The 61,854-nt window shown below is 47.6% G+C and overlaps 3 protein-coding genes and 1 long non-coding RNA gene across 10 annotated transcripts; 2 read left to right on the top strand and 2 right to left on the bottom strand.

Annotated features, from left to right (window-relative positions):
* Positions 1–3,835: 3,835 nt before the first annotated feature.
* Positions 3,836–4,899, bottom strand: LOC124472749. The gene is made up of 3 exons (XR_006956651.1): positions 4,678–4,899; positions 4,337–4,495; positions 3,836–4,212 (listed from the first exon to the last, which is right to left on the bottom strand). It is a non-coding gene; the product is annotated as an uncharacterized LOC124472749 (long non-coding RNA).
* A 1,350-nt stretch (positions 4,900–6,249) lies between these two features.
* On the top strand, positions 6,250–9,997 carry LOC124472748 (chymotrypsin-like elastase family member 3B). 4 transcript variants are annotated; one of them, XM_047027761.1, is made up of 8 exons: positions 6,250–7,258; positions 7,344–7,432; positions 7,975–8,057; positions 8,394–8,519; positions 8,818–8,954; positions 9,208–9,350; positions 9,493–9,645; positions 9,896–9,997. In XM_047027761.1, the coding sequence occupies exons 1-8, from the start codon at positions 7,195–7,197 to the stop codon at positions 9,911–9,913; spliced, it is 813 nt and encodes a 270-aa protein (XP_046883717.1). In that variant the 5' UTR covers positions 6,250–7,194; the 3' UTR covers positions 9,914–9,997. The 4 variants fall into 4 exon arrangements, with proteins under 4 accessions (XP_046883717.1, XP_046883715.1, XP_046883716.1 ...); XM_047027759.1 differs by having other exon boundaries at positions 6,250–6,912; positions 7,167–7,258; positions 9,493–9,987; XM_047027760.1 differs by having other exon boundaries at positions 9,493–9,763; positions 9,896–9,987.
* Positions 9,913–20,201, bottom strand: wrnip1 (WRN helicase interacting protein 1). 2 transcript variants are annotated; one of them, XM_047027756.1, is made up of 7 exons: positions 19,444–20,201; positions 18,434–18,628; positions 17,095–17,348; positions 13,513–13,712; positions 11,042–11,197; positions 10,620–10,699; positions 9,913–10,493 (listed from the first exon to the last, which is right to left on the bottom strand). In XM_047027756.1, exons 1-7 carry the CDS (start codon positions 20,074–20,076, stop codon positions 10,212–10,214), a joined length of 1,800 nt encoding a protein of 599 aa, XP_046883712.1. In that variant the 5' UTR covers positions 20,077–20,201; the 3' UTR covers positions 9,913–10,211. The 2 variants fall into 2 exon arrangements, with proteins under 2 accessions (XP_046883712.1, XP_046883713.1); XM_047027757.1 differs by lacking the exon at positions 11,042–11,197.
* A 1,515-nt stretch (positions 20,202–21,716) lies between these two features.
* mylk4a (myosin light chain kinase family, member 4a) lies at positions 21,717–37,254 on the top strand. 3 transcript variants are annotated; one of them, XM_047027818.1, is made up of 15 exons: positions 28,363–29,236; positions 31,598–31,738; positions 32,019–32,115; positions 32,452–32,899; positions 33,012–33,346; positions 33,693–33,798; positions 34,403–34,496; positions 34,657–34,766; positions 34,932–35,073; positions 35,183–35,253; positions 35,415–35,543; positions 35,639–35,791; positions 35,912–35,990; positions 36,115–36,169; positions 36,379–37,254. In XM_047027818.1, the coding sequence occupies exons 1-14, from the start codon at positions 28,769–28,771 to the stop codon at positions 36,166–36,168; spliced, it is 2,427 nt and encodes an 808-aa protein (XP_046883774.1). In that variant the 5' UTR covers positions 28,363–28,768; the 3' UTR covers position 36,169; positions 36,379–37,254. The 3 variants fall into 3 exon arrangements, with proteins under 3 accessions (XP_046883778.1, XP_046883774.1, XP_046883775.1); XM_047027822.1 differs by lacking the exons at positions 28,363–29,236; positions 31,598–31,738 and adding an exon at positions 21,717–22,022; XM_047027819.1 differs by lacking the exon at positions 31,598–31,738.
* Positions 37,255–61,854: the final 24,600 nt, after the last annotated feature.

Raw genomic sequence — 61,854 nt, 5'->3', positions numbered from 1 at the left:
ATGGAAAATATGTTTTTGCCGTCCTTCCTACGGGATTCGGTAAAAGTTTAATTTATCAGCTGGCCCCAATGGTTGCGAAGAAGATGGGACACAATGAAAACCCAGTGGCCATTGTGGTTTCTCCTTTTCTTTTGTGGAGTTGTAATCCTAAACGGAGAACTTGTTCGTATATGCATTGCCCTTTATTGTTTCGCTCAAAAAGGTTGACCGTGTGAACAAGTACTCCCCCTACCCTTAAATTAATTTTACAACACCGGCAAAAATCGTTTGTATTCATTCTTCAAGCATACTTAAAGTATGCTTGCAGTTTAGTCAGTAAAGATTTAGCTGCCTCTCAGTTTAGTTCTGTTGACAACAACTATGCGGCGCTTAACATTCTCTGTTGCTCTGATTGGTTGTAGATCTATCCAATTGAGCGAAGAGGCATTTGTTTTCCAGGCTCGTTTGAAACACGCCTCGTAGTCAAAGCCCAACGGAGAGTTCTCAGACTCATATTCTGACTAGAATTATGAGTATGACAACGTCAGGCTAGGAATTTACCACCTCTTGAGTAGTCTTTGCTACTCCGCTATATCAACCGATTTTGAATAGTTACAAAAACGACTCTCCCATATCTTTCCAATAAAGCAATATACATTACTTCTAAATAAGAAATGTACAATAAAGAAGATTCAAACAGTGATGCCAACTGTGTTCTTAAAACAATTTAGCTCTATTATATGCGAAGGGCATAAACAGATTTCAAAGCAGGATAGATTCCAAATGGAGAATAAATAGGAGGTTGTCTTTCGCTCGTCAGGATAAAAGGCTAAATGTGTGCTCTTGCATCAGTTAATTTAACCTGAAGAACCATCCGCTCACATCAAAAAATTACATAACACTAACACTTAACTGATGAAGGACTGAGACTGAAAATAATATACAATCCCAATTCCAAAAAAGTTGGGAGGTTGAGTAAAATACAAAACTGAATACAATGATTTACACATCTTATAAAACTATTTTATTCACAACAAAATATATAAAACATGTCAAATGTTTAAACTGATGAAATGTACAATTTTAAATAAAAATAAGGTAATTTTGAATTTGATGGCATCAACACGTCTCCAACAAGTAGGGACAAGGCCATGTTCACCACTGTGTAGCATCCCCTATTCTTTTAACAACAGTCTGTATCCAAAGGCGTAGGTTTGGTTTGAACATTGGTGGGGACACAGGTCTGTGAGGAATCGCTTGTTCTCCGAAAAGCTGCCCTCCTCTACCCTTTCTGATGAAGAATTCGCGAGATGCTAAATGGTGGTCATTGGTCAGCACACAATTTCCAGAAAGCATGTGTTTGCGTCTCGCCAGGCTCGCACGTGTGTCAAGTAGGGTGACCACCTGTCCTGCTTAGCGCTGTATTGCATAGCATTTTCCATATGTGACGTGCGGGGCAAGGGGTGATAATGCTGTGAGACACAACGCAAAGCGCGACAGGGGGTCACCCTTGTGTCAAGGGGCAGGATGAGCCTGAAGATTTGGAGCGTGCGCTGTGGAGCAATTGAAAATAATGAAATCATATATTGACCTATCAAGGTGAAATTGCGTATGGTACTTCAGAATGATGTCATCTTGAAGGCACTAAGGTTTGAAAAACCATCAGTCAAAATTATATTTGATTTATTAACACAAAGATATTGTGGCAATGTGTACATTTACATAAATACACTTTCAGCCATTTTGTATTGCATTCCTTATTTAATTTGAACCTATAGAAAGACATGTATTCTACACATCTGTAACACATTTCAAGTCGATTGGATCTATGGTTCATGAGGGGAAGGGTTTTGAAGGTTGTACCAAATTTGGACAGTACAGCAACATTTATCATGGTGGACCTTAGGTTCTTGAGGCATTTTTGTTCCCCATGAGAAATAAGGCATGTATACCAATTTTCAGGTATAGTATATATGTATATACAAATAGTTTTCGATGGACTCGAACGGGATGTGGATGGTTGGTCGTCCCCATCCCATTTGAGGCTCCACAGCATCCAGCCGTTCCAGGACTGAAGAGAGGTTTACTATGGCAACCTCATTAATGTGTGCGTCTGTGACGGCAGAGTATGCAGCCAAGCTCTCTGTGACTTGTTCTACTCGGTCACGGGCATCAGACTCAGATATATTATTAGTTTCTACCAGCTCAGCTAATTCTATCAGTGTCTGCACAATTTGAGGGAGCGCCATGATCTGTGATGCGTCCTCTAAAGACCCGGCAATTCAATCAATTTCCCGGCACATTTGCCATGTAATGCAATGCGTATGTGCACACCGCCCCCTACCGAACAAGATGGGTAGCTCGGTCAGCAGGGAGCTGAAGAAGAGCGGCTACTGACGTCACTCTACTGCGCCGCTCAGAATGCATTTTCGTTTTCGAATTATGGGCAGTTCTTTGCGGGCAGAACATGAAAATGAAAATGCAATGTCCGCTCAGTACTAATCAGTACTAATTTGATTTATGAGTCAAATAATGCAGCCACATTCTTAAAATGAAAATGCATTTCTGGAAATACATTTGAATTTGAATTGTGGTCACGATTCTGCAGCCACGTTCTTAAAATGAAAATGCATTTCTGGAAATGCATTTGAATTTGAATTGTGGTCACGATTTTGCAGCCACGTTCTTGAAAATGAAAATGCATTTCTGGAAATGCATTTGAATTTGAATTGTGGTCACGATTTTGCAGCCACGTTCTTAAAATGAAAATGCATTTCTGGAAATGCATTTTCATTTTCAAATTTTACATTTCAAATTGAATTTTGGTATCTATTTGCTGGGGCATATTTTGAAAATTAAATTTCAAATGTCTTTTTCGTTTTCATTTTAATTAAGGGAAAGAATGAGCAGTCTTAAAGGAGAAAATGAAAATGCAAATAGGATGATTGAATACTAATTTGATTTATGAGTCAAATAATGCAGCCACATTCTTAAAATGAAAATGCATTTCTGGAAATGCATTTTCATTTGAATTTTGGTCACGATTTGCTTCCATAATCCAGAGCGATTTACAGTACTCGAAGTTTCCCCTTCGTTCTTTTGGTTAGAAGTCTCAAGAGCTAGCTACTTACTCGGCGTCATGGAGCCGACCAGTTAAATAGTTGTTTAGCACTAGCGTTGCTACATGTATAATGCAGAAATTATATGTTAATTGTTGTTAATTTGTGAAGGTGTGAATCATTTTGGATTAATATTTAATGTAACAAATTATTAACAAATTAACTGTGTAACGAATTATTAACGAAGGAAATATTACGACCCCCCCCCCCCCCCCCCCCGTCTGACAACCCCCACCTCTCCCCGCCACAATTAGATTTCTAATCTGTGGGAAACACTGAATGTTATGGTATTTGTTTAGTTTTGCAATACACACACGAAGTTTGGCTATTCTGTGCAATCCTTCATTCACAAAACGGGGCAGATTTTAGAAATTTCAAGATAGCATGTAGAATTGACCAGGGAAACCAATTAAGGTCCACATATTTTCATTTTAAAAACTCAGACTTAAGTTATTCAGATGTTCATAGAGAATTAGAAAAACCATCCTATTCAGATGCAGCTGAGTTAAAACACACAACAGGGACCTGGTTTCGTACTAAGTTACTAATACCATACATATAGAACAGAATAAAAGGCATACAGAATGTATCTTTCAAACATATTTAGAGTACAATTGTGTCATTCATTTGTTCTGTTGAGGAGAGCAGTTCTTCATTCAGCCTTCCAGCCTGGTTTTTAGAACATTGACAGTCAGCTGCCACATTGTCTCATTAAATTGAGCTATGGAATGGCTTTAACTTTATCTTTATTTTGAAAGGCTTTTACCTGTGAGTCACTGCTAGAGACAACTCCTACATCCTCCTCATGGGATTCTTTTGCTTCCTCGCTTTGAGTTTTTTTCCCCTCCACATCACAGAACTTGTCACAGACAGCCTCCCGCCTCTCTGAGTCAACCTCACTCAGACCAAGTTGCTCCACAGAAACCGTTTTCGGTTGCTCTCTGACTCTACAAGGCCTCCTGTGCCTAAGAGGGTCCACTTGAGCTGTGAGGTCCTGAGGTACTACATTCTCCCTCATTATCTGGTTCTTCTGTTGACCCAGGGAAGTAGGCAGGGGCTGGAGTCCTGCAGGGGGAGGTGGGTCCTTGCACCTGCGTCGAAAGTATACCAAGACCTTAGAAAAATTTGAAAGAACGTTTTAGAATATGACAATTAAGGAATGACTGAATGTGTGAAGCCATGAAGTCTGCGTGTGATTGAGCATGTTTGCATTTATGTTTGTTCAAGTATTTCCTTACCAGGATGGAGAACACAGTAAGAACCACAAAGCTAAGGAACACAGAAAACTGCAGGTCTTGGATGAGAGCTCCAAGGAACTCAGTGACACACAGAATTGACCCTTTTATGGTTGTGATGAGGGCGTCAAAGATGGTATGGTCAGCCGAAGCAACATGCGGCTGGAAATATGTATAAGGATTTATGAATTAATACATTAATTATATTATTTACGTAGGCTATGAAGGCTACTTTGCAAAATGTGCACATAAGCCGGCTGGCCAATTATACAATTATATAAAAATGTAGACTAAATGTAATGTAACACTTTCGTAATGTAACTTACTTTGGTAATGTAACTTACTTTCTGTTTTGACTTTATTGCGTAACCGTGGGCCGAAACCGCGTATCTGCTTTAGTTTTTTAAATGACCTGTCCCCGTCGATGGAGAAGCTGGATTTTTGATATGATCAATGTCGTTTTTTTCTTAAAACATTTTCGTTTGTTGCACATTTTTTCTGTAGCTTAGTTCAAAGTTAGCAACTTAATCAGGCAATCGTCTCAACTACCTAACTCTCCAACCAACCAGAACTCGTGTATAAGAGGCCGTGTTTTGCGCTGATTTTAGAACAGGTTAGGGGAGTTGTTAGGCACTATGCGAAGCGGACACGCACTCGCGGGGCTTATTGCTTTTGGTAAAACTGTTACTACAAATATTTGATATGGTTTCATAAATAAGACAATTAAATTTAAGAAACAAAATAGTTTAATAATAAACCGTCATTCTTCCGCCACTAAGTATATTCCTACATAAATCGTTGCCACGCAATAGCCAGATGGACACCTTTGTGGATCTTCACGGTGGTATAAAAGTGACTCAGCGTTTGATTTAGGCCGCTTTTGGTGACCGTCTTAAGTCCATTTCAATCGCTTTTCTCTGCGCCCCAAGATTGAAAACAGCGTACGGCCCACATTGTCTGCTTTATAGTGCCGGATTCATTTCCTTTGCCAACGCTTCGATTTCAGCCTCCGTCTTCTCTGCATGCCTGTTCTTTTTAAACTCTTTCTCCTCCATTCTGTCACCACTCGTCAAACGTCAGCCCACCCAGCAAATCAAAATTGGAATGCAAACTCTCCCTGCTGCAGCTCCAACTGGGATGCAGTGCTTCAAGATCCTTGTTTACTGAAGAATTGGTTGTGCATATTGTCGATGAAACACATCGCTATGCCTTGGAGCAGCAGAAGACCACTCCAGGAGTGAGCAGACAGACACAGGAGCTGTGAGACGGTGGGCAGACAGACAGAGGAGCTGTGAGACGGTGGGCAGACAGACACAGGAGCTGTGAGACGGTGGGCAGACAGACAGAGGAGCTGTGAGACGGTGGGCAGACAGACAGAGGAGCTGTGAGACGGTGGGCAGACAGACAGAGGAGCTGTGAGTCGGTGGGCAGACAGACAGAGGAGCTGTGAGACGGTGGGCAGACAGACAGAGGAGCTGTGAGACGGTGGGCAGGCAGACAGAGGAGCTGTGAGACGGTGGGCAGGCAGACAGAGGAGCTGTGATACGGTGGGCAGGCAGACAGAGGAGCTGTGAGACGGTGGGCAGACAGACAGAGGAGCTGTGAGACGGTGGGCAGACAGACAGAGGAGCTGTGAGACGGTGGGCAGACAGACAGAGGAGCTGTGAGACGGTGGGCAGACAGACAGAGGAGCTGTGAGACGGTGGGCAGACAGACAGAGGAGCTGTGAGACGGTGGGCAGACAGACAGAGGAGCTGTGAGACGGTGGGCAGACAGACAGAGGAGCTGTGAGACGGTGGGCAGACAGACAGAGGAGCTGTGAGACGGTGGGCAGACAGACAGACAGAGGAGCTGTGAGACGGTGGGCAGACAGACAGACAGACAGAGGAGCTGTGAGACGGTGGGCAGGGAGACAGAGGAGCTGTGAGACGGTGGGCAGACAGACAGAGCGCGCTGGCTCTCCTACAATGAGACATGGTGATGGAGCAGGCAGAGGAGCTTGGACTGTTCTACGAGGGACAGAGAATCACACACACACGCACACACACACACACACACACGCGCACAGCCTGAGCCTTCTACTCTAATCACACTGGTCAGTTCCAGTGTGTGATAATGTGTTTATATGTGTCCATATGTGTATTGTATAACTAATCTAGGTTTCCGTGAGTTTTTCCTCACTCCAGCTCTGGACTTTCCCTTTAATAAACAAATGGTTTCACCCCCGCTGGCCTCATGTATAGGTTCACATTTCTTACTGTACGGCAGGTTGTAAGGGACAAAGTTTTGAGGGGCAGGGATTTCACAGTCGGCTGACGCCAGGAAATGTGCTATGAGAGAGACAGCTGGGGTGAATATTGCTGTGTAATTGTTGTGTATCTGGTTGTGTTTCCCCTGTAAAGCACCTGGCAGAGCCACAGATAATAACGAGGTGTAATGACTGACCGAGAATCGCATGGCCAGAACAACACCTTTACAAAGACATTCTAATAGAGGTCGAATCCCCCTTGTTCGAAGGCCCCACCAATCCATGTCAACTTCTCAACGCATGACAGGGTTCAGCATCTGGAAACATCCCAGTGAGGATTGTGTTTTGAGCTGCACTCACATGAATATTTACAAATATGTTAAAGTAAATGCCCCTGGATACACAAGGCACATGCCTACGGTATTCATGTCTACGGTTATTGTTTCATTTAATTCAATCCAAAATGACGGGAAAAAAACGGGTTATGGAGACCTTGACTTACATATTTATCACACTGTACCGATAAAGTCAGATACAGCACCTGGTACAGAGAAAATTAATCCCAGGGCGTCTGGCTATTTAAAGGGATTGGGTCAAGGCAGCTCCCACAAAGATGTCATTCGTTTGGGTATACGCCATGAAACAGGCCATTGTTTTCTTACTAGGAGTCACAGTGGGTAAGCTCACTTCCAGTGCTCTCGAAATTTCACAGCCCTGCCAAAAACCTGCTTTGTTGAATCGACAAGTATCTCTGTGCTTCAGTGTCTGGATGTGGCAACCCCGTCTACCCGCCCCTCACCAGCCGGGTGGTGGAGGGGAAGGAGGCCCGGCCGTACAGCTGGCCATGGCAGGTAAGGGAATAAACACTTTAATAAACAAATAGTAGTCCACGTCCACACGCCGGATAGCCTGAGTTAGCAACATCATTTGAAGTTACGGAAACTGGTTTGAGACTTGATAGTGTACCCAACTGTCGTTTTATAAGGCCTTATTGATCTTCAGACCTTAATTCACTGGCAAGTAAATTGTAACTTATCCGTCGAGCGCACTCCAGTTAGTGACAGCAATATGCATAGTTTTCATTCCTGTCATGCTAGAGGGATCAACTCCAGTGAACACACACACTCATTCCAACACGTCATACACAAATGGTCACAGTTTCGATCACTTAAAACACAAAACGTTTGAATTAAACAATCAGTTTAAGTCAAGTCACCTAAAATACATTTTAATGTTACAAATCAAATCAGCAAAACAATTTGAGATTACAATGATGACATCCTAAATGATGTATTACGTAAGTCAGAGTTGGCCACAACTGAGGTAACTGACCACAACCCTGTGCTGATGTGCTGTTTCCTGGATCATGGCTGGATTTGCCTCTTGTTATCAGGTTTCCCTGGAGTCTTTCTTCCCAACCTGTGGAGGGACCCTCATCGCTGCTAACTGGGTCATGACTGCCGCACACTGCATCACGTGAGCACAGCCTGTCAGTCAAGGAAATGTCTGGGTTGGAGTCACCACAGTACATTCTAGGCAGAAGATCCTATTATTCATTCCAGTCCATAAAATTAGGTTATGAGTGAATGACTAAAGCACAATACCTGTTTTATTTCTATGCTGACCCTTGAAACTCTACCAGACAATGAACTGAACTGCTTCTCTGGCTCCAGTTTAATAAATTCAGATTCTTATATCAGGCCACCAGCAGGTGGTGCTATAAGACTGAGCACTATAGCCTACTATACTAAAGAGGAGCATCTCAGATAGATTGCTGCTTGTCCATCTCACATGTGTTTGTGTGTTGTCCAGGTTCCACACCTACAGGGTGGTTCTAGCAGAACATGACATGAACACAGAGGAGGGCTTTGAGCAGTCTATCATGGTGGATAAGATGATCCTCCATCCAGACTGGAATGATAACTGTGTGTCCTGTGGGTAGGTCGACTGCCTTGACTTAATGTTGGTCTCATTACACATACCTGGAAGAGATATTGACCTCTTAGTTGTGAATAGTGAAGAGAAACAATCGCGTGTGGCTAAGTGATATTGTGGCTCTGTCCATGAGTAAGGTACCAATCTGAGAACCTTTTGCAGATAGCAGCTGTGTCAATAACAGGGTTAGTGGCAGAAGGCCACACAACAAAACTAACATACAAGATACGTGACATGACAATGCATCATTCTGTCACTAACAAGTGTCCCTCGTGCTTTTGTGGTGAAATCCTGCATGTAGGAATGACATAGCCCTGCTCAAACTGGAGAGGAGTGCTACTATCAACGACCGAGTCCAGGTGGCTTGCCTTCCGAAGAGCGATGCTGTCCTTGCCCCAAACCAGCCCTGCTACGTCACAGGGTGGGGCCGCCTGTCCTGTGAGAACCCCCCCCCCGCCGCCTGCTGAAACACCGCCAGCACACAGAGCACAACACAACACAACGCTTTCACTTCAACTTGCAGTCCAATAATGCCCCTATTTCACTCGTCGACACTGTTGTTGGTCAGCTCGTTGCTGTCTCCAGTTATATGGAGTCAGGGCCCAGCCTAACATCTGAGTGAACCGAAAAGCATCTTTGCCATGAGTCGAAGTGAATAACCATTGAATCCCCACTGCCCTGTGTGCGTCAGCTGGAGGGCCCAAGGCGTCCAGCCTCCAGCAGGCCTTACTTCCTGTGGTGGAGCATGGCGTCTGCAGTCGTAGCGACTGGTGGGGCGGCTCTGTGAAGACCTGGATGGTATGCGCTGGAGGAGAGAGCAGGTCTGCCTGCCACGTAAGTAACCGCCCCCACGGGGATGCTTCAACCTGAACACTCCCGAGTCCCGATCATATCCATGGAATGTCTCATCATGGGTTAAATGTGAATCGGTGCTGGTCAGTATCTTGTCTTCCTTCCATATTTGCCATCTCTCCAGGGGGACTCTGGAGGGCCCCTGAGCTGTGAGGGCCCCGATGGGAGGTGGTATGTCCAGGGAGTCACCAGCTTTGTGCACGGGGGCGGCTGCAACACCCCCCAGAAGCCCACCGTGTTCACCCGAGTGTCCTCCTTCATCCCCTGGATCAGTAAGGTGACAAGGGCCTGGATAACACGGCACCACAAACACGGCACCACAAACCCTGCTTTAATAGTTCACACTGGAGGTGTTCGTGTCACCAGGTGGATAAATGGTGCTCATTGTGCAACAAGTGCGTTCAAAACGATGTTTAAAATCATGCTCGGAACAAAAGATTACATGGCCATTACAATTAGTTTGATAGACATACAATGTAAATGTTTATTATTAACAATTTTAATATCTGTTCTCCTCCACTCTGTAGACAATGGCTGAGAACTGAACAAAACTCCCATCCAGAAAGAATCTACATGCAATTAAAAGGCTTACCGCACAAATTGACTGATACTCCTTATTAATACCGGTATCTACATTAAGTGCAACAAAGGGTGAGGACACAAGACCGTATCACAACATCATAATCACGTCGTGATTCTAGAATCTCTAGAACATCGAACCATTTTACATATGTGTACAAGTTGGTCTCTGAGTGTTCGAGGGTCTGTTTTGGCGTCAGCCTCATAAAAAAAAAAAAAACTCCACCAACATGAGACACGATCTCCACCAGCACGCGCCCCGGGTCAGAGGTCAGCTGGTGTCCAGGTGAAGAAGTCGGTCCCCCGGAGCTCCTGGGGCAGGTAGTCCTGCTCCACCGGAGCGCTGAAAGCGGGGTTGTACTTGTAGTCCTTAGCGTAGCCCAGGTCCTTCATCAGCCGGGTGGAGGCGTTGCGGAGGTGCAGGGGCACGGAGGGCAGGGGGCCTTTGTGGTTCCTCAGACACGCCTTCACATTGTTATAGGCCTTGTAGATCTCCACGGACTTGGGCGCCCTGGCCAGATACGCAGCACACTGAGCCAGAATAACCTGAGGAGATGGGGTGGAGGAGAGGAGGAGAGTAGATGGGGAGGAGGAGAGGAGGATTACAGGAAACAAGTGAGCTTGTATGATCTACAAAAAATAATAATATAATACACACACGCACGCACACACCTCGCACTCTGGCATCCCTATGAAGTGGCAGGCCTGGAAGGCAGCGACAGCCTGGGGCAGGGCAGAAGGATCAGCCAGGCCTGAGCAGGAGGACAACACACAGTCAGAACCTCAACCAGGAGCCGTCCAGGGCTGCCTGCCGTTTCCAGCTCCATTTCGTTTGACGCTGTTGGGAGTAGTGAGGGATCTGGAGAGGATCGAGCTGACTGTACAGTCCCCAGACACAGAGGCCCCTCATGTTCGTCCACATCATTTGCATGAAATAAAGACTATGAACATGGCCGACATGGCTAGTAGAACAATCTAGTATCAAAACAGTGTGACACCCTTCTCTCACAGCACTGAACCTTCCACGTTCAACGCGTTCATAATCACAGCGAAGGACCGGCGCGGAGGGAGGGAAGTGTCCCTGAGTCACGCACCCACGTCCTCGCTGGCGAAGCGCACCAGCCTGCGCGCCACGTACAGAGGGTCCTCGCCGCCCTCCAGCATGCGGCCCAGCCAGTACAGAGAGGCACTCTCGTGGGAGCCCCTCATGGACTTGTGAAGTGCCGAGATGCAGTTGTAATGCTCCTCACCTTTAGGGGACACAAAAAGCGCACACACACACACACACACACAAGGGTATTACATACACCGATTGTCCAGACAATGTGTCGCCTCATTTAGCCCCGAGCTGCAACCTTGTCATGCACACCATGGCATCATTAGTCAGGCTGAGGGGGGGGAAGTGTCATCAGCCAATACAGCAGGGTACAGTCAATCTCTGTGATGGCTGACAGCTGGATGTTCCATAACGTGACACAGGGAGGACTGGCTGTGTCTCTAAGCTGGGACGAGAGGGAGGGATTCGTGTTGACGAGCTGTTCCCTAGCTAGCTAGCCGGCCCCGCCACTCTCGTTCCCTTCCGCAAGCCATCCGGCTGTATCCCTGAGATAGCTGGCGCTGTCGAACGACCGTTCAGCCGGCAGCTTTACAAAGTAAACAGCCATAAACGAAGGGGAACCCTGTTAATGACTGAAGATGAATGCATGGCTTTGGCCCCGGATCCCCTTGCCTGTTTTGGCATGAACATAAGTAACATCGTTGAATGTTTTTTTCCCCCCAATGTGAGGAAAGGTTTTGAAGGAATGGTTACTACCCACTGATAATGACAGAAAATAAAACGTCTGTACAAAGAAATTAAGTCATTCATTGTTAATGGATCGTTAAGTGTTCTTTTAGGGCCTGAACACACCAGTCTTCCCACTGTGAGACAATCCTCACCCATTCACATGAAAAGCAGCGACCGCATTCCTTCAGATGATGAAGTGCAACGCGAGTCACCATTTACCACGATAAAACATCACGACAGAACTTTGTGTAGAAGGCTCGAGATAAGATGCCTAATTCTTTTGTTGAAAGGGATCTGGTTATTTGTGTTCCCGAGGCCTCGGGTACTAAATCGTTTTTGGTGGGGGGGCGCCGAGCTTTAACCGAAGCCTCAGCCACACAGCACATCCCAGGGCTGCATGATCCCTGCTCCTCCACTTCGCTCTGCCCGCATGACCACCGGGTCCCCCTGCCCGACCACTCTCACACTTCCCAGTGTGGCGCCCCATCGTCACATCCACGCTCATCTGTCGTTTGGGGGTGCCTTTCTGCGTGATGGATGACCTCGACTATCCTGGACAAAAATCCTGAGGCATTAGTGCGTTGACACCCGCTATTCTGGAACGGGATGATTCTTAATCCCAGGTCGTCCCCACACCCCCCCCCCAAACAATGCCGGCGCTCGGCCAGGAGCTCTGCCGTGCCAGCTGGCAGACACTCATCATGGTCTCTCAGACTCTGGGAGCGAGGGTGGAGGCAGCGTTGCCATGGAGACCTCCCACAGAACGCGCTCCTCTGACGTGGACGATAGATTTACACAACACACACACACAACAAAAAAAAGAACGGCGAAAGAACATTCCGGAAACTTACGCTCATTGTGTTCACTGATCTATACAGTCCACCTCCACTCTGGTTGGCTGGGTTACCGAGTATAAGAAAGGTGTGGCTTTTAATCCAGAACACTCGTTTAACTAAACGTTCGAATGATACCATGCATGGAAAGCATACTTTAGCGTCTATATGTTCACTAAGAGTTTTGGACTAACACTCTGGTTCATTATTCAGTGGTAAGCCTATTTATAAGAACTGCCCATCATCTGGGGTGACTGGAGCAGCATCGTTAGTAGCACTGGGCACCACAGTATCAGCGCTATCACGGTCAGTGAGATGTGGGAGAATTCGGCCTAATTAGACATCCGCCCGACGACCTCATTAATACTGAAACTGATACTAGACGTGGGTTCCGGAACATTCTGTTCCTTGGCTTCAGTCACGCAGGAGCACGCAGCGGCGCAGCTGCCTGGGGGAATTCTCTGGAGGCATGATTCCAGAAGATAACCAGAATGCACTGCCTGTCAAAAGTTTGGAAACGTCTGTAGCCTTTAAGCATTTTTGAGAGTGCTGCCTGTTTTTCGTCTTTTTGAGTCATTAATAAAATCACTCAGTCTCAGCCTGTAGGGCATTTAACCTACATGTATAAAATTAGTTAGCATGTTCTCCAAATACTGCCTGAGGTGACAGTGATGAAAATGATGCTTTTTTGGGTACCAATATCAGGACATTTTGATCAAAGTAAATCCTCACACTGTTAAAAGACCTAGTTTGTAAAAAAAAAAAAAAAGGGAACATTGCATGCGTCTCTCAAAAACGAAGCGTGACGACGCGTTTTCAAACTTTCCCCAGGCAGCGTAGCCGTCACCGGCCTGTGGCGAATCCTGACTAAACCCCCCTCAGCGTTTCCTGTGGCTGCGTCCAGCACACAGCCCCAGTCACGTCCACCTCCAGAGGGGGAGCCCACCTGCTCGGTCGTACAGGATGTGGGACCTCTGCAGGCCCTCTTTCACGTGCTCCTCCCGCACCACGGCAGCCTGGAGGCCTCCGGCCGCGCCGACCCGCGCCTGGACGGCCAGCTGCAGCCCGTTGAGTCCGGAGCGCGCGTCTCCGTCGCACAGGTGGGCGATGGTGTCCAGAGCCGTCTGCTCGATGTACACCTCGGGCCTGAGGGAGGAAGCACCAGCACACGGGAGGAAGGAACATTACTACTTCTGCTACGTCGATGCGTTTGTGTGGTATACGGTGCCTGGGAAAAGTTTGGAAACACTTAGTCTTTTATTGTTTTGGAAAGACACGGACGTTCCTGTTGTTTATATGCAACAAACGAGGTCATTTAACAGGGTGAGGATTTACTTTGACCAGAATGTACTGATATTGGCCACAACAATATTTATTTTCAAAAAACTGTCACCGTAGGCAATATTTAGAGAACATGCTAAATCATTATATACATGTTGGTTAAATGCCCTACAGACCATGATTGAGTGATTGAGTGAATAAATAAACTGGAGGTGCATGTGTGTCTCAAAAATAATAAGTCAAGGTGTTTACAAACTTTAGACAGGCACTGTACTATGGATATTATATAACTTGTTTTCTCATTTCAAAAGGTATCCTAACAAGTTAGCCTAGATTTAGTGGGGACACATTGTAGCATAATATCACACCTATATTAAAGCTTGCTAAATGACTTGCTACTCAGATGACCACATTGGTAGCCTCCAGACGGCTGTGCCAAGGAAGGACCCAATCCCTCATCCAACTTCAGAAGTGTGCCAAGGAAGTACCCAGGTCCCAGTGTCTAGCCTGCCCCCCAGGTGTGGAGACACTACCCAGGTCCCAGTGTCTAGCCTGCCCCCCAGGTATGGAGACACTACCCAGGCCCCAGTGTCTGGCCTGCCCCCCAGGTATGGAGACACTACCCAGGTCCCAGTGTCTAGCCTGCCCCCCAGGTATGGAGACACTACCCAGGCCCCAGTGTCTAGCCTGCCCCCCAGGTATGGAGACACTACCCAGGCCCCAGTGTCTGGCCTGCCCCCCAGGTATGGAGACACTACCCAGGCCCCAGTGTCTGGGCTGCCCCCCAGGTGTGGAGACACTACCCAGGCCCCAGTGTCTGGCCTGCCCCCCAGGTATGGAGACACTACCCAGGCCCCAGTGTCTGGCCTGCCCCCCAGGTATGGAGACACTACCCAGGCCCCAGTGTCTGGGCTGCCCCCCAGGTGTGGAGACACTACCCAGGCCCCAGTGTCTGGCCTGCCCCCCAGGTATGGAGACATTACCCAGGCCCAAGCACAGCTCCATTTGCCCAAGGCTGCACGGTCAGTGTTCCAGCCAGTGTCCCCACCTGCTTCAAGTCCAGCAGGTGTTTAACAAGCCTTTCTGCCAGCTCTGTACACTTCTTCCAGACTGACGTTGTGTCTTGAATCGCTCAGAATGTATTCAAATCAGGATTTTGCGTAATGCAACCACATTAGCACGTATCAAGGCAGTAAAGACGTGTTTTTATCTAGATATTGATGGAACTTTACAGATCAAACATAAATAAACATGGACTTGCCTGCTGTTAAAACACTATTTTGATTTGGAGTCCCTGTTTGCACCATTCATATCATGCAAGGGATGTGCAATCACTTAGCAGGCCCTGCCTTATTTTGTGGCCTCAAATAAACCTCTTCATTCCCATGACATCATTTATCCCACAAGGTGACAAATAAAATGATCCTTTTACCAAGAACAACAAGTCAGCAGCAGTTTGATCCTCCACCTGAAATGAAGCTGTGTGGCTGGTTCAGTGAGGTTCTGGCCCGGGTGAGAGTGTGTTTGTAGGGGTCAGGTGACTGTTGAGTCCACAGTCCCGTGATAACCTGAGACGGGGAGATGGGACGGAGCACAGGGCACGACCCTCCAGGCGGGTCACGACCCTCCAGGCGGGTCACGACCGTCCAGGCGGGTCACGACCCTCCAGGCGGGTCACGACCCTCCAGGTGGGTCACGACCAGGGGCCGACTGGCCATCTGGAGATTAACCAAATGGCCGGTCAAACAGCTGTGGCAGAATGCAAAAAAATAATCTATATATATAATAATAATAATACAAGGTCCTGAGCCGTTTTTTCAGTCCCAGTCCAGACCTGGTCACGACATGTGGACCTCTCAGATTACATCCCATAATGCCTATCCAAATAGACCGCCAATATGTGCCTCCTTGCCAGGGACAAGGCATGCAAACACATCCATAATTTCCGAGGAGGTCAGGCTCATTTTAAAATTGGTAACCTACTTTGATGTTGACAAAGCCTCCGGCAACCTTTGAAAAGTTTTAAACGGACACACTTCATGGTTATACTATTAACAAACTATATTTAAAATACATACTGTCGACTAAATGAATTGTCACACCCCACAGACACGTTTTGGTTAAATAAGATCAAGTCGCTATAGTGAGTGACAGCCTCAACAGACATGACACAGACAGATTATCAAAGTACATAATATGAGGGGCAAGGAATGAGGCTATTGCCTTCACATGTTTACATTCAAGGCATATACTGTGGCACCTTGTACTGAATGCCAATGCTACCCGATACCAAACACCTCGTTAAAAATCCTCTCAGATCACAATTCTATTAATGACTTTGACCAACAGGGGGGCCCACCCACCAAAGAAGTGGGTTAAGGAAGGTACAAATTAAACCCTGTCGTGCTTCGCTGGAGGGACTTTACCCAGTACTAAGTGGGGCCAACATTCCTTCTTGCTCCACCAGGCTTGTGTGACGCAGGACAGCGATAGGCTTGTTTAATTTGATATGGGATTCCGGACGGCAGCCAGGGTTCCACTCACTTGTGCTGACCCCAGGTGGAAAGTGTCGGATAGACTATTTTGCACTTTTCAGCGTTCAATAAATCTGACAGAGACGAGCTCACCTTTACAAACCAATAACTCGCCATGGAAAAAAAATTAATAAGCTAAAATGTCCCAGAGACATGAAGACATGGCAGGCGTATGCAAGTTACAGTTACACCTACACACATGACGAAGTAAACACTGCTCATCAAAGAGTTTCCATGGGAACACACTGCGCTGTGGACGAACAGCCACCAGACGCGTCGTCGTCGACCCTGACTGCTCAGTCCCAGAGCACTGAACAGCATCTCTGTCCCACTGACATGTTTACCATGAACCTGGCAGCAGCAAAGGCTGCTCAAACTCAGCTCCTGCTGCCAGCCAGTCACAGCAGGCCCCACCACTCACTAGCCCCCCCCTTCTCCTCGGTGTCAACAGATATACAGCCCCAGAGACAGGGGGAGGGGTTTAGTTGTAACTACTGTCAGGGTGCCAAGCCTATAGCGTGCCTTGACCATATATAAATCACCTTACTGACGTGCATCAGACGACTACAGGAGATGGAGAGGACCTCCTACTCGGCCAATCAGAGCCTGGGGACGGGGGCTTCCGGGTGACACGCGCGGGGAGGGGGGGCCCCCGGCATTCAGCGCCCTCCGTGATAACAAGGGCCGCGTTCCCGGAGGAGGGGGGCACTTACTGGGATCCGAGCTGCGCCGAGTCGCGAGGCTCGTCCTGACCCGTCGCCTGGCTGTCGTCCCGCCCCAACACGCTGATCCCCAGCGAGGCCACGGCCCGCCGCAGGATCCGGCCCATCGCCTCCACCGACAGCTTCTCCAGCACCAGCACCCTGCACCTGCTCAGCAGGGCCACGTTCACCTGGAAGGAGGGGTTCTCCGTGGTCGCCCCAATCAGAGTCACCGTGCCGCACTCCACGTGAGGGAGGAAGGTGTCCTGCGCACACACACACAGCGAGACGAGAGAGAGAGCGAGAGAGAGAGAAGGAAAACATGGGAGGAAAAGAAAAGATTGCGTTGAGCATCCCTACAGTTGCAAATGAACAAGGGTAAGTTGTTAAGAAATGCTCATAATATGCTTAATTCATTCATTGTACAAAAGAAAAAGATTAAGAGATGTATACAGAATGTAGAACACTATCTGATGGATGCACATGGGGGTACGGAACATCTTGGCATCTCTTTAGCCCGAGCAGTGGAAGCATGGCACAGGCTCTACCTCCCTGCTTATTGTTATCAGGATTTACAAAGATCTCAAATGTCAAGCAGCATTCAACTTCCATCCTTCCCTCCTTTGTGGGATCAAAAACGGATCACAGAACTCAGCCCGAACGTTGCCGACACACCAGTTGATTCATTCTTTTAGCCATTTTTGTGACAGAAAACGATTTCCCAGCATGATCGACACAGCCATGTCAGACAATTGTCCATTTTGGAGGCGTTACAGACCAAAGGGTTATCTTTTGCTCACATACGGTCATTAGCTCAAATCTGTCCTCTGACGGATCAATAATGAGATAGGAGATTGTTTAAATACCCATCTGTTTACTGATTTAGCTATATGGGTTCTGCTACGGTGGTGTTGAGCTGATGAAGTAGCCTAACATGACCATTGCTTTATGTCAACCACTTAAGTATCCCGGCTGGAAGGGTTATTACATTGTTGCATTCCACACAGGGTAACAACTCTCTCTGTCCTCTGAGAAGATGAACGACGAAACGAATTCCACAGTGTGGGAATGGGTATTTTGTATGGGAATCAGAAGGTGTATTCTGGGCTTTCACATTCCCACAGGACTGTTGTTAAGACCATGTTGACAAGCCATCACGACAGACATTCACGAGAACACAGAACAAGACTAAATGTGTGGCTGCGGTGTTGGACAGGCCAATGAAACCATGAGCTGGGCCTACCTCGAGCACGCAAAGGGCACAGTCGACAACAATAAAAGTCACGATCGAATGCCACTCGGAGATTCTCAAGTTTGAGTGTGGGTCAGGGCGAATGGGGGGGTGGCATACCTGTTGGGATTTGTTGAAGCGATGGATCTCATCGATAAACAAGATGGTTTTCCTCTTGCAGAGACGGAGCTCGTTCTGGGCTTGCTTGATGACCTCGCGCACCTCACTGGTGGACGTGCTGGTGGCGGACAGTTTGACAAAGCGGGCTGTGCCCTTCTTTTTACTGGTGCTGGCAATGATGTGAGCGAGAGTGGTCTAAAGTAGAGAGAGAAAAACCACAGCAGCAAAATAAAGATGAATACACGGGAGTTACTGACACCACCTCGATATGAACTGCTCTCAATATGCGAGTTCCTTATTCCTGGTAGACCCAGATGCTGTTAGCGAGCATACTAATGAGACTATTTTCCTGCATCAATGTGTCTAGGTGGGTCAGCCTGGTGGCTAAGAATGCTCATCTAACATGCCACTTTTTTTGTCCCCATTATGCGTTTTCCAATCCATATAATCTGTCTGTCACAAACTAGTCCCCCAGACCCTGCCCGAAGACAGCCTCATAAATATGGTCCCCAGTGTAAATCCTTCAGACCAGTTCCATAAATAACCAAAATAACTCTTATGAAACCTGACCCGGACACAGGGGGCCTGGCAGATGCAGAGATGCGACGAAAATGCGTGTGGTGCGTTTTGACTGACAGTCCAAAACCAGCTATTAACCATCAACAACACTTTCTGAAAAGCCCCTTTGTGCAGTCCTGTCAACTTGCAGAATTCCCACAGGGACATACACCTAAGTCTTGCTTTGGAAATTTAGTTACCAACGTCGGTGCAAATGGAGCGTGCCAAATGCTCACAGGCAGGATTAAAACCTTATAATCCCTTAAATCAAACTGGGATTTACTGATTACAATGCAATAGAGCAAAATAGCAAGCTCAGAGTGGATGAAAGGTTTTAAAATGTCAAAATCTATAGACATGATAACATTTTGATTTAATCGGATTGTCTTCTGTCTCGAAATAATCTCAAAGGCAAGGATGTATGCGCACCAATCAGTCAAACCATTCTGTACCTTTCCACAACCAGGTGGTCCCCAAAGGATAAGAGAAGGGATCTCCTGTGAATCTAGAAGTGACCGAAGCAGTGTGTGTTCACCCACAACTTTATTTTGTCCAAAATATTCCTCCAGCGTGTTTGGTCGCATCTTCTCGGCCAAGGGTTTGTCGGTGTTCTGCAGGGCGAGTATGGTACTTGGCATCTTCAACGGTTCATTCATGACAGGTGAAGGTGAATCGCTCTTCAACCTTCCCATATCTTTCTCCCTGTCGTTCGGTGAATCGCGTTTTATTCCATTGTCAGCCTCGGCGCTCGGTTTGTTAGAAGGAAATGCGTTCCGTTCACTCTGAGATGAAACCATAATCTTGTTAGTTTGAAACATAGAAAATACCGAAGAACCTTTACTCTTGGAGGAAGTGGAAGTGTTCGCCTTGTTGACTTCAGGACTGCCTGGGACAACTTCGCAAGAAATGCGAGATTTCTTGTTAGGTGGTCCACTCTCGTCTTCAGTCGTCAATGTCGGACCATCATCAGTGCTCAGCAGACATCTGTCCAAATGGGCATTTATTTTTGAAGGCGCAAAATCGCTGAAACAAACAGGACATTGCACCCAGTCTGATACTGTTTCGCTCATTGTTTCGCTCGCCATGCTTTCTTTTCCCGCTCAACTATGACCCCAACGAGTGACCATAGCAACAAATTATTTAACAAAAATTTATAAAATGTTTCTTCAAGTTCCCCCCCCCCCCTTTAAAGATAATAGAAAGTAGAACTGTCCACCAGGATTTTATAAATAAATATCAAGCCTGTCTTGTGACAAACACAAATGTTTGGTGCCTAAATGCATTATGGGTCATGTAGTTTTATTGCTACTACTCCACGTCTCTCACCGTATTCATCTCTCTGTGTTGGCCCTGTGTGGCCACTGGAGATCATTTGTACTTTAACCACAGGTTGCAAATGCATCTTAGTGATTCACCAGTCAAGATAATATAAGTTTATCGTTGAAAACATTATCTTTTCAGGTCAGACAAAAGGCCTAGCCATGAGAAACTGCCGGTGGAGGTCAGCTCACTGGGCAAGAATGAGAGGGCCCATGGATGTCGTTACCGGGTTTCCCCCCCTGCTAAGATGGCCAAACTGAAGTCAGTCCGCCAGTACTCTGACATCCATGGTGTGGGCAAGCTGGCCTTCTTCCACTACCTGGAGAGGGTGGAGACCATGCGCTGCTTCTGGGAGATGAAGCACATTGAGCTTGAGGGAGATTTTCCAGAGGTAGGCATCACTCTGTTGCACCTCACTCTGTCTCTTTCCTCATTTTCTCTTAAACAGAACATTTAGATATTGAATGTGTCTACTTAAGATGAAAAACATATTCAGAAAAACATTTCTGAACATAAAAAAACTAACATTTTTTAACCCCTCTTAAAATATTTTCGACATATTTAGTTATAGGTGTTCATTAGGTTCAAAATGCTGTCAACATGGTCAACTAGCACCATCTAGTGTCCTCTCCTAAGTGTACATTGTTATTTATTTTTCATTTCTACAAAGCACTGCTGAAACTCAACATAGATTTTCAACATTAACAAGTAGATGGTTTGCACGTCATCTTTCCTAATTTACAGTATACTATAGACCATACATCAATAAACAACCATTTGTTTCCAATACTTTTTGGTCTATGAGTTTTAGCTTGGGCCTGAGATGCAGACCTTGTATCTATATACAGTCTTGGCTGGAATAGTACTCCAGTTTCAGGCCAGACAGCAGTGTCCTGTCCACACATGTCACATGTGCTCACATTGTTTTGGTGTTTAGTCATGCCACGCTGCTCCCCCCATTGGCACCACTGGCCAGATGATGTTGTTTTAGGAATCCTTACTGGAACATAATTGTCCCCTGGTCCTATCAATATAGTTGGGAGTAAGACACCACGTGAATGTGTGTGACATCTGAATGTGTGCAGGCTATTTACACCACTGTGTCTCCACAGTTGCAGACAGGTCAGACCTTCTATCATCACAAATGGTGCCACTTAAATCCAATGTCTTCCATTCCATGTTCTGACTTCTGGTCATTAGAGAGAAAGAGATAGGGGGAGAGAAAGAGATAGGGGGGGAGAGAGAGATAGGGGGGGAGAGAGAGAGAGAGAGAGCGCGAAAGAGAGAGAGATAGATTTAAGCACATCCCCCTGACACCCTTGGCTGGCACCTGTCACTCTTTAGTCACATGGTTAAACTCGCCTGTCCTTTGGGGCCGTTGCTGATGAGCGTTGAAGTGTTGGAGGTAAGGTAGTAAGTTTGGGCGTTCCTAGCCCGGGGAACCCTGTCCCCTAATAAGCACACTGCCATCTCATACTACTAGCGAGTTCTCTCTCAGAGGTTAGAGAGGCCCTGAGGAGAGAAGATTCAAACCTGAGCCGAAGAAGAAGAGGGTAAAGGGAAGGGAGAAACCATGAAGAGCTTCTTCAAGGACAGGGACATTTGGCTCGTCAGCAGCATGTGCTTGGTGGCGTCCTACCTCTGGTTTAGGCTGTGGGATTTACTGTGCTACAGGGGCAGGCACAGAGCATCCAGTCCATCTGACGTGCAGGTACAGGGGCTTTTTCTTTAAGAATATATATATTTTTGGGTCAAATGTACAGATGGCTGTGTCATGTGACCTGTGACATGAGGTCGTTTGCGAATAGTTTTTTCTGTTCGCTAAGCAGTCAGATGTAAAGTCAGATGTTCTCACGAAATCTGTATTCAGCACATTCCCATTGTAGTTGTCAGTATATTTTTTAATGCAACATATTTCTAGCACAGAAAATTCATACATTTTTGTAACTTCTATGGATTGACTCTTTATAGAGTATAACACATCAACAGCTTTATTCCGAGGCTCCTAAGACATCAAACCTAAAGCACAGCACCTCAGCACTAAACATAACCACCAGTTCTTAAAGCATGGTATACATTTTCACATAAGTCCATGTCAGCATTTGTGTGCGTAAACTACAGATTCATGTCTGAACATGTTCCACTTTCAACGGAATCATTTGTCTCAGCTTGAAAAATTATTGCATCCTCTATCATGCAAAAACTGAAAATAAAGCACATTTCCTTTCCTAACTATATTACTTATATATTGTGTATTCAGTTGATCAATCTCATGGTAGGTTGTGTTCTGCTGTAGCAAGCCACACAGTGGGGCCCAATGTCTGATCCAGACAGTTTGGATGAGGAATTTAGGAATATCCCATTCCTACTCATTCCAAAGTTACCTCTCTATCTCTTTCCTTATTATGTCCTCTACCTTTCTCCCAGTGTACACCCTGCTTTTAAAGTTTGTATAAAAAATGAGTGAGTTGTAAAAATCATTGAGTTGTAAAAATGAGTGATTTGATTGATATCTTAGAGATGTGCTGTTATCTAGAAGAGTTAGCTGAGACAGGCACATTTTATAGTCTTCTGCCAGTAGTCCTTCTACCTGACTGAGATTTCCATCTAGCGCAAACTATCATTATTCCTTTTGTACTGACATCTCAATGTTGAGCTATGAGTTATTGATGAAATCCACGATCCATTTTGGATCTGGTGTAGACAGCACAGCCCCTATTTACCTTCCTCTAGTAGTTACCATGAGAAAATGCAAGGTCACTTACATGAGTAGTAAAAGTTATTTACTGGAGTACCTAAGGATAGAGGGGTTGGAGCTACGATATTGTAGTTGTTACATCTTTACTTGATAAATGCAGACATAGTTTAAAAAGCCCACATATTTGACCTGTGCTGTATTCCAGTCGGTATGATAGAGAGCCATGCAGCTGCTTCATATGGCTGGTGGAGGGTCAGGTCCTGGAGATTGTTGAGTTCAGTGCAGGGAGCAAGAATGTTGTGCTCTGAAAGGCTGAGGTGTTTTATTATAGCATCAGGTGTCTTGTGATCCTGTGCACACAATAGGACATTGTCAGCCCCCCTCCCCCGTTAGGACTCGCGCGAAAACCACAGGGAACTAGTTTGCTTGTTAATCAGTGTCATAATTACAGTCAGCCCTGCCCGTCAACGTTCAGCAGAAATGGCTTTGAGGAGATGTGATTGGAAGTCCCACTCTAGATGTCCCTGTGTCTTCACATTACTTTCAGTCTCTTTGATTCCAGGCCTCGTCCATTGGATCTGTATTGCAGTCATCCATGAGTCCATTTGTGATGGTGCGTCCAGGCCCAGTAACCACTCACCGTATTGTGGTGTGTTATCTTCTGGAACATTCCTGAGCTAAATGTCAATTTGAATCTAATTAGTGAGCTCAACTCATAACATCACAGTGTGTGTATGCGTACAGCAGTAATCTGACTCATTTGAGGTATTTGTCAGCGAATAATTACGTCTCAATCTCTTCATAATAACTCAAAAAAGACACGTATAATAATTATGAGTTTATATGGTAGTTTTTCTTATAAGAAATATTGTCCTGATTGATTTTCTATGCAAGTACTGTACGCAGAAAGCTCTAGCAGTACAGGAGACGGACTGACACAGGTTGTAACCTACCCACCCTACAGTGCGCAACCAGGGGCAGGGGCGTAATAAGATGGCTGCAGTTTTGTCATATGAGAGGGTGAGCTCTCAATCGGACATCAAGCAGTGTCTCTGCGTGTGTTCTTGTTTTCGAAAGTTTCGACCGAAGTACCTCTGTTATTCCAGGGGATTTTAGATGTCCTCAGAGAGCAATGAGTTCTGTCTAGTAGGCCGACCACAAACCATTTACACATTGTATGTGTCACAAGGTTTTGTCTGTTTTGTGAAAAGGTCAACTTAAAAAGGAAAGCTGCAAGGCCACGGTGAAAAGATGTTGTTCTTGTCAACTGTTGTCCTGCTTTTGCTACACCGTCCAGTTTCTCATTGACGAAAACCTCTAACGCCAAATGTTCTTTGAGACAAGAGAGGAGATCCGTCATCCTCTCGTGTTTCCATTCCTGTCATGGTGTTTGAGAGACGGTCACTATAAATATATGCGACTAAGCTCTCTCTCTGTAGCCATCCCGTCGCTATGCATCCGCGCATGTCAGTCTGGAGGGTGTCCTCTGCTTAAAGATGCCTTCCTTCACTGACTCAATACTGTATAAGAGTTGTTTTATGGAACACTAAACATGTATCATTTACACCCATCAAGCCTCAAGACTCGAAAAGTGTCTCATGCACTGTATGCTGCCTGCCTGTGAGCCGTCAGACTGTCCGCCTGATGCAGAGCGCCCTCTAGTGTTCAAACAAAACCATACAGGACAAAATGCGATGGACAGTGTTTATTTTCAACCTACTTGAAAGCAGGTTGTTTGTGTTCAAATATCCTTGACAAATATTAGTCCACCCCTTCTTGTCTTATCATATATCTGTTACAGTGTGTGTGTTTTTTTTGTAACACTCAGCTGTGAACAGCAACAAAAGTTGTGATAGTGATCCATCCTCCTGTTTCATCATCGAGAGGACATTGTATTCATTAGGCTCTGATCCTGAAAACATCTTGAGAATGATTCCGACTCAGAAGATCCGGCTAAGTGTTCCGGTGTGTTATGTGTACAAGGCTCAAGTGAGACAGTACATGCACAACCTGAGAGGGGAGGGGGGGAGGGAGGGAGGGGGCGGAGGGTGATGAGGGGCGGAGGGTGATGAGGGGGGGAGGGGAGGTGGAGACGTCTAAGACGGTGGTGGCTTGTGTTGGCGTTGAGGCTTATGTTTCCTGGCTGCTACTCACGTTTCTGCCCACTAGTTTCCAAGAGACTCAGCTAGCAGCCCGGGTGGTGTTCGAGAGGGGAGGAGGTGTGTGTGTGTGTGTCGCCCCTGACAGCACACGACCCTGGAGCGTCCCAGGACAGTCTGTTCTGGATGAGAGGCGCACTGCTCGGCGGTTTGTCCCTCTGCCAAACAAACCCCCTAATGCCACTCAGGTCACTGTCCTCCAGATCTCCCTCTCTGGCTCCTTAGCACAGCATGTTTATACCGTTTCGATTGAGATGTGGATGAAATGAACGGTATTTACAGACGCTAGCGTTAGGTTGCTGTGTTTGTCTGCCATTTTGTCTTATGGTGTTGTGTATTCAATCCAGCAAAGCAACAGGTGGAAATTGTTTCCTTTTTGTGTCTGACAATGATGTTGGTAAAAAAAAAAAAGACGAGAGAATGACAGAGGCGTGTGTCTGCAATATCTATTTCCGTTCTAAGCGCTGTGTGTAATATCCATGTACTTGATACCTGATTTCAGCTGACCCAAGAGGACACAGTTTGTTCCACAGATAAAGGGACCAACGTCCCAAACGCACGCAGGGATAAAAACACGATTTGGTTCCGTTCCTTTTGTAATGTCTGTGTGTGTATGGACTTTTGAGGGGAACAGTGGCTCAATGACTTACTGTCACATCAACGGAAAACATTACAACCCTGCACCGTTAGATGGCGTCAGCCATCGTTCCGCTGGTCGGGACATAGCTCCACTTGGCACCACAGGCCTGCATGTGGAAAACACGGGCGAGACTCTCGTTGTGGCTTCCGAGCTTCCATTGCTCATGTTTCACTGTAAAGTGTCAGTGATATAAACTCAACCTCTGGTTTATGTAATGAGCACCACCGTAAGCCGTTTATATCTCACTGTAGACTTTAATGGCCTCACATTAACCCCTCCAGTGCCCAGAATGAAGCGTTTTTAAAAGGGAATAGAGAGGTATATTGTGTTTTTAGATAAATAGAGTATTCAATATTCACATTTCTATAGTTATGGTAAGAGCTTTGGGTACCTGGTGTGTCTGCTACAAACAACAGTGGGATAGCCCAGCTAATACTGTATATCTGCAGTAGAGCTGTGGTAATATCCCATAGTATGTCCCGAGTGCCTGCATGTGGTTTGATGTGAGTTCTAGGCCCCATATTTTGCACCATTTAACATCTGAAGTGTAGCGCCCCATCAGTATAGTATGTGTACAGTATGTCCCAATAGTTGGCAGTTGATTTACGCGCGATGCGTGTGCGCAATGCTTCGGGTTGCAGCCTTGACTTTCCCCTCATCAATCTCGGTGGATTCTTTTGAATTCTGTTTCTTCCATGAAAGCATCGCAACGCGTAAGGTAACCCCTCCACGCCTCTCATAGTGACACAAGCTGAGCTGAGTGTCCAGCGTAGTCGAAATTGCCTTTCTGTCATCTGTTGGCGCCCAAGGACAGGTGTTGCCGCCCCCCCCGCACCCCCCCCCCCCGCGCTCAGTGATGCCCGGTTACGTTCCCATCTGCTACGGCCCTGTCAGGGTCATCTGTTCCCCCCAGGAGCCTTGAGCAGAGAACACGGAGGCAAAATAAAAAGGGTGACCCTTAGCTCCCAGGGGATGTGAAGGGCACTGGAGGTCAGGCAGCACAATGGCCTGGCCCCTCTCCCTCCCTCGCAAGCACGGCTACCTCCGGGGAGGGCAGGAGAATAGAGTGAACCACCTTCCAAGTCTTTGCTTGTGGTGAAACCGGATCTGAACCCCCCCCCCCCCCCCACCCCTTCAACAGGCCAAACCTCCCCTCTGCCCCCCCGTCGCTGGCCCCACATGCCCATTGGCCCATTTGGCCTGGCCCGTCTGAGCATGGTGAGCGCTGGGCTATTTTGGGTCGGGTCTGGGTGGCTTAGTTAGCAGTCTGTGCCTTCCTTTGTGAGCTGCCATGTTTCCCAATGAGCTAAGCTGGGTGCCTCCTTCACCACATCATCTGTCCATCGAGGAGGGCGGCATGAGTTAGCACATACGCAAACGTTTAACTGAAGCAGCCTCTTTGTTGAATTCAAGTGGTGATTCATGTCACACGTAAGTTAATGCAGTACTTCCAAAATTGACGGCGGGATTCCATTTTGGTTGACACAGGCTTGTTAGTACTAAACACCAGTCACCCAAGTAAAGCGGTTGAAATGGAGCTCAACAAAAACATTGAATAAAATGTCTATCATTAAAACGTTTCTCTTTCCTTGTTCATTGGTGGTTGGAGGATTTATGTTTGTTTTGACCATGAATGCAAAGAACATATGTCCACTACTACAACACATTAAGCATAGTTTGATAGGTTTATAGGGTACTTGGCTCAGGCTGAAATTTCAAACCCCAAGTTAAAATTGATCCGTAACTGTCTTAACTGTGTATGAGTAAGCATGTGCGAAGCCTTGAGCTGGATGGGTTTGTCAGTGGAGAGACACTATATTAATCATCCCTGTCAACCCTCTCTACTTTCAGGAGAGGGACTAAAGGTCTCCTCTGCCAGAGACTACAACTGCTCTTACTGACCCATGCCACCGGGTACACACCCAACAGTGCAGGTGGCTTTGAACAATACTCCTAAATACACAAGTACACGTCAATCCTGCAATATTCAGATATTTGTCCAAAAAGGCTACTTTGAACACTGCACTGCATATGTGCTATAAGTTGACGGACACATATCCATATACACAGCGTCCCCGTTCCAAAACACAGCTGTTCGTGAGCCTCTTTTAACCTGATTGTTTGATATTTAGAGTTGACCTTAAAATGTCTATCACTGCTTATAAATAAACCCCATGGCATCTCTTCCCCCCCCCCTCTCTTGGGGAACACCTGTTAGGTATTTGGTGCGAGAGCGGCATTCATGGCCGGCTGCGCTGACAAGCATCCCCGTTCACGTGTCGATAATGATGAGAAACGTTGAAAAGGGCAGATCGTTGCAGATGAAATTCCGCCCTGCCTCGAGGTGGCGTTGTGTACACTGGCCATTTTGACACTTGGCAGGCGGTAGACGATGGTGGGCTTAACATTTAAAGACTCTCATGTGTCTCACGGCCCCCAGCAATGCCAGCCCCCCCTCCCTCCCCCCCCCCCCCCCCCCCCCCCGCCCCCCTCATAGCCTGGCCCCTGCTGACGTCGGTGGTGCCGCTTACATTTAGGCAGAGGGACATATCCCATTCTTAATACCATCCTGGTGGAGAGAGGGACGGCCACATTAGACAGTGGGTGCGACAAGGAGGGACAATCTCATGACTCTTAGCATAGTGCAAGGGTGCTATACCAGGGATTAAGAGTTCTGTCTGTTGGAAGGTCAGTTCGAACACACCTCGTTGGATCTTGGATTTATAGATTTTTGTTCAAGGACAAAATACGGTGAAATCCTTTTGAATCCGTTGTCGCCTGCGTTTGAGCTCTCAGATAAGGCCGTCTCTCCACTCGAAGAGGAACACTGAAGGATAGAACTGGCTGCGTTTGTTGAAACCGTTTTTCCGTGTGTCCCGCGGACCTCTCTGGTCCTCCGTCTGGCTCGGCTGGGTGTCCTAACGTGATCCTGTCGCACCTGTTCCAAGATTGTAAACACCATGGGGGACCTGAACGGCACCGGCTTCGACCTGATCCAGAACCGGATCGAATCTCTGAGCAGCAAGATGGACCGCCTCATCAACATCCAAGAGAAGGTCCTCAACCGGCTGGACGGAATGTCCCAAGACATCGACGGCATCGAGAGGGACGTGGAGACTCTCAAGGTGGACAAGGAGGAGATCCACGTCCCGTCCAGGGCTGTGATCCTGACCTCTGCTCAGTCGCAGAGCCAGGCCACGGGGGGAGAGGTGAGGGAAATGTGCCAGGAGATGAGCTCCATCATGTCCGCCGTCAACCAGCGCTCCCAGCAGCAGGCTCAGAAGCTGGAGGGGATGGAGAAGCTGGTGCTGGGCATCCAGCAGGTCATTGGCTTCATCGGGGAGACGGTGAAGAGCTCCAGGGTGATGGAGCTGATGTTCAAAGGGCCGGCGGCGCGCAAGGCTCAAAGGCTCAAAGACAAGGGCAAGGTGAGAATCAAGAGGAAAACGTGTTTTGGCTGTCAACGTAGAGTCAGAGCTTAAACACCGAGAAGGTTGACAAAGTGAATCCCGGAGGGCAAAGTTGAACGTTTACAAACGTCAGCGCTGCGGAATCCTTAGAAGCTGTATTGTATCATTGCTTACTGAAAAGGTTGTGGATGACATATTGACGTTTAACACGTTAACATCTGTGGAGGTTGTCCAACGCTGCCAGAGAAGGGGCTCCACATGTTCGGTGTACAACTGTTACGCGTGGAAGCCTTATCTGGCACTTAGTGTTCCTGGCACCACATGCCGCATGTAAGTGATCAGAGCAGTCAAGCTCTGTCAAGAGTTCTATTTCCAAAGATTGCGGCTTGGCACAGGCTTACTGTTCTTCTTCACCCTAAGAAAGAGTAGAGAACAGTTCATTCACTTTGTAGGTTCTTCATCAAACTTCATCCGAATCTGAAGACGAGTGTAATTGCCTACTGGAGTATTTCAGTTCATAGTTGATCGTTATCAAAGAAATACCTGCTCTTATTTGCACGAGATGCACCGCTTTAAAACCCCACATTTCACTTGTGTACTGTACTGTATGCCTGCCAGCTGTAATGTAGCCTCCCAGGCATGTGACAAGCTCAGGGACCCCCTGGAGAGCATGGGAGATCCACTGTGGGGGCCACAGGTGGAGCCTGAGGGGCCATGTTTGGTTAGGCTGAATTTGGATCTGCTCTCAGTCCGTTCGTGGCTAAAAAGGGCCTGAATGTATGAAGTCAAATGTCCAAAACTTGTGATGAGCTATCTCGCTATCTCGAACTCACTTTTTTTTGTCCGCACGTTATCTCATTCCTCTCGTGTAATTGTCCTATTTTGGGTGTTGACCTATTTTGTGAAGAGCTATTGCTGGTGTTAAATTCACTCACCTGCGCATCAACATCTCAGGCATGTCGGTGAGAGTTAGCAAGTGCTGCTATGGTTACTGTGCCCCACAACAGTTGCTCTAGTAAATGTCCATGCTTTATCGTGTGTGCTATGTTTTAGCGAGGTTGGCACTGATTCAGAGGTGAGAGTCTGAAAATAAGCTGGACGTCGTAGAAGAATGTTGAAAGGTCAATCGGTTCGATTCTGTTTTAGGTGCATGGTCGTCCTATGGGATGGAGTAGAGTCTAGCTCCACAGTTATTCGATTCTCCCATCTACTTTACTAGGCCCTCAACCAACGACAGTGTGTTTTTCAGCTCAAACCCGTTGGGACTCATTCGAACAACTTCAATGACCACTTGTGGTCGCTGGTCCAGTGCTTACAGGAACAGGTGGACAGGGGACTCAGACAGGGAAGAATCTGATGGTCAGTGAGTGCCATGCTGGCATTAAAACCGAAGGCTGGACTTAAATATACCACAAAGCCCAAATGTCATCACATTCCACTGAGTGTAGATGGCAGAGTAGGGGCTGTTTTAGTGACAGGGGAGAAACCGACAAGGACATCGAGAGGAATAGCCCTTTATAAGGGTGAATGTTTTCCCAGTAAAAGTGAGGAAGAGTTGCCATTGGCGTAATCAGAATAGGTATTAGGTATATGTAGCATCTGTTAAGCTGCTATGTCAATCCTGAGACGTCATTACTGCGGTCGCACATTATTTCCATGCAGTCGACCACATACATATGTCATGGCTACTGAGTGACTCCAAATGTCAGGAATCCATGCGGTCGTCACTGCTCGCGTCACATGTCGCCTCCACCTTCTGAGGTGTGAGAAGTCTGTCTAGCGACACCAGCTCCTTTAGCCTCTACACTGCCCCCCCCCCCCCCCCCCCCCAGCTCCCATCCTCCGACTTTTCCTCTCGCTGCCGTCACTGTGGAAACCCCACACTCCAAACATCTCCCCTGCTTTACCAACAGCCAGTGTTTACCACCACACAGCGCTGGGTGTGCGTAGGAAAGACACTCTCACGCTCAAAGGACCTCCTTGATTTGGACCTGCTCATACAGGGAGTGTGTCATTGAGTCCCTCCGGTTTGAGTCGGAGTAATATTTTCCGCTCAAGGGCCGACATTGCGTTCCACCGCTGACTGTGACAAGTGATAAGCTATAAATTCACAGCCTTGCACCTCTATGGACATCCATCCACTATGAATATTCAGAGGCAGGCCTTTACACATTCAGGAACACAGCAACTCATCAATTGTTTTATAGGCCCTTACATGTGGCCGTCTAGCCTTTCCATCACAACTAAATGTTCCGTATCACGTCCTATATTCGACTGTTTATTCTCCCTGTGTCTCCATCCAGACCGATGGGCTTTAACCCTCACCCCTAATCAATGCCTGCCCACCTATCATGCGCTGCCATCTTGTCTCTTTAACAGAAAACTACCTCTACTAAAGCCTCTAAAGGGACTCAAGAAATAACTCCTGCATGTGAACCCACTCCTCCGGAGCCCACTCACAAGATAAACCTCCACGGACCAAAACATTGCATCTCCTCCCGCAAAATCGTCGGCAACTTTGTAGGTTTTCGGTCGTTCCGAGTGCCAGTTGTCATATGGCATTTCGACATTCATGAGCCATCTCATGAATGCGCCTTTGAAAACGAACAACAACAAAAACTGTTGCTTTGCTTCTAGTTTCACAACATCGAGGTTTACAACATCGCATGTGCAGGCACTGTTCTCTGTGAAGATCTAAAGCATTTCACAATTTCTGTACTACAGTATGCACAATTCAAAAAATACATTACCCGTTGCTTCACTGTCTTTATCTTCATTTTCTTTGTCTGTTGTCGCGTAGCTGAAAGACAACAAGGCTAAGGATGGAAAAGACAAGTCCCGTCTCAGCCTGAAAGGTCTGAAAGCGCAGAAGAAGAAGAAGCCTCCAGATCCTGCAGGTGCTCACATCCAGAACATTCTACACACTCAGGAGTCACCGGGAGTTTGGACCACACAGACCTGACTACACAAATCACTTGATAGACACACAGTAACAACAAATGGAGACAGGAATCAAAGTTCCCTTCCACTTAAAAAGCACCTAGCTCGTCACAATAGTGTTCCTGTAGAAGGGTCAGGTTCAAATATGACACCACCAATCCTTATTTACTATCATTCTTACACTTAGACAACAATACTTAGGTTGTTTCAGCAACCTCAAGACACAGCAAATAACTTCACAAAGCGGGTTGACATGTAATAAACCTACTGCTGCGCTGTTTGAACCTTGGCAGACACCATCTCCCTGAAGAAACAGGCTTTGCTGCTGGAAGAGGTGCAGAAGCTCAACCGAGAAAATGCTGAGAGATCCGACCCCAATCTCTCCCCTGGACTCCTGGACCTGGAGGCTGGGGGGCCCCTGAAGCCAGAGCGGGGCTCCCCTAGCCCCAACCTGCTCGACTTCATCCTGGAGGTCCCCAAGGCTCCTGTGGCAGAAGAGGAGAAGGAGGAGCCAGGCGACGGGCTGAAGGAGGGCGTGTCAGAGGTGTTGTCTGCCGTGGATGAGAAAGATCTCCGTGAATGCAAGCTGAGTGAGGTGGATGTTCTGAAGGAGAGAGAGGAGAAACAGAAGGAGGAGGAGATCAAGGCCAACGCTTCCTCCGAAGAGCCCTCCGAACCGGTCATACTGGAGCTCCCCGTTAGTCCCGATACTCAAAACGAGACAGACTCCATTCCTGATAGGTACTTTGAATCCATTCACTCTCTGTATTAATCACCTCATCTCATTGTCTCGTCGCCTTGCCGTGTCGATGTGTATGTCCGCTTTTCTCACCCTCTGAAACGTCTACCTCAGCCGCGAAGACAACCAAAGCGCCTTCTCATCTCTGGAGGCAGAGCTGGACCAGATGGCGGAGGTCAACACCAGTAGCAAGCGGCGGGGCACCGAGGAAGACCTTGGCGTGGAGGACCACAAGAAGAGTCGGGTGGAGCGCGGAGAGGAAGAGGAGGAGCAGAGAGAGGAGGACAAGGAGGAGGAGGAGGAAGAGCAGCGGGCCGAGTCTGAGGGCTGGGGGGTCTTCAAGGCAGATGGAGTTGAAATCCGGGTGAAGCTGAAGGAGATGTTGGAGACAGAACAGGAGGAAGACACAGAAGGGGAAGATGATGTCAACGTTGAACGGTTCTTTATCGGTGAGTGCCTGGTTTCTTTGTGAGTAATGCACCTGATAGAGGGTCCAGACACAGACGGTACTTAGTATCCGCTGAAGTCGTTTGCTCCTACTTGTTATCTGCGTTGCTGTAGGTGTACCAGCGTACTCACTGGCAGTTTGACAGGCATGTACACATCAGAAGTGTATCATGCTTACCACAGTGTGTTTGCAGGCCTGGGTGCTAACGTGATTATGACAATCATGAGGTGGCATTTCTGAAGCCACATGCCACTCATTAAACAACCAAGGCTTCCATCTTCTCCCCTTTCAGTCTCACTCTCTCATTTTCCTTTTTGTTTCGCCCCTTTGTCCAAATATCTTTTCAGACACAACTCCCCCTCCAGTAGCTCCATTCAACCACCGGATCGTGTCTGCCAAACCCAACCAGATCAATAACTTCTACACCATCAACCGACAGGAGATCCTAGGGGGGTGAGGGTTCCATCCATGGATTGTATTGTCGACGTCATCTTTGGTTCACTCGAAATAAACCTGCAACACAGTTTATCAAACTGGGCAAATACAGAGAACAGGGTTCTCAACCATCCGGCAAAGACGAATTGTGTAACCCTTGCCCTTCTTTCACCTTGTTCATAGCTTCAGAGTCAGCCCAGTTATTTTTACTCCAGGCTTTCAGGGTATGTGAAACCATACTCCTACTGCCAGCTGGTAGCTAATCTCTAAGTGTTAATCCAACTCTTCAAAGAGACGCCCCCATTCCCATTTAATGGAAAAGAAGAAAACACAACACTTTTTCAAAATGTTGGCACTTTCTCATATGTAAAGTGATCTTGTTTCGAGTTCAAGGACATCGAACCGTGACAGATATCACTATCAGTGCTAATTCACAGGGTCATCAGCCCAGAGTGTAACATTGTAGGATTTGCAGCTTAAAGGTGATCGTTTTGGCATCTCTTTAGACTGACGCCTGTAGGGGAGTACAATTAGATGGAAAGGTGACATTACAAACCGAAAAATTAGATAGACAGACGTCGTTCAGACTTTCGGACTCATTTGCCTCTCTTTCCATTCTAAGAGGTCGTTTTGGCCAGGTGCACAAATGCATCGAAAACTCCTCTGGACTCACCCTGGCGGCGAAGATCATCAAGGCCAGAAGTCAGAAAGAAAAGGTACGAAACCAGCCTGTGATCACGACTGATGAAATACTACAAACAGTAGCTCCTCCATTGGACACCATTCTCCAAACTCGGTGCACTCCAAAGAGGTAAATGGACTCTTCTCTCTGAATCTGGGTGAGATAACACCTGTGTGTGTGTGTATGCTTGGCAGGACGTGGTGAAGAATGAGATCCAAGTCATGAATCACCTGGATCACGCCAACCTAATCCAGCTCTACGCTGCCTACGAATCCAGGAATGACATCATCCTCGTGCTCGAATTGTACGTTTTCAAACTCCCAAAACAAAGGGTTTATGCTTTACGTATACAACCGATGCCAGACAGTCCAACTTGTATTGAAGAGAATCCCCAAATGGGAGGATTTGAAGGGGATTTGGATACGTTGCACTCACTGATTTCCCAACGTTGTATTTGTCTGACCTGCAGTGTGGATGGAGGCGAACTCTTCGACAGGATCATTGACGAGAACTACACCCTAAAGGAGCTGGACACGGTGGTGTTCATCCGGCAGATCTGCGAGGGCCTCCAGCACATGCACAAGATGTACATCCTCCACCTCGACCTGAAGGTAACCACGACCCCACTTCAGGAATATACACTGTGTGCACGGAGAGCAGTATCTATAGTCTCCTTTTGTCAACCGGAATCCTTCAATCCCTCTTTTGTGTTCATTGCAGCCTGAGAACATACTATGTGTGAGCAGGGTCACAAATAAAATCAAGATCATCGACTTTGGCCTTGCCAGAATGTAGGTCCCCACTTGCAATCAGTAATACTTTGCACTTGTATTGCTTGAAGTGTGTGTTGCTCCAAGTATGTAAGACTTATCGAACATGTTGAAATGTGTGATTTATACACCCATTTCTACACCCAGTGAATCTCAGAATGACGGTAATTCTCCTCTCACAGATACAAGCCCAGGGAGAAGTTACGAGTGAACTTCGGCACTCCAGAGTTCCTGGCTCCAGAGGTGATAAACTACGACTTTGTTTCCTTCAACACAGACATGTGGAGTCTGGGAGTCATTGCATACATGCTGTAAGTGTAGACAGTGCGTGCGCACACACATACCAACACACACACCGATCCAGTTTGAACGCACACACACACTAAAGACGTCCTCTCTCCTCTAGCCTCAGCGGCCTTTGTCCCTTCCTGGGTGACGATGACAACGAGACGCTGAACAACATTCTGGCCTGTCAGTGGAACTTTGACGAAGAGGAGTTTCTACACATCTCCGACGAGGCCAAGGACTTCATCTCCAAGCTCCTCGTCATCAACAAGAGGTGTTTTTCTTCTGCTTGACTGGATTGCCGGTCTGTTTGTCCCACTGTCCTCCCTCCCAGAGACTGTACATCAGGATGATGCATGAACCACTGCCTGTGTTTGTTTGTGTTTATCTGCAGCTGGAGGATAGGAGCCTCAGAGGCCTTGAGGCATCCTTGGCTCTCTGACTCGGCACTCCATCACCGGCTCCATGAAAAGGTACAGTCTCACGTTGCGGTGGTGCAGTGATATTTATGGATGGAGTGAGTCTCCATTTTGGATCACCCGTAGCATGTGACTTACTAGCTTTGTGGTCATTGCCTTTGTCGCTGTCTTTTTGCAGAAGACAATGTGCCGTTCCCGCCGGTCCTCATGTGTGCCTCCTACAGGTAGTTGAGGTGAGCGTCGTTCATACGTGAACACTATGCCAGCTCTGTTTAGTACATAAAAAATGTTTTAGCTGTTCAACATTACAAACAGTACCCCACCATGTCCACCAGGGGGCAGCAACACACCGTGTTTGCGCAACGAGGCACGAGAACCTCTGCGTTTTCGACATTGTCCTGGTTGAAACTGATCTCTTTCATCCATGTTCTGTCTCGATCAGCGTGACGACTTGATTGCCCTAGCTGTGGCCAAATGGACCAACCCTGCTGTCCTCCTGTAGGATCACCTGCGCATCTGTGAACATGATAATGCGTTGTCACATTATCTTTGATCAAGTAACTGCATGGCAATCAAGTATTATGTCAATGTATAAATTAAATTGTATCAAAAGATTGAAGAAAAATACATTGCTATTAATTGCAGTAGATTTGTGGTGTGATTATTCTTATTATGAGTAAATTGGAGGTTTGTTTTTGCTCTAAGCCCTACAGCAGATCTTCTGATAGTTTTGTAATGACTTCAGTGTTTCTTCCCTTAGATTGATTAGACATCCAGTTTACATTTACCTTTTAGATATGAAGCAGTTGCTTTTTTATCCAAACTGATGTACAAATAAAACATGCTCCACAAGGAAGTGGAGCCGATAATCGTAGGCAAGAAGTGCACATTTCTCTACCTTTTGCGTTCTATTCTTGTTAGACGCAAAGCATGACAAGGAATGTGGTGCGCTTTGACAGGATGATAATGTGTGGTTTGTGTTCAGAGGTTTAGTTCTGTTCTCCACATGTCACTGTGCAATGCTGTAAGAGTATGTACATCAAGGAGTTTTCCTCTCTACTTTACTGATTTAGTTTGTTGGTTGTTTTTGAGCATTTGACATCCACCTTAATTTATAATGAAGGATACCGCGTTCAAGCAAGGAACTAAATAAATATATTTGTAGGTCTCTGAGGCCGTACAGCCCATGTTATGTATGTCAAATATGTATTTCTGTTTTCATAAGCTGTAGGTGCACTTTATATTGTTATTTATTTGAACATTTATTTTTCAATTTAGCTAATCCTTGCAGTCAATAAATATTATGTGTTAGAATTTGTACATTTGTTTGTCCTATGTCATGTCCTATATTTTTTCATTCTTCGGTCTCTGTGTGTATGGAAAAAATAATTTTACTTTATATTAAAATAATTCAAGTCTTATTATTCATATTCTTTTAATTGTTGATTTGTATTTGTGTCAATATCAAAACGTTTTTGACTGTTGTGAAATCTGGCTTGCATGAGCTCATTATTAAAATTAATACATACACGAGCAACATATTTAGAAATGTAAAAAAAAAAAGTGCTTATTGACTTGCACTTATAAACAGTTTTGTCTCTTGTAATTTGTATTAAATGTTTGAATGCATGTTATTGTGTTTTAATGTAATCCAATGTACTTGTAATTGTTCATGTTACCTTCCATGAAGGGTTACTGTAGCTATTGTATACTACCTATGAATTATTAGTTACCGTTTGAAAGTGGAATAAAGAAACATTCAACATTAGGTATTTTGTCATTTTTATAAAAAAAAATCTTTTTTTTGAGTTTTTATTTGTGTAGACTGTGTGGAATTACTTGATTTCATAGTTGCTACTTGTTTTTAACAATTGGATGCTTTGTAAACACTTATCAAATTGATCAACATAACATGGTTAGTCCTCAACAATGGGTAAAACCAAGACAATTCTATGTGCTTTTTGGGGTGTGTAGCAAGTCAAACATGTAAATAAACATAGCAGAAAATCAGCTTCTTTGGGATTTTGTAGCAAACACTTCTGTGAAGTACCTTTGTAGAACTTGTTCTTGTGACTCAAACATTGAAATAAACATATTAATGAACACATCCTATGTCATATATTCATTAGGCCAATTATGTACATTGTACATTGTGGTAAGATATACTCTTAGTCTACTCTTAATGAAAGTAAAAAACTAGACTGCATGTGTTTGTCATTGAACAAATACAATGTGCCATCAAGAACAAACCCTTGACTGGTGAACTCCACGCCTTTAGATGAGTACGGACAGAGAAACAAGGGTCCTGACCCCGAGAGAGATGAATGAGATGTGATGTGGGGATTAGCTGCAAACCTTTGCCCCCATAATACCCAAAGGCAAAGATCTTAGCAAATCCAGTTTATCCATCCGTGGAATTTCACTTTTGAAATATCTCAAGAAACCAACCCTTGAAAAAGATCTGTTCCGATTTAAGCTTGGAATGAAAACAAACCTTGTTCATGATGACTTGTGTTTTGAAGGTTAAAAGGTTATTTGCGAGTGGTCAAGTATCAGGCTGACTCACAATCACTTTATATTTATAATTTCCCTGCAATGTTGGACATTTACACATGGCGAATCATGTCGTTTCGTAGCTAAGACACACACCCACACACAAGACACACATGTGCATCCATTCAAGATGGAAAGCTCAGATGATTCTGGAAGCCTAATTAAAAGCAACTGAGGGAGCCAGTGTGTGCGATACAGTTTGTTCACCTGAGAAAATAAACGGAATCCTGGAGCTTGTGGGCTGGTGCTGGTGATGGGGGCGGTTTAGCTGAGCTAAGTTGGGAAAAAGTGGGAATAAGGGATTTTAACAAGGGTCAGAAGAAGGGCTGAGAAACAGACAGACAGGAGACGGGATACTGGGAGAAAGGGTTCGAGTGCAAACATGACGAAGGACACCCTGTGCAAACACGTTTTTGCCAATGTCTTCATTGTGAACACGTCTTTCAAACGACAGAGTTGGACTCTTTAACTTGGAGAACAGGAAAAACGGAGCTCACATACTTGTGATTATATAGAGCTGACAGGCTATGTCCTTCGGGGTGGCTGAGATAGACAGGTCAAAGGTCCTTTACAGTATCTTAGATCTCACTGCCCAACTCATAAAATCCACACAATCACCTTCTTATCCTCCTGATCCATTTCTGCTATCTCACTGTGTTTTCCCATCATCAGGATTTCAATTGGGCTTATGAAAATGTTGCCTGGGAAGGGGCCGGTCTAGGCATTCAGCTTCAGTTGAGGGCTGTACCACACAGGGAGAAATAATCAAATGACAACAATCAATCCTGTATGCTCCAACACCCAGACCGCGCCCCAGGCAGCGACAGGCCTGCAGGGCTCCATGATATCATGAGAAACAATTAAGGGGGACTGCCCGACATAGACAGTGTATATCCCAGCAGTGAACTGTGACGTATCCAATGCTTTTTCTAAGTTGATTAGTCTGGTCTGGTGTGTTTCTTACGTCCTGTGATCTGCTGCTGGCTTGTGGGAAAGAGAAGCATAGAGTCTTCAGTAATACAAATGAAATGCCTTATTATAGTAAGTAGGTTCATAGCTTTTACACAGTAGATCCATAGCTCTTATGGAGCAAGACAGTAGTCAGTGTAATGCTGTGGGTACAATCTACGGCGTCTCTCTGAAAACACCTTGGTCTACATTTCTCCATGTTGTCTAATAAACCATACAATTCTGGATAGTTTCCATTTTCTGAGGATGGGGACGTGTGATAATGACTTGTAAAACAAGGCCATTTTCTTCAAGATGTAATCAATAGTCTAATACCAGCAAATATCCATTTACCTCCCTACTTCCCACCAAGTACTGACAACCTTGTTTAGTCTATTATTTGTTTATTTTCACACATGGTTTCATCAGACACAAAGCGTTTTATGTCAGGAACGGTTCAGGGAGAGTTCAGCCATTCCTCCGCGGCAAGCATAGGCAGGGCCAATCAGATCTGGCTAATAGCTCTTATTACTTTGAACATGCAGTCATTTGGCTGAACAGGTGAAACTGATTTCGGCCAGAATTTCTTCCTGCGTTGCGTTGGAGGGCCCGAGGGCTGGGAGCTAAATGGAGTTTTGTGTGACAGGCTCCAACTCCATCGCTGGGCTGAAGCCTGGCCCTGGAAGGGTGAGAAATTCAATTTAAGAGGAGAACAATCCTCCGCCCCGGAGTCCCCTCCATCCACATCTCCAGAGGCGATCTCGAGCTGCCAAATCAAAACCAGATGGACTTATTGAGCCTAAAGATAACAAATAGTGCCTGAGTTCCTGTCAGTTAGAGACCACCCTAGCAAGGAAAGAAAGAACAGAGCTTACCGACCGAATGTCTGCCTCTGTGTCCTTGTTTGTGACTTATGAACATGTTGCCGGATGTACAAAACAGTCTTGGACATCAATACAAATGGGGATTTGTGGAGGAGCTGAGGGCATGAGCATGCTGTTCAGACCCGTGGTCCCCCAGTGACTGTTAGGGGCCAGCTCCAGTAAGCTGCTGGGTGTGGGGGTGGGGGGATAGACTGGTTACTTGTTGCAGAGGCTGGCGGGGGTTTGTTGTGGCAGGGCAGGGGGTGGTGAGGGTGACGGGGGGGCGGGGCAGGCCTGGTGGTTTGGGAGGAGGTGCTTGGAGAGACCAGGTGCCATCTTGGCTGTCAGCAGTGACCTGAGTCCCTGGGTTGCATGCTCCGCAACCTGTCAGTCTGCACGCCTACCGCCCACACACACACATCCAAACACAGTGAGAGAGAGAGGGAGAGGGGGAGAGGGGGGCGCGTTTGGAGAGAGCGAGCCTCGGCAATGTTTGCAGGAGAGAAAGAGAGAGTGTGTGCGTGGGAGAGGGAAACACAAGAGTCAACCCCTCCTAGCCTCCCTACAGATCAAGTAGGAGAGTGTCCTTTGGAACAGGAGTTTCCTGTACGTAATTAAAAAATATTGGCCTTACTCATGAGGGAGGCCGGGGTGGGCCAGGGGTGGACGCAAAGCAAGACCTCCTCTCCTCTCTTCCTCTCTTCCTCTTCCCTTCTTCCCTCTTCTCCCCTCATCTCCTCTCTTCTCCCCTCCCCTCCTCTCCTCTCTTCTCTTCTCCCCTCCCCTCCCCTCCCCTCCTCTCCTCTCCTCTCCTCTCCTCTCCTCTCCTCTCCTCTCCTCTCCTCTCCTCTCCTCTCCCTTCCTCTCCCCTCCTCTCCTCTCTTCTCCCCTTCCCTCCTCTCCTCTCCTCTGGAGGTCTGGAGAGAGGGCCAGCTGGGTTTGTGAGGGCCCAGGGGGCAGGTGGTTCGGATTTGCGTGTGGTTGGGGGGTTGGGGGATGCAGGGTGTGTGGGAGAGAGAGAGCGTTTATGTTCAGTTAATGGCAGTACACGTGTCACACGTGTCGCAGGGTCCAGCGGCTGGAAACACGCTGGGTGACGGATCTGTTTTGAACACTGCGGACGTTTGTCACCAAGGTGCGGTGGCCTCATTCAATGAACCCTTTCTGGATACCCTCATGTATCACATTCCACCTGGATAATATGATGTCTTTCGACGTTGTGGTATCACGTCTCCCAATCCCACAGTGTTCTGTTAGCTCTACTGCTGTAACGCATACGAGTAGACCAAGCCAATGATCAAGAAGCAATTATAATTGATGCAGCTGGGGCTAATTCTGTTTAAACATGATTAGCAAGATGGATTTTTTAAATCAACTTACATCCACAGAAATCCGTAATAATGTGGTTTAGTACACACGTGCGGCCCATTTTATGAGCGAGTTGCTTTTCGGCAAACGGTCAAAGATGACTTATGAAATGAAAACAGGGGCCTCCCACCCTCCCACACACACACTCACACACACACACACACACACACACACACACACACACACACACACACACACACACACACACACACACACACACACACACACACACACACACACACACAGACTGGTTCTCAGTGGTAGAGAAACACAGCGGCTTGCTGTGTCCAGTGTTTTCAGAGCGCTGATCAAATGGCCCTGCTGAAGTCTTTAATGATTTGAGAGGGCCCCTGCTGCTGGCTCATCTGTGTGGCTCCATAAAATCCCCCAGGTTGGGCCCTACCGCTGGCCAGCCTCTCCCACAAAGGGGCCCTCCTCCATCAGCCTTGTATTTACCCGTCCCCTTGGCTCACCCCTCGGCCTGCACGGGGTCTCTGTTCAGTCCGCCAGGCGTGCTGAGAGGCCTCTGGGCAGCGCTGTGGCAGGGAGAGGCGTAGTGATCCATCAGGAAGCCCTGTGTGCTGAGGTTCACACATGGGTCTGGGACTGTATGGCCTGGCTGCTCAGTCTAATGACTCGACAAAGGAAGGAAGGATCAAGGAGGAGACCAATAAGCTGCCTTAAGGGATTGAGTGTGTGGGTGTGTACAGTCTTTGTGTGTGTGTGTGTACAGTGTGTGTGTGTACAGTCTCTGTGTGTGTGTGTGAGTGTGTGTGTACAGTGTGTGTGTACTGTGTGTGTGTGTACAGTCTCTGTGTGTAGTCAGGGAAGGAGACTTGAGAACCTAAAACCTCCAGATAACCCAGACAACAGAACGTATTCGGTATCCTTTTTTTTCTCCCCTTCCATGTCAATGACCTCTCACCTCACAACCCTGCCCGGTAACGTACCTCTGCCTTGGGTTTGTGTACGCCATCCTCTCACCCGCACACTCGGTACAGTACACACACATCCATCTCTCTGTGGCGTCCTCCCATCCCACCCACAGGGTCTGTCCTCCCTCCGCGTGCTGAGTGATCGATGAGCTGAGTCCTGGTCTCGCTGCGGCCGGACCGTACAGTCTGGGGGAGGGAAGGGGGGAGGGGGAGGAGAAGGAGGAGCCCCCCAGCTTGCTCTCTGTCTGACTCGCAAAAACAGCAGCCGGAGCCAACACAAACACCACACAAAGGCACCTCATGGCAAGCCAGGCGGCTAGCTGCTAGCGGCTAGCTGCTAGCTAGCAGCGGCGGGTTATAGGTTTTTCCACGATGGAGGTCAGACGTGGAGAGGGAAGATTCTCAGAATCTTGCTAGCTCTCTGTCTGACTCCCAAAAACAGCAGCCGGAGCCAACACAAACACCACACAAAGGAACCTCATGGCAAGCCAGGCGGCTAGCTGCTAGCGGCTAGCTGCTAGCTAGCCGCGGCGGGTTAAAGGTTTCCCACGATGGAGCTCAGACGGGGAGAGGGAAGATTCTCTGAATAGCTGGGACCAGGGACGGTCGACACGGCCACTGAACGAGCCGGGGTCAGAGCGAGAGCGCCGAGGTGAAGTGGGAGAAGAAGCAGTCAGGCTCGGGTGGTTTTAATTGGTTTTCTCGCTCGGACCAATTTGTCCCTCGTTGATGCATAAAAAAGCCCAGCGTGATGTGGGGAATGCAACCTTTGCACTACAGACCGTCGTGAAGCTCTCTGCGCCCTGCGCCTGTGCAGCCAGATAACCCTCCTGTGTTGGTTCCAGATGTGCAGTCTGTCAGACATGAACCTGGCTCAACCCCATTAGCCTATTTCCACTGATGAACAGGAGAGAGTGGGTTTGTGGGGTGCGGGCGGGGTAGAGCGGTTAGTCTTGTGTGGGATCACTGATCTTTGGCCGCACTGTCTTGTCAGGACAGGGATAAGATTCATCGCCGGTCTTTTCTAGGACCAGCATTTCTGGTCAGAACAGGCTGGTCCAACCTCCTTTTAGACAGGGCAGACAGGAAGCAGAACCACTGTGGTTCATTCTTAGGACCAGATTCACTAAACCACACAAAGAGATTGTTTAAGAAAGAGACTTTTATGTGTTGTGGGGCAGCACCGAAGATTTACGGTGTGCCGGCTACTATGAGGCATTTTGGATGATGACTGTGCTGTTACTGGTAGGCCAGAGGGATTTATAGCCGTCGGGAAATACCGCTTCACAGCAGTTTTATTATTGTTAGAACAATCTACCTTGTCCATCACTTCTATGGAATGGAGCAGCGCTTTTGTCAATTGCTACATCCTTATATGGCAAAAGAAAAATTATATATCGACCTATTATTTTTAAGTATGTGACAACATTTCCTCTGAATATTTCATGATTAACATAATCTGAATGTACTTAAAATATGTAAAGAACATTGACATGATAATTTAACATCTACAATAAATAAAAAATAAATAAAAGGCATTAAATTATGAATGTACTAAGTTATGAGACAATTTTAGGCCTATACCTTATCATTAAAAGATTCAACTTATTTATCAAATGATGGAATTGTAATGGTTTACAGCTGCATCATATACTTTATGACATATTTACAACTTTAACAACAAAAGAAACAACTTAGAAATGATACAAAGCCATTTCAAAAGGGATTACCGTTAAGATTAAAAAAAGGGTTACAATTCAGAAAAGCTGTATATTTTACATATAAATATATATGGGAATTTTTGTTCCACAGCATTTTTCCATCTTGCATTTGGTTCCAATTCTGTAAAAATGTAGTGTAGGTAGGAAAATCTTCATTCATCTATGTCCATCTCCAAAGGATCACGTATGTATGTGTGCGTGGCCATGCGTTTATGGGGGGGCCCCTATGTGCGCATGTGCTTGCGCACAGACACGGAGGTCCACGCGGTCCGTGGGACAGGAGGAAGCAGTGCCACGGAGGCATGAGTGAGAAACAATGACCCCTACACATCCTGCCGCTCCTGTCAGAGTCCTCAAGACCCTACACAAACACACATGAACCAGGAACCACAACACCTTTCCCACCCTGATCCAACCTTTGTTTCCAGACTCCATGTTGACTGCTCGTCTTATTGGCTCCAATGTTTTCGCTTCGTCTTTTTTCTTCCCTGAAAGTGCCCATTTATTTTTAGCAGCTTTTAAAAATGTCCCCCTCTCAATTAGTCTTGGTCCTGGCGAGAGCATCCAGGCGCGGGGGATGACCACAGCGACAGCCGGCGGAAGGGAGCTTCCTGTCTGGTAGCTGGGGGTGGCAGTAGCCGTGGTGGAATGTAGAGTAAGGATTTGTCTGGAACACGGTCCGCTAGCAAATACACAGACCCCTGCGGGACCCTGTCTGTGTCAGTTGCTGCTTCTACAGTACTTACAGAAGTATGTAAAACACTGGCAGGATTTGTCTGGAACACGGTCCGCTAGCAAATACACAGACCCCTGCGGGACCCTGTCTGTGTCAGTTGCTGCTTCTACAGTACTTACAGAAGTATGTAAAACACTGGCAGGATTTTGATGTTTTAAACCAGATCTCCAGACCTCCACTCCCCATAGCCCTCGCATCCCCCTAGCCCCCCTTTGGGCCCTAGCACTTTCTCAGCAGTCGCCTTTCTCTCTTTTTCTCATGCTCACTTTCTTTGGCTCTGTTTCTCTCTCTGTCTCTCTCTCTCTCTGTCTCTCTCTCGCTGTCTCTCTCTCTCTCTCTCTCTCTCTCTCTCTCTCTCTCTCTCTCTCTCTCTCTCTCTCTCTCTCTCTCTCTCTCTCTCTCTCTCTCGCTGTCTCTCTCTCTCTCTGTCTCTCTCTCGCTGTCTCTCTCGCTGTCTCTCTCGCTGTCTCTCTCTCTCCCTCTCTCTCTCTCTCTCTCTCCTCTCTCTCTCTCTCTCTCTCTCTCTCTCTCTCTCTCTCTCTCTCTCTCTCTCTCTCTCTCCCTCTGGCAGATGGGGGCCGTCGGGGCCTTGGGGCCCACGGAGCACACATCAGCACAGAGCGGGAAACACTCCCCTGATTGCCTTCACACAGAATCTCACTTTCCAGAAACTCAGCAGAAATGAGTGCCGAGTGGCTGTGTGGGGAGGTTAATGTGCCCGCACCTGCAACCCCGACCCCCCCAGCCCACCGCCACCTCACCCTTCCCAGGGCTGCTCCTGTAACCTCTCCCCATCCCTGTCTGGAGAGCTGGCACCTCTTCTCAAACAACCCTCAAACACTTCATAACCAGGACAACTCTTCCAAAACACAAAGCTTTCTCTCTCCAGATCCCACAATAGCAGCCATTCTGGTGGAGAATAGAAAGTCCTGGCTATGAACGCTGTCAGGAAAGTCCTCAACGTTTTCATGCTACGTTGGCCCAGTGCTCTGTGCTCTGATGAGTTGATGACAGAATGACCCCAACAGGAGTTTTTTTTCCACTGCTTTTTTCATGACCCACTACATGGTTCGAGTTCAACATGGTACAGTAAAGAGGACCACCCATGTTTGAACAGGCAAAAATAGAAGAAAAAAAGTTTGCAGTGGTCGCGTTTGCGGTAAACTTTTGCTCAAGCTCTGTAAAATGCTGACAAGCGCCAGAGAACAGTCTAACCAGCAGAGGGCGACCAAAACTGTGGAAAAAACACCCTTCCATTTAGACCAACATGACCTGTTTTCCTAAAGTGTCCAAAATAACGTCTCCCATTACATTCACAACCAAAGGAGACATTTAAGACGGAAAGTATGGACAGTTTTGCCCACCAAATGGAGAGCCTTATCCACTTAAATGGTTAACTCAGACAAGCAGAAAAATCCTGTTTAGACTCTGCGATTTTTGTAACTGAGAAAACACTACTGAATATTTAACTTTTCTTTTAGAGAGTCACTGGCAGTGTAGGCGAGTGCCATTGCTCAGTACATAACATAACCCCTCCGTTGAAGCCTGCAAACGACTGTTAAACTTGAAACTGCTGCTGCAGCTCTGTATGGACCTACTGTTCTAGCAGAGGTCACCTCACCACACAATGTACTGCTGTGTTATGCCTTCAACACATTTTATGGAAGTCAGGGACCAGTCCAGTTTTAATCATACCTTCCCTGCCTGGCTAGCCTGGCTAGCCTGGCCCTTCACGTCAAACATCCACACCACTAAGTGACCGTCCCACGCCACTCCTCCACCCACTCCGGCACCTCTCCCTGCCGTTCCCATGGCGAGGACCCGCCACTGGCCAATCCCACGCAGCCGCCAGGACCTTGGTGGTCTGGAGTGACTCCGAGGTGGCATGGCCGCAGGGCTGCACAGAGTAAACAGGACACAGGGGGATGGAGGGATGGGGAGAGAGACAGAGAGACAGAGAGAGAGAGAGAGAGGGAGAGGGAGGGAGGGAGAGAGAGACAGAGAGAGAAAGAGAGAGAGAGAGAGAGAGAGAGAGAGAGAGAGAGAGAGAGAGAGAGAGAGAGAGAGAGAGAGAGAGAGAGAGGAGAGGGAGAGGGAAGGAGGGAGAGACAGAGAGAGAGAGAGAGAGAGACAGAGAGAGAGAGAGAGAGAGAGGGAAGGACGGATGAAGGGATGAGAGGGTGCCGTCAGCAGCCTTTCCCGCCTGCCCGAGGTGGAGGAAAGCCTTTAAAGCCCACAGATTCAGTGCTCACACACAGAGAGGACTGCACTGAGACTAACAGTTTACAGGACAGGAGGGAGGGGGGAGTGCATGGGTGTGGGGTTGTGTGTGGGTTGTCTTGTTAACATTTATTGTTATTGACATATTTGGACAACTTCTCAACACATTTTGGACTTTGCTTGTCCGTCCTCTGACACAGGACAGGATGGTAAATGCTCTTGTCATTTGACTGGAAAAAATTGATGTCTAAATATCCACCAAATTAAATGGACTCTCTAGATAATCTGTAAAGAACGTTGGATTTCGCCAGTGCTCAGGCTTGAACTGTGAAATGAGTAGCCAGCATTCACATCTTAGACACACCGCCTGTTTCCAATAATATTACCCTTGCTGGCGATGACAGGTTGAAAAGTGATTTACCTGAACAGACTTTTATTACAAATCTTTTTTTTGTGTGCAATTCCTTGTGTGCAATTCCTTGTGCCGCTAAAGCAGTATTGCCTGTTCCACTCTGGCCTTGGAGTCCACAACCACTGCTTGGTTTCCGGCTTTCTGACACTGGTGATGGAGATCGATGAGGTGGAGGCGGACAAAAGATTAGCAACTGGAGCTGTCGCTGAGCGCTGTACAAATGCATACCATTTATTTGTGGGATCAGCTTATTTACCCCATCCTCAGCCACATCATCCCATGACTAATGTTGGTCTAATCAACTACTGTCAAATAAGAATTCAATCACTTACAGTAGTGTGAAGTAGTATTTTCCATACAAACAAAAGCAGGACAAAATCAGAAAATGACAATGTGACCAGGCCTGACAGAAGACTGCTTCTCCTCAGATAAATTGTCCTTTGGGAACCCATTTTTCCGCTGGTGGCTTTTTCATTATTTTCGTTCAGAATCCACATCCAAAGCAGTGTACTTAGTCGGTGTTTGGATAGATTCAGAACCAGTCATCTGGGTTTTGTCTCTGTGTTTAATACGCCAAGGGGGGAAGACAAAGATGGAACCCTCTCAAGCAGGAAATATAGGTATCTAATGAAGCTACTCCCTGCTGCAGCCCTGCCAGAACTGGCAGGCCTGGTAAACTAATGACATACTTGTCTCTCTAGCTGGAAAGAGAAATATACCACCACAGAGGATGCCTCAGTCCTAATAGCCAGTTAGACAGAGATACACGGACGCAAACTGCTGAACTCCATGAGTCCACTCCCTCAAGAAGACTCCTCTGTTCGGAAAAACACGTGAAAAAGAACGCTATTCAGGCGAAATCAGCTGAGACTTTGTGTGATTCATTGAGAGGTTTTAGGACGTTGGAACGATCCGTAGCTAACCTGAAATTGATCATATTTCAGCCGGACATGTGCTTTCCCTTTCCTGGATTACTGAGGCGTGTAATAAAACGCACACTGTTGAACAGGGTTCCTCTGAACCCTAAAGCCCCAGAACTGGGGTGTAATATGATGAGGATGCTTATGAATTTCATATTTCAGTCAAGGATAGAGTGCCCTAATTAGAACTGTAGACAGGGTGAGGAGCCAAGATATCGGGGGATCGAGGAATGCGTGTATGTGTGCAAATGTCTTTGTTTGATGGAGTGAAATCACATGAAATCTTATGTGATTCTGCTCTGTGCCGTTCTTGCTAAGGATTGAGTCGAGTGATCCAAAGACAAAGAGTCGTTTCTCTCAGACATTAAATCAGACTTGCTAAATCCATTTGCTTCTAAAGCATGAGGCATTGGCCAGGGTTCAACTGACCAAGAGGACTATAAATAGACTTTCTGGCTCAGCTGAACTGTGTCCATAAGTACGGGCCACACGGCCTGCCTGTAAATGGAGATTTTCATAATCGCTAACAGTCCAAAGCAAGAGCCTAATGAACATAATGGATGCAAGCATCATTAAGATGGTGATTCAGGCTGTTCATTTGATGTGATACTGCTGTGGCTGCTTGCCAGTGGGGTTCTGACTGGGAGAGGTGACTGGGAGGTGACTCACAAGAAGCTGACTTGGAGAATCCAGCATCTGATTCAATTCAAACTTTATTGATACCTCCCTTCATAGGAAAACCAGTAGGTTGTGCAACATCTCCTTAGATCAATGATGATGAATGATTCAGCTGATCAGATATTCTGTCATCTAGCTTTACACCTCAGGCTTTTAACGGCATATTTCGTTGATTGCTCGGTAATCAGTCTCTGACACGGGCCCCCGATAACTCTCCCATCTACATGCAAGCCACGTTCTGAGCATGCAGTTGCCGTTAAGGTGAGTTAGTACGTTCATTCCGGCGTGTCGAGATAGTTCTCCGTTATTAATGACCTCGGCAGCGTCCGTTTGGCTCGGTGAAGGACGGCGGGAGGGAAGCGGGCGAGCAGAGGGAAAATTAACAGCTGCGTTTCATAAGAGAGAAAAGAGCCGAATTGAAAGCATGCCTGATTTGAGAGCCCATAAATGACTGCTCGTCTGCTGGTGTGTGTGGCCTGCATGCAGGCCCCTTGTGTGCCGGAGCGCAGAGCATGAAATGAGTCTAAATTGGCAGTGTTTGCCCTCGGAGGAGAGCTCTTTCAGATGCTATCCTGGTCCCACAGAGGGGTAGTCCATAGGGTCACCGCTTATTCAATTAGTCCTGAAACCATGGCTCTGGTCGGAGCGTGTGAGAGGTGAGACAGAAGAGTCAAGAGAGATTGTTCTCAAATGGAGTTGAAGGGCTGGGGGGGGGGTGTAGATGGATGTCGATGCATGTCACATTTTGACTTTGTATGATTTCTTTTTTATTTCACTGATCTCATTTGGGAAGTTTTGAATACCTAGACTCGTTGTGAATCTTTGCTGTGACAGAGGAAGCAACATGAAGGACAACAGAGATTCTCAGGCTGGACGGACTTTATAATCTGCTGCATATTAGGCCTTTTGCCAGAGGGTGGCGCTTTGATGTCATTTCTCAACCTCAGCTTGAGCGGAAATTGAAATTGTGGACTGTTCCAGAAATGCTGAACTTTCATTGCAGTATAATTCACTGGAGTTCAAGTATTATATTTTCTGAAATGAAATACCTCCCCACCAAAAACAGGCTGGGGCTAAGCGCTCATCTCGACTCTGAGATGTGTCTGGCATGTCTCACGACGTCCCAGATCTCATTTTCACGGCACAGTCTTCCTCCCTGTCTGCAGGGAAAGAGGGATATTTTGGTGTTAATTTGAGCTGATAGACACTGACACCCAGACTAAACATGGACCAGGTGATGACAGGGTCTGTGGAATCCAACCATGGACGCTCCACCGCGCCCAGGCGCTGTGTCGTGGCGTGGACAGTCTTTGCAGATAATGGCAGGCTGGCTCGTGCCACGTGCTCCTGGACACTTCTTGCCCCCTCGTCTTCTCTGGCGTGTGACACCAACTGCCAACTCAGTCAGGTCACGTGGAGGTAAATGCTCCGTCAACCAGGAGCAGTGGAGCTGTTGTTTACTTACTTCCAATTCTGAATTCCATCATTTTGGTGGGACCTTTGCTCTATAACTACCATTACAAGTGCCCAGGTCTCAAGGCCTGGTTTTCATAAGTCTTCATTTGAATCATCTAAAGCGTCTTGGAGCCCCCCTGCTTAATCTTACAACAACCTGTCTCATAGTTAGACCTCAGTCATTTTTGGCCACTCTTGTAGCAGTGTTTGGCTCCCTTATTTTGCAGCTGAATCATCTGAATAGTTGTAGAAACCTCATTTAACGAGGTACAAATGAGTATGGACTATGAGAGCCAACTAAGAGTTCTCCATTCTGTCAACCAGCCTGTCAGCCAGACTGTCAGCTAGCCAGCCAGCCAGCCATCCACCCTCTGTCAGATGAGGAAGCCCAGAGTGCGGTACATAGCGGAAACAGGGGCAGTTATGATTGAGTTCCTGTTATTGACTACTTTTTCTTGATAGAGCAGGTCTCTGCCAGGTTCATGTTTTCCCCTGCCAACAGTCAGAACACAGAGTGAGCTCTGTGGAGGCCTTTTACGGGGCCATGCACCTGAGCCCTGGCCCCCGCCCGCCCGCCCACGGCCTCAACTCCAAACACCACTGGACTGTGTACTCAACATCTTTCACAGGGTCACACAGAATGTCAAGTTTCTCAGCTTCCTGTCTACTAATACTGTAAAAACCACATCAACTACACAGCATCTTCTCTGATCATAATACAGCATACAGTACATCGGACTTGTACAGACATCATCAGTGTAGTAGCTCTGTACATTTTTGGTAAGGAATTTATTGGAGCGTGTTTGTGCAACATTATTTGTGATATATTATCTATCTATCTATCAATCTATCTATCTATCTATCCATATATCCATTTATCCATTTATCCATCCATCCATCCATCTATCTATCTTTCTATTTATCTATCTATCTATCTATCTATCTATCTATCTATCTATCTATCAATCTATCTATCTATCTATCTATCTATCTATCTATCTATCTATCTATCTATCTATCTATCTATCTATCTATCTATCTATCTATCTATCCATATATCCATATATCCATTTATCCATCCATCCATCCATCTATCTATCTTTCTATGTATCTATCTATCTATCTATCTATCTATCTATCTATCTATCTATCTATCTATCTATCTATCTATCTATCTATCGGAGATACGGAAGAAGCACATCTGTATCCCTCCACAGTCTGTGGGCCCTCCAGGCTTCTGTTCACTGAGGACCTGGCAGCCACAGGAGCCTGGAGGACAGTAAATCATAGGGAGGATTGAGACGTCCCAGGCTGCTGGAGGAGGAACTCTGTGGGCTGGGAGCGGAGCGCGAAGGTTAGAGGGTGAGAGGTAGTGTGCTGTTTGGCTCCGCTCCCAGCCCCCCAGTCCAGCCCGGTACCAGAGTCCAGAGGCTGGAGGAAAGTGTTTGTTGTGCCGTCGGTTGTAGCGCTGCTGCCATCTGGGTATAGACCTCTGGTCAGAGCCGCACAGAAGTGTGCGCGGCCCTGGCTGCCAGAAATAATACTCCAGTAATAAAAGAAAGAGGCCGCTCGGAGCCTCCTCCCCTAAGAAGAATCTGCTACAGTAATGGTATTAGAGTTCTAAAACAGGATTTACAGAAGTAGCTGTTTTTTTGTTGTTTTCTTCTTCATCCAATGTCACATTCGAGCGCGCTCGACATCTTTAGTTCATTATGGGCCCCCTGAGGTTTGGAGCTTCGGTGGACAGCAGTGTATGTTCTGAGTGGAAGGAGGACAGAGCTTACAGCTGGAGTGGATTTGACTCTTGTGTTTCTCTACAACGATGCTGGGAGGAGCTGACACGGCTTTGGGGAACGGTGGTGGAGATGACCTTCGCTTGTCTGTCCTTCAACTACAATGACATCTTACTGAAATCATTTTTGAAATACTCCCTTGTCTCGAAACAGGTAATTATTGACCATTACGGAAACTGAGAGGACATTTATGGTCTGGAATGGAGGGAGTTCTTTCAGAGAGGTGTGGCACTTCCACTCACAACTCCTGGTGAGTGTGGGGGTAAACACTCTGGATATGTTTACATCTTTACATCCCAGACACCAGTGTCTCACCCTCCTTCCATCCAAACCAGTCCAGGCTGACAATGAGTTGATACTGGACCCAGTATGTTCCTACTAACATGACAACAAAGGTACCTCCTCAATCCCCTCCATCTTCCTCCTCAACCCCCTCCATCTTCCTCCTCAACCTCCTCCATCTTCCTCCTCAGCCCCCTCCTCAACCTCCATCTACCTCCTCCACCCCTTTCTCAACCCCCCCCTCTACCTCCTCCATCTACCTCCTCAACCCCCTCTTCAACCTCCTCCATCTACCTCCTCAACCCCTTACCTCCTCCCAGCTCCTCCACCTCATCCATTGAGTTTCTAACGAGGGGGTGACCGTTTCCCACACAAAGCACAGCCAACTCAGGACACTGCAAGAGCCAAGGCCTAACGAGGATGTTCATACTGTAGCAACGATGCTTGACTGCTGATGCTTGACTCCTCAGAACAGGGTCACCAAGAACAGGCCAATTAGGAAAACAAAAGGCTAGTTCAGCGTCATCAGCCTTAGCATATTTAGCCCAAAGAGAGTGAACGAGGTTCAGCCCCATCGCATCGCATCGCTCTCGATCGGTAATCCTTCCTGGAGCACCATCAAGCCACCTGCTTCAGCCGACACAGTCATCCATTAAGCCTCACAGCCCGAGGTGCTGATGGCTTTGGCCCCGACCCCGAGGGCTTGTTTACTCAGGGCATGGTTGCCAGTGGGGATCGGGGGGGGGGGGGGGGGGGGGGGGTGGTGGGGTGAGGGGTGTGGGGGGTAATTAGGATTCCATGGACTGGGGCTGTGGTGAGCCCCCCCCCCCACCACCACCACCAACCCCACACACACAAACAGCCAGTCAGGCCGTGTGATGGGCCCTGTGACGCAGCCTTCTGCCTGGACACTGACGTGTTGTTACAGCTGGGCGAGGCAGAGGTGCCGAGAAGTCAAGTGACTCGACCGGGGTCAAAGCACCTCTCAGCCACACACGCACGCACACGCACAGAGACACACACACATCAACATGATTGTACACATGAGACAAACACACCCTCGCGCATGCGGCCGCACGTACACACGCACGCACCTGCACACGCTTGTATACAACACACACACACACAAGTACAAAACTTGTCACACACACACCCCCACACACAAGTACGTCTATCTTTATAATCGTCGCTTACTCATGTGAACTGCCTCTGATTTTTGTCCAGACAGACAAACGCATTGTCCGGCTTGTTGATTTAACCCACAGCTCCCGTTGATGATCTGAATATGAAACACTCAGAGATTGCCTTGGCTTCCTTCCTCCTCGCGTTAAACCATCGTTTCAACACATGCAGCCACCAGGCTACCTCTGGTCTCACCTCGTCTATTTCTTTAGCCAACTTAATCTTTGTGGGAGCCAAGTGCAGCTCAGGAAGGCAAACAGACCAGCGAGAAGATGAATATCCTCCCTCTCTGAGGACAAGAGTGCAGTTCTGACTGTCAACCAACAGGAGGTGCTAACTCTCAACCCAGTAAGCCAGAACATGCTTGCGGATTTGTTTGTCAGTGCGTTATGACATCAATGGCCCACAACACCAGTGGTTTACTATTTCCGCAGTAGTAGAAATCCTTGCTTGCAAATCAGATATATCTCTATTTATCTGTCAGTCTGCCAGTTTTTCCCTGATGGAGGAATGGCGCTATAAGGAGTAAGGTTTCAGACAGGACAGCAGCCAGACTCTGTCCTGGTGCTCCATCTCTATCTGTCTAAGTGTGTGTGTATGCGTGTGTGTGTGTGTGTGTTGGTCTGGGCTTTGCCAGTGTGACAGAGTAGGAAACTGTTTCCACCTCATGAGGCTGCCTGGGCAAGCCCACCTGTTTTTAATCCTGGTCCTGAGTAAGTCCCAGAGAAGATTGATGAGCCTAGTTACATGTGTCCAGACAAATAGGGCAGTCAGCCATGCCAGAGCCAGACACCCTTCAATATGACTGTGTGTGTGTGAGAGAGAGAGTGTGTGTCTGTCAGGAAGGGCGAGCAAATGGGCGCGTGATGGGAGAGAGAGCGGTGAGAGCGGCGTGTGCGTTCGAGTGCGAGGTGAAGCGACTGTGCCGTACCAAGCAGGTCCCGAAAAATCAACCGTGTTTCGACACTCTTCCATCGATGCAGACGAAAACATTTCCTTTCGAAACACCGACACACACACACACACACAAATGCTTTCTTTCAAAGCTGCAGTCAGTCTTGTCATGGAGCCCTATTGTCCAATTTTTCTCTGGGCTGCTGTTTTTGACCACCTAGCCCATCAGTGACACAGCACTTCTGAGTTTGCGCGTGTGTGTGTGCGTGTGTGTGTGTGCGCGCGGGAAGTCCAGGCACCATGAGGCCCTCATGGCCTTATCAGCGCCCAGGTCACTCGGCAGACTGCAGAGGTAGGGGCATGGAGAGGCACAGACAGAAGGACGGGGGGTGGGGTGGGGGTGGGCAGGGCAGGGGGTGTGGGGGGGGGGGGGGGGGGCGTGGGAGCACCCGGTGCCCTCTGGTGTGGGTTTGTTCTCACAGAGCCCCCCGCTGTGCTAGGCAGGAGTGCTAGCGCCAGATAACCGCAGCGCTGGATGAATGGATGTGAGAAACACGAGGAGAACAACAACATAGGCCGGTAATCTCCAGCGCACACCGCTCCAACAGGATCGGGTCCTTATTGTTTTTTGGGCCGCTTCGTCTGGTGTTTTTCGACGTCGACGCCTCGTTCAAAACATGTCTGTCAAAACCACCTTTAACAGTTCCGTGTTTGATATTGAAGGGCGACAATGCTCTCCTAAATAGAAAACTTTGGCTCTCTAGTGAACGATTGAAATTCAACTCAGCTGAGTTTCACTCCTGAAACCATTCTATTCCCTGTCCACAGTCTAGCCTGTCAGTGCTCCAGAGGGGGTAAGGCGAGCGAGGGACTTTGTGTCCATTGCTGCCTCCGTATATTTGCGGCTTTCACATCGTACTGTACCTGTTTCTCCTCGCATCTCGCAGTGAACGTTCCAGAACTTTCTCTGTGGATCTGCAGATGCTCAGCTGGCTGCTGGAGGGGTGGACAGGTCCCGGGGGGGAGCCCCTGTAACGTTAAACCCTCCCCTCGTTTACTGTGGGGCCCTGGGGTCTGAGCAGCCAAACCCTGCTCAGCTGAAAACACATACAGGGCACACACACACACGCTTCGACACAGATGGACGCACACACACACGGACTCACACATTATGCAGACACAGTACACACATGCACACACGCACACATATACACACACACACACCCCTGCAGGCCTGTGCCTAATGCCTAATGCCCCATTACGTAAACTGCACAGCCACTCAACCCAATTACACCTCAATTGAAGCCACTGAAATGGGAATGAGCTTGATTGTTGGACAAAGTGGTGATTCATGAGGCCTTAGCTGGCCTGTGTACCAGGTAGAGGAGCTCTCTCTGTGCACTGTAGATGACAAGCAGGTGGGAGGAAATACAGATAGCAGACACATAAGTGTGCAGAAGACACAAAAAAAAAAGAGAAAGCCAGAGAGCGATAGAGCTGGAGATTCCGAAAGAGGGGAGGGGCCTATTCAAGACAGGAAGAGCAAGAGACAGATGGAAAGATAGAGGGAAGAGGGAGAGGAACGTTCATGTGCGTACTTCCTGCCCGGGTCAGATGACCTGCTGGCTGGAGGAGGAGAGGGAAGGAGGGAGGGAGGGAGGGAGGGGGGGGAGAGGGGGGAGGGAGGGAGGGGGGGAGGTGGAGGAGGTCTCTCCTCTCAGAGGGATTGTGGCAGGAGGCTGAAGAACCGCAGCTTCCTCCTCAGGATGTCAAGTAGGAAGGACCACGCCGTGTTGGTCTGAGCAGCGGCCCGCTCTTTATCACACATCTCTCTCTCTCTCTGGCTCTCTATCTCTCTTTCAATCTGTATCTCTAACTCTCTCTCTCTCGCCATAATTTCATCCTTTTTTATATTTCTGCGGTTTTCCCCGCCTCTCCGTCTCTCTCTTAGATTAGATTCAGTTAGATTCTTTCCAAGACAATCCAATAAATATTCAACGTTCCTTCATCACCACGATACACTTCATACATTGTTATCCATGTCCACTCTCTATGTTTAATCTACATCACTCTTACTTTTTGTGGAAATGGTTTCGTTTAAGTATTTGCAGTATTGCCGCAATTGAACAGTGCTCGTATGTATATCTCTGTAGAAACGTCTGATGGGTTGTCAGCCATGGTGCCCTGAAGGTCTACAATGAGGAAACAATTCAGTCAAGTGGGCTCTCTGTCTTACACACCTCGCCCCAGCCATGAATCACAGCCCAGCCCAGTCAGACCTGGGCCACCCAGCATCCCATCCCCCCCAGGCCTCTCAGCCCCACCCAGGCCTCTCAGCCCCCCCAGGCCTGTCCCAGGATATCCCTGGCCCCCCAGCCTGTTGTTCCAGGGCTGAGGTCAGCAGATAAGAGCTCTCTGGAGATGGATGGTCACCTCTGGCTGAGTGACGGGGACACTCACGTCTGGGTGAGCGGGCGTGACCCAGTGTGGCACACTGTCGCCACTGAATCGGTCGTTTATGTCTCGGTCGTCTGTCTTTGGAGGCTTTGGATTGGAACATCTCCGATTCACGGTTTCCCTCGCTGAAGGTACGACTTGCTCACTGATCACAAGATCTGAACGTTCGGCTCTCCAGACTAGGACGACTGGCATGTGATCGGTGTGAAAGCAGCGTCAATAAAGCCACGAAATCCATGAACCCTCTGGTCAGCTCTGTCTAGACAAACACTACACAATCAACTTGGCACATAATCCCTGGTATGTTCTTAAGGCCGTGTCCAGTCACCCGCCTCCCTGCCCTCCTGCTCTCTTTATCAACTGGCAAACAAGTGAAAATGACAGTCTGCCCTCACTCTGTGGAATTCCAGCCATTCCCCTCGCGTCCAGCTTTCCTGCCTGCTCATGTAATCGGAGGGAAACAGAGTTGGCTTCCCAGCACCGTGGCCTCCAGATAAGACTCATTTATCACACAGCGTCCCTCTGAGACCTGCTCTGGCTCACCCAGACCCAGGCTCAAAACCAGGCCCAGGCCCAGACCCAGGCCCAGGCCCAGACCCAGGCCCAGACCCAGACACTAGATCACCAGACTCAGTTTCAAGTCAACACTTGTACAAAGCATCTGCAATCTGCTTCAATCCAGAAAAAATTCCAGCACTAAACTCAAACTTCCACCCTATTCAGTTGCAAGCCCTGACCTACACTCATGAAGAATCTCAGACCTGCACTTAGTAACTGTATGTTACTGTAACGCATAGTAATAAAAAACAACACATCAATCATTCGATTCCAGCATTTCAACCCAATATTGAGTAATGACGTACAGTGCAGAGCATAACAAGCCCACATTTTGGCTCAAACAAAGGTCAGTGTCACATAACACCTTTACAGTAATCTCATAAACGTGTCTCTAAATTACAAATGAGGGGATTACTCCATTCCTCCAATCCGTCGGGAGAATACTCTGTGTCGCAACCTCGATCTGTCCTCTTCGTTGGCGGCTGGTGTGGCAAGGTGCCAGTGCCTACTCTGTTCCTCTCGACCCCCCCCCCCCCCAAACACACACACACACACACACACACTGTACTGTATATGGAAGCATTACAGAGCATTAACCAGAGCAGAGGGCTTAGGTCAGGGCTCTCTACCTTGTGCCTGGTTTTTGCCACATTTGATTGAACCAAACAAGTGTACGTGGGAAGGCTTAACGCTGTGGCGCGGCCTAACGCTTTCACCTCTGGGGCGTTACTGCTGTAAGACCGAGAGGGTTAGGTCTGCCTGCTTTCTGGGTCGACTGGGGGGTGGGGGGTGAGCGGTAGGACCAGGGTAAAGGCTGAAAAGACCTCTTGTGTTTCAGTAGCCGCCTCTTTTTTTCCCCCCTCGATGCGTGGAAATTCTTCAAAAACACTGGCAGGGCATTTGGAAAACATTACCTGAGGGAGGTGTTTGTGGTGAGGGGGGGGCCACAGTCTGCCAGTCGGCGGCGGGCACCGGGGTGGTGCAGGGAGGGCCAGCTGTGGCTTTCCATGGGCAGGACTTGGCCAGCCTATGCTGGAGCGAGATCCAGGTTGCCTGTGGCTGTTACGCTGGAAATAGAAACCACAGAACCATAGTCTTGTTCGTGACCACAAAGACCAGAACTCCCACCTGGATGGAACAATGGCTGCTGAGACGACCAGGCATCTCAATCATGCCGGTCTGTGGCTTGAATGGGCTTTTACGATGAAGATAGTTGCTGAGTTAATGAGATAAAAGCAGCTCACGGGTCAGAGGTATGGGATCCTCCTACGGGGTTTCCTGTGTCGTGGTCAGGGCAGGGCAGGGTGGAGGGAAGGGATCCATCTGATGGCTTGAACTGTTTTTCTGGACGCTCCTTGCTCAGGGGAAGTGTCCTATCCTCAGCATCAACCACTCCTCCCTTCTCGCTCTGCTCTGTCGTCACCATTAGGGATGAGGACGAGAAGAACTCTTTCTCACAAAGACAATTAGAGACATGTCCATTTTTGGTATTTTGATAGACAGTCAGAGACAGAGAGTGGAGGACATTGGAAATGGCCCGTGCTGGAATTGAACCCGGGGCCCTGCAGTGTGGTTTATGTGGGACTGTACATGCTCAACCCTGTGAGCCACCAGGACACCCCACATTCTGCGACGTTTAATAACTACAGAACACCATGCTAGAGCATGCTATCATCCAACTTGCCCTACCGATGTGACCAAAACGTTTGTGACCAACATCTCTGGAGAAGCCAAAAAGGAAAAAAGATAGTGACGCACACCGAGAAAGCGAGTGAGAGGGTGACAGAGTGACAAGGTTCGAGGAAGATAAAGAGAGCAAGAGAGTGAGAGAGAGCGAGATAGTACAGGGAAAGAAAGAGAGATAAAGTGAGAGAGAGAGACAGCGATAGGCCCTTAGTAACCTGACCGGGCGCCGCCTGTGGGATCCGGGCAGAATTCGGCGCTAAGTTGCAAACCGAGAGGGCCTGTGTTTCATCCCCCAGCCAGAGAGAGAAAGTGGAGGGAGAGGGCGAGAGACATTGAGAGTAGGAGGGAAGTAAGCGGGGGGGGGAAGGGGTGGCGGAGGAGGAAGGGAAGGTTGGTCAGAGGTGGAGGAGGAGTGAGGGGAAAGGGGGCCGGGAGTCGGGTGGGGGGCTGGGGAGCACAGATGACAGGGGGCTTCCTCTGAGTCCCGGCTGTTTTCCAAAGGAAGTTCAGGGGTCCTAATCTGCGTCCCCCGGAGGAGTGGGGGACCCTGCTGGCCCCGCAAGCTCATTGTCCCCTTTATCAACTCAGCCCCTCCTGAAGGGCCCAACTCCTTTAGACGCACACTTATCATCCGACAGCGTGTGTGAGGACGCAGCCAGCTCGGCTTTATTGATAACGGAAGAAATCATTGCCCAGACCTAGTCAGACGCACGCCAGGGCATCCAATCATGTCCAACAGACGTGACTTGGCAATACACACTGTGCTCCCTCCCACGCACGCACGTACACACGTACATACAAAAGCAACCCCGATTTTCCACAGATGACTGCTTTGGTTGACAAGAGTTGTCATGCCACAATAACAGCAGTGAAGTGATGTCATTCTCAGACAAACAGTAGCAGTGATTCCATTGCATGAACTGGACCTGAATCTGGTTTCCTGATCTGACGGTGTTCCCTTGTGTGGTGTTGGGGGGGATAAGTACATGAGGGGGAACAATGTGGGCTTCGAGGACCAGGATGTCAATTTGACCACTACAGACCCAGTTGTTAAGCTGTCACCTTGTAATGAAATGCAGGCGGAAATTGCAAACACTCATGCAAGTGTGCAAACACGTACACACACATACACACACAGACACACACACACACATACAGGAAAGTACAAATACTGCCTTTTACACAAACACAATCACTGCACTTGCCCACACAAAAATACACAACCATCCATTCCACTTTAGCTTTGTTAAAGCCCAAATGGCAAAATCTCAATGCTTACACCCCCCAGCACACCAGAGAGTCTCCCTTTCCACCCCCCCACCCCTCTCGCGTGCCTTGTCCTAACACAGAAACACCACGCAGAATTACATATGCAATTTCTCTTCATAAAGGCTTGACCTTGTTTACCAATGTGTGTATATAGAAGAGGTTGCATCAGTTTCCCCACATCCTTCCAATTCCACTCCACAAGTTATTTTGGACACGACCAGAGCACCTCCCCCTTTTGTTCCCGCTGATTAGGGGGTCTGGGGCAGGGAGGGGCCCCTCGCAGGGGATGTCCGACAGCCAGGACCCTTCCTCTGGGCTCTGCGGGACCACTCAGGTGTCTGGCCGCCGGCTGCTTACTTGAGAAACCCACACATGCCGTACACACACAGGAACGCACACACACTCACACACACACACACACACACACACACACAGAGAGACACGCGCACACACTTCCTCGACCTCCCCTGACCTGCACCTGTAGCCATCTGGGCTGGAGTTATTATTATGATCATTGTCATGACTATCATGATGATTAATGCTAACCTAACTAACATGTGCTGACCTCTGGAAAGTCCTCTGATCTGATCGAGACTTTCTCAATAGTACAGAGATCGAGTGGTACTGCACGTCGGTGTTGACTCTATGAATGGTGACTATTTGAAGAGAGAGAGAGAGAGAGAGACACACACACAGAGAGAAAGACAGTCAGAGAGAGAGAGAGAGACAGAGAGAGAGCAGAGGGGGACAGATGGAGAGGGGGGGTTCTCTAATTCTTTATTTGTAGCCACTAAGTTCCATTTTATTTATTGCAACTATTTTCACCCCTCCTTGAGTCACCACCTTACCGCGGTGGAGGGGTTTGCGTGTCCTAGTGATCCTGGAAGCTATGTTGTCGGGGGCTTCATGCCCCTGGTAGGGTCACCCAAGGCAAACAGGTTCCAGGTGAAAGACCAGACAAAGCGTGGCTCAAAAAACCAACCATGAA

The sequence above is a fragment of the Hypomesus transpacificus genome, chromosome 10, assembly GCF_021917145.1.
Source record: "Hypomesus transpacificus isolate Combined female chromosome 10, fHypTra1, whole genome shotgun sequence".
In the NCBI taxonomy this organism is placed as follows: Eukaryota; Metazoa; Chordata; class Actinopteri; order Osmeriformes; family Osmeridae; genus Hypomesus; species Hypomesus transpacificus.
Note: the sequence above shows the minus strand (reverse complement) of the source record. Positions and strands in the feature narration are given on the sequence as shown.

Excerpts from the sequence above, each read along its gene's own strand:
- LOC124472748 (XM_047027759.1), top strand. The coding sequence starts at position 7,195 with ATGTCATTCGTTTGGGTATACGCCATGAAACAGGCCATTGTTTTCTTA. Across the intron at positions 7,433-7,974 it reads CGTACAGCTGGCCATGGCAG|GTTTCCCTGGAGTCTTTCTT; the intron begins GTAAGGGAATAA and ends TCTTGTTATCAG. Across the intron at positions 8,058-8,393 it reads ACTGCCGCACACTGCATCAC|GTTCCACACCTACAGGGTGG; the intron begins GTGAGCACAGCC and ends TGTGTTGTCCAG.
- wrnip1 (XM_047027756.1), bottom strand. The coding sequence starts at position 20,076 with ATGGCGAGCGAAACAATGAGCGAAACAGTATCAGACTGGGTGCAATGT. Across the intron at positions 13,713-17,094 it reads TCGGCGCAGCTCGGATCCCA|GCCCGAGGTGTACATCGAGC; the intron begins GTAAGTGCCCCC and ends TTCCTCCCTCAG. Across the intron at positions 10,700-11,041 it reads CTTCGCCAGCGAGGACGTGG|GCCTGGCTGATCCTTCTGCC; the intron begins GTGCGTGACTCA and ends CCTCCTGCTCAG.
- mylk4a (XM_047027818.1), top strand. The coding sequence starts at position 28,769 with ATGGGGGACCTGAACGGCACCGGCTTCGACCTGATCCAGAACCGGATC. Across the intron at positions 35,254-35,414 it reads GACTTTGGCCTTGCCAGAAT|ATACAAGCCCAGGGAGAAGT; the intron begins GTAGGTCCCCAC and ends CTCCTCTCACAG. Across the intron at positions 35,792-35,911 it reads CTCCTCGTCATCAACAAGAG|CTGGAGGATAGGAGCCTCAG; the intron begins GTGTTTTTCTTC and ends GTTTATCTGCAG.